Source organism: Sceloporus occidentalis, unplaced genomic scaffold (genome assembly GCF_023333645.1).
Source record: "Sceloporus occidentalis isolate IW3139 unplaced genomic scaffold, rSceOcc1.0.p SCAF_57, whole genome shotgun sequence".
Lineage (NCBI taxonomy): Eukaryota > Metazoa > Chordata > Lepidosauria > Squamata > Phrynosomatidae > Sceloporus > Sceloporus occidentalis.
The window spans coordinates 955,625-1,027,713 of record NW_028317037.1 but is presented as its reverse complement, the minus strand read 5'-3'; the positions used below and the strand labels follow the sequence as shown (position 1 = coordinate 1,027,713).

Here is a 72,089-nt window from a genome sequence, read left to right as displayed (position 1 = left end):
ACACTGTTGACTCATGTTTAACTTGTGGTTTACTTGGACTACTAGATCCCTTTCACACGTAGTTTCATTCAGCCAGGTGTCCCCCATCCTATATCTGTGCATTTCATCTCCCTCTTAAGCCTGATCTCCTTCCCTTTCTCCCTCCACTCTCCAACCTTCCTTCTTGCCCATCTGCGCTGCTTCAGTATTTCACCTTCACCATCTCTTTCCTGCCTTTCTGTTTTTCACATTCGCTCCTTCTCTCTATCACAGACACACACCCATTTATGTGATGCATAAAAGGGACACTTTGAGGTTCATTTGTTGAGAAAGGCAGGATAATCCATATACAAATTACTCATTGGGAAAGGCAAAGCAAGGGGGCTGGGACCTGGACTTCTGTTTTGGTGAGGATCAAGCACCAGGGAGCAGTATTAAGACATCTCTAAGACAGGGATGGGCTACTGTTGGGGATTAGGGGCATCACATTGCCCCCCTGGGGATCTCAGGGGCAACTGCACATTGTATTGCTTTAAAATAGGAATAAAGTTTTGTGCCTCAGTATCCCATTGCATCCCTTTGGGGAAGTGAAGCAGAACCTCAAAAGGCTGGAAGAGGGCCAAAAAAGGAAACATACTCAGAGATGTGCTACCATTTCAATGAGAAATGCATTACTGGTAATCTCCATGCTGTCTTCCTACAAAATCCTAGCATTGGTGAGATATCTGGGGGCGGAATTTAGTTTCAGAATTAAAAAGTCCTTTACTTCCACCAAAAGGTTTATTGAGAAACTCAGGCAGAAGGGTCCATTAATAAGTCTAAGCTGTCTCTGAAGCATCTAAACCTTTTCCCTCCGTCATTAACTACCTTCACACTCCTCCCTTTTCCTCCCCTTCAGCCCCTAACCAGCCCGGCTGCCAAGGTGCCTCTTGCCTTCTTCTTCCACTGTTCACATGCGCCTCTCCCTCCTGGGGCATGTCTGCCACCCAGAGTTCACAGGCCAGGCAGTTAACAGCCTCCACAACTGCTTCCCTTCCCTGAAGCCATTCTAGGCCCCAATATCCTTAGCAACTACTTAAAACTACTAGCATTTAAACTACTAATAATCCCCCCTAAACCCTAATACCATTCTGGATGAACCACAGAACCTGCTTCTGACAATTGGCAGTTTACAATGCAGTATTTAGAATCCTTATAAAGTGGAGAGCAATAGTGCCTCACTAAACTACAAATTCAAATATTCTACAGGATGTTGCTATCACAATTAAACTATGCTTGAAAGAGATCTAGGACTCCTAGTAGACCACAAGTTGAACTTGGACCAACAGTGTAATGCGGCAGCTAAAAAGGCCAATGTGATTCTAGGCTGCATCAATACGAGTATAGTTTCTAGATCAAGGGAAGTAATAGTGCCACACTATTCAGCTTTGGTCAGGCCTTACTTGGAATAATCCTGTGTCCAGTTCTGGCCTCCGAAATTCAAAAAGGATGTTGACAGGTTGGAACATGCCCAGAGGAGGGCAACCAAAATGGTGAAGGATCTGGAAATCATCAAGCCCTATGAGGAGCGGCTTAGAGAGCTGTGTATGTTTACCCTGGAGAAAAGAAAATTAACAGCGGATATGATATCCATGTTGGAAAGGGTCGTATTGAAGATGGAGCAATCTTGCTTTCTGCTGCTACAGAGAAAAAGAGACACCACAATGGATGCAAACGACAGAGAAAGAGGTTCCACCTAAACATTAGGAGGAACTTTGGGACAGTAAGAGCTCTTCGACAGTGGAATATGCTCCCTTACAGTTTGGTGGAGTTTTCTTCTCTGGAGGTCTTTAAACCGAGGCTGGATGGTGCTTGGAATGTGTATTCCTGCATGGCAGAAGTGGGTTGAACTGGATGGCCCTTGTGGACTATTCCAACTCTATGATTCTATAATGCTAGTGGATTCCGGTTCCTTACCCACAGAGGCCACATTCTCATAATTCTCCATCATTACAGAACTGTACATAAGTCTCTGCTTCTTCGTCAACAGTTTCCATTCGTCCTCAGTGAAATATACTGCCACATCCGCAAAGGTCACCTGCAACAGAAAATAGCCCTCATCCACAGAGTGACTAAGCAAAAGGGGAGGAAAACACATGGTGCATCCAAATATTATTTGACCACTTTAGAATTCAGTCCAGGAAATAAATTTTAAATGCTGTCAGCAAGAAAAAAGCTACTGCCTTTGAGATCCAGTTTGTCTCGAATCTTTTCAATATAATATGCAATATAATCAACAATATAATTTAGGCCATGGCTGGGATATTGATGATGGATTAGGATACTGACTATCCCAACACATACAGTACATTTAGCCACCAAAGAATTATGGTGCGTTTAGACATTTCTTGCCACATTTTGGAGGCAAATGTCATTTTTATAAAGCAGTTCTGGGGAGCACTCTGGGCTTGAGGGCCATTGGGCCCACCCCATATTAAGATCCAGAGATGTTCTCCCATAGCCCCCAATATTTCACAGATTGTAAAAGCAAGACACATGTGGACAAGCAACCCAGAAGGCAGTGAAGATGGCCAAAGTTGTTTATGAGGAAGATCACACATGCTAGGAAAGGCACAGCAGTTTGCTTTTGCTTCAGCCTCCTGGGAAGGGCCATATCCAGTTTCCTTCTTTCCTCTCCTCTCCCCACTTTTGAGCTGATAGGCTGTAAACTCAATTGCACTCAGGAACTGAAGTGAGCTGAGAAAGGGGAAAGTGGGAGGAGGATAGACCAACTGGGACATGTTTAAAAGCCCCTGAATAAGTGGGGTGACAGAGGATTAACCAGGACTGTCTCTGCCAAACTCGGACAGTATATTATTTGCTTCCTTTCATAAATTGGCCCAGAAGTGACACAGATGAAGCTAATAGGATAGTGACTCACCAAAGAGCTGTTGTACTTCGGCAGCCTCTTTCTGTTGGAGCCCAACTCCCTCCACTTGGCCTCTGTGTTGGCCATCAGGTGGTCAAGGGGTCCTGGTGGCCCTGCACTTGGTCACTTCCAGCAAGAGAGGCCCAAAGCCGTGTCCAAACAGGCCGAGATGGAGTTCCTGAGAAAAAGGACAAGGGTTAGGATTGGCTTGGCAAGAAACCCTGCAGCACTCAAAGACACAGAGAACAGTATCCTGCTGGTGACACACGCAGATGACATATGCCTCATTTGGGCCGATGCAGAGGTGGGCATCCCCTTCCTCCCTCTGCTTCAAACAAAGCTTCCCAGACCTAGGATAGATTCACTGCAGCTCCCCTACACAACAGATACTCCATGCCTTATTAGAGTGGTGGGGGATCAGGGGATGGGGAATTGGAGAGGGTCCTGGTTATGTCCCCGTAGTTAGATGTGAAATGAGGACATCATAAATAAATAAATCATCTGCTGAAACCTCCAGAGTCCCCCTGTGCTTTTCCCCATCATCAGCCCTTTTCCCAAGAAGGCTGCATCTGCACTATAGAAATAAGGCACTTTGACACCGGTTTAACCGCTCAGTGCTATGGAATCCTGGGATTTTACATTCTCTGCCAGAGAGTTCTCATGCCACAAAAAACTACAAATCCCAGGATTCCACAAAATGGAGCCAAGAGAGTTAAAGCGGTTTCAAACTGGATTATTTCTTCAGTGCAGATACAGCCAGAGTTGCTTGTAAAAGGGTAGAAGTGCCCAAGTCTTGTTTAATTCTTGGTAATATGTGTTATTCTGGTCTGTCTCCTTCCTTCTTGCCTGAAAATCTATTAATAAGAAAACTGGGGAGACTTTTTAAACCTCCCAAAGGAGCTACTTTTGGCCTTTTTGGGGGACTAACCTCCTCTTAGAATCCAAAGCCCAGTGTTTATGAAGAAGAAGAATAAGGCTTACATTAAAACTCTCCTCCCCATTTCTGATCCCTTTTAAAACCCATGTTCCCCAGAAAGAGCAGAGCTGTGTAATAAGAAAACCCTCTCAGAAAAGACACACAAAAGACACACAAAGAGACACACTTCCTCCCTTTTGGCCCAAGGAGCCTGGCCTCCTTCTCTCTCTGGAGCCTCAGGAGAGAAAGAGAAGCCTCTGTTCAACTGAGACTCAGAGAAGGTTCTGGAACATTATTCCCAACAGTCACAAGCAGAACAAAATGGCCGGCAGAACACAAAATGGCTGCTGAACACAAAATAGCCTTGGCAGTTGCTTGACAGTTGGAGGCCTCAGCGCAGCAGTGAAGCCTACCGCTTCCAGGCCTTGTCCCTCTGCTTCCTCTCCCCACACTTTCTTTCCTTCCTTCCTTCCTTCTTCTCTCTCTCTCTGTCCCCTTCCCACTCTCTGCTCCTCACTCTCTCTTCCCCCACACAGAGCTCAATAGAGGCAGAAGCTCCTGCTCTTCTTCAGTCTGGCCAATGAGGGCAAAGGAGCTGGAAGACCCCGCCTCCTGCCCCACTCTCACAGGCCCCTCCTGCAGTTAATATGGAGCAAGGCAGGAGGGACTGAGGGACCCTGGAGCCCCAGCCACACGGACACTGGCCAAAGGCACACATTCCCAAAGCCTAAGACCCATGAAATGGCAGCCCTATGCAGGGCAGGACCCTCCTCTCTCTGGCCCTGTGGATGCTGGGAGATCCAGTCCAGGGAATACACTCTAAATCCCATTGGCAAGAGACAAGGCTACTACTACTCTCTGATGTCTCACTAGGTGTCAGAACCTGTTATTAAGATCAGTTATAAGGTTATATCTTTTCAGTTCATGTACATTCACTTGATTTTAAAACCTCCCAAAGGAGCTACTTTTGGCGTAGTTTGGGGGACATTCGTCGTCTCAGTGGCCCTCCTATTAGAGACCCCTCCTCTTTTGACCCAAATCCTTATGAGGCCCAAAACCCCTTTGTTAGGAAGCGAACACCGAATATCTCAGGAAGGCTCTATATCTGTGAGGGTTGGAATCCTCTGATCAATGGCCCACAACCAAACGTATACCAAAAGTAGAAAGTCTATTGTAAGAGCATTGCAGTAGTGATCTGTAACACTTTTTTGCAGAGTCTGAGGCTTCAGAGAAAAATGTACACTTTTAAAATTATTATTATTACTATTAACCTTTATTTATAAAGCGCTGTAAATTTACACAGCGTTGTACATACAAAAATGCCCCCTCCTTTCTCCCCCCTGCTAGTTCCCCACCCCACACACACTTAGCCAGGTCCCCATCACAACCCAGCCTCACTCAAGACATTTGAAACATTGCCAGCTAGTTGTCTAAGACAACACTCCAAAGCAGTTAATGGGGCCCCACTTAGAAACTAACACCAACTTTAATATTCTACCCATATACTCTCCACCCCCCACCCACCCCCCCAACATCTTAGCTAACAGAACAATATAGATCAGATATCTCAAGACATACATGAAGTGATTATACATGAACTGAATATATACAGCATTATAACTGATCTCAATAACAGGTTCTGACAATATTTTCCAAGGTCCCCTCCCTCCAGGACCCCCTTCCACTCTTCCCCTCCATCTCTCTCTCTCCTCTGAAGGCCTCCAACTGCCAACTGCCAAGCGCTCAGGCAGAGGCAGCCATTTTGTGTTCTGGGGGCCATTTTGTGCTGTTTGTGACTATGGAGAATGTTCCAGAACCTTCTCTGAGGAGGCCCCAGTTGAACAGAGGTATTGCTTTCTCTCCCTGAGGCTCCAGAGAGAGAAGGAGGCCTGGCTCCTTGGGCCAAAAGGAAGGAAGTGTGTCTCTTTGTGTGTCTAGTCCTCTCCTTTCTTGGGAGTCTCTGTGGGGCCATGAGATTTTGGAGGGGAATCCGAAAGAGAGGCTGAGACCAAGGAACCTCAGAATATGATCAATATTGCAAGGTTCTTTCTGAGGAAGGAGAAGCAAACTAGGAGAGGTTACAGCCTTTTGCTTTTGCCTGAGCCTCTGGGAAGGGCCCCTCTTCTTTCTCCTTCGCTGTCTTCATGGAGGGCAGACTCCTTTTGCCCTTTGGACTCAGTTTGCAGCAATGGCAGTGAGCTCAAGAGAAGGGGAGAAATGGCAGGAGGAGGAGGAAACTGTGGCATTGGAAGAGCAGCTGAAAAGGTGGGAGGCAGAGGATGAACCAGGGGAGGGTCCCTGCCAAGCTGGGAGAGTTGGAGGGCATTCAGAAGGAGCTGGGCCTGGAAATGGAGGAGGAGAAGGGGGCTTGCAAAATGACCTCCATGGATGAGAAAGCTGGGCTAAGTCCATGAAATGAAATGGCCCAGTGAAATGGTGTCCATAATATAGGAGCTAGTGTGGCATAGTGGTTTGAGCATAGCTGAACTATGACTCTGGAGTTCAGATTTGGAATCAAAGCTCTGCCATGGAAGCCCATTGGGGGGCAAGTCACACTCTCTCAGCCTCAGGGAAAGGCAATGGGAAAACTATTCTGAAGACATTTGCCAAGGAAACCCTGTGATAGGTCTGCCTTAGGGTCACCATAAATTCAAAACGACTTGGAGACACGCAATAATAACAACAACAAAAGTAATGTCTATTATATAAAATGGCAAAAACAAGAGTTGCTCTTGGAATTTATATTGTGTTTCTATGTTTTCAAGCTTTGGATGGTTCAATCCATGGGTAAAGAAATCTGTCCTCATCATCATCATCATGAAAAAATAGAGAGTCTTCTTTATCAGATTTTTATCAGGAGGGCAACTAAAATAGTGAAGGGTCTGGAAACCATGAAACCCTATGAGGAACGCCTTAGGGAGCTGGGGATGTTTAGCCTGGGGAAGAGAAAGTTAAGAGTTGATATGATAGCCCTGTTTAAATACTTAAAGGGATGTCATATTGAGGAGGGAGCAAGCTTGTTTTCTGCTGCTCCAGAGACTAGGACCCGGAGCAATGGATACAAGCTACAGGAAAAGAGATTCCAGCTCAACATTAGGAGGAACTTCCTGACAGTAAGAGCTGTTCGACAGTGGAACACACTCCCTCAGAGATTTTGGTGAGTCTTCCTCCTTGGAGGTCTTTAAGCAGAGGCTGGATGGCCATCTGTCGGGGATTCTTTGATTGAAAGTTCCTGCATGGCAGAATGGGGTTGGACTGGATGGCCCTTGAGGTCTCTTCCAATTCTGCGATTCTATGATTCTATGATCAAAAGTGTTAAAAATCAAACAGGAGAAAGGCATCATTGTTTTGTACATTTTGGATGTTATTGTTTACAGTGTGGCCAAAACACCTTCTCCTGGATATGCTTTCTAGATTTCAGGACACTATATTTTTTAAAACTTTGGTGCTAAAAGAAAAAAAACCCACATAGGACCAACAACAATAACACAGATACTATTAAGAGACTTGACAAATACAAATATTTACAAGCAACAGAACTTGTGAAACATACTAAGGCCGGGTACAGGCCGCCAGAAAGAGGTGCATCCCCGGCGCCACTCTTTCCTCTGCAGAAGCGCCGCAACAACCAAATTGAGCAGCGCTGTTGCGGAGCAAAAAAGGAGCGCACGGAAGCGGCTCCTTTTGGCGGTGCACTTCTGCCACCCCAAAGAGCCCACGATGGCATGGGTACGTTGCAGTTGAACCGCCCCGTTTGGAGGTGGCCCATCTGCAACATCACCGTTATGCGCCGCGTCTGGTGGGTGCGCTGCAGCTGCGGCGCCCTCATCACTTGCGAGGGTTGCCAGCTGTGTGGGCACTCCGCCTACCAGGCAACCCTCACACGTGACGAGGGTGCCTCAAAGGCTTCTAAAGGCTTCTAAAAACAGATCAATGCAGCTAACAGTAAAAGCACTGGTAAAACACAATAACAACTTGTCATTGTTGTGTCCCAAACCCTCCCAATTCCTCCCATCCACAATAAAATATAATTAGTTCTTAAACAATTATTAAAACAATTATTAAAAATAGGGCAGAAGCAGTTAGAGCAGTTGCTGAACAATTCAATTAATAAGAGATTGCTGGAATGCTAATCTGGAAAGAGATATGTCTTGATGAGCTTTTTAAAGCCTTAAAGACTGGTGATATATCGGATCTCTTCTGGAGGCTATTCCATAACTTGGGAGAAGGTGCTTTGTGTACCTGCAGAGAGCCTTGTTATTGCTGGCTGCAGTAAGTTTTTACTAGAGGACCTCAAAGTGTGGGGCAGATTGTATGGGAGAAGGCGATCCCATAGGTAAGCTGGACCCAAGCCATGGAGGGCTTTAAAGGTTATAACCAAGACCTTGTACTGTCCCAGGAAATTAATGAGCAGCCATTATAGGTGTGATATGGACACCTCTAGATATTCCAGTGACCACTCTGGCTGCCATATTTTGGATTAGTTGAAGTTTCCGGACTAAGTGCAAGGATAGCCCTATGTAGAGCTCATTGCGGAAGTCAAGGCATGAGGTTATCAGCGCATGCATCATAGTTTTCATGTCCTCAGGTTCCAGGAAGAGGCGCAGTTGGCGTATCAACCAAAGCTGATAACAGTCACTCCCTGCTGTCGTACTTATCTGAGCTGACATCTGGAGTGACAGATTCAGGAACACCCCAAATTGCAAACATAGTCCTTTAGGGGAAGTGCAACCGCTTCCAGGACCAGTTGGCAAACCTCCATACCTGGATTAGGACCTCCAACAATCAGCACCTCCGTTTTACCTGGATTCAGATTCAGTCTGTTTTTCCTCATCCAGCCCATTACTGCCCCAAGACATTCATTCAGAGGGGAGATGCCAAAAGCCTAGGCGACTCCTGCAGCAGCTGAGAGGCCAGTTGTGTCAGCTTGGCTAGGGAGTCTGTTAAGGAACGGGGAGGACAGGAAACCAACAGATTCCCCAGACTTTCTCTAGTCTTTAAGCTGAGGTAAATACATTCAATGTGGTCCATCATATGGATAGGTATCCTGCTCAAGGCAAGATTGTCTTTATGGACGAAAGGCACTCCCCTTACCTGCTCACTGACAGAGAATCCGGATGGTAAGGCCCGAACCCAGGTGGCTATCTTCACCCAGCCAGGTCTCTGTGAAACAAGCCAGGTCAGCCTCTTCATCCAGGACTATGGACTATCTGCGTTGTATTTTTGACTGACCTGGCATGACACAAGAGCAGGGGAGGGTTCTCTGGTTGGTTTGGTATGTTCTCCAGCCCTTTTGGGATAGCAAGGTGAATGGAAGGGGAGAGAGATATCTGTCAGGGTCCTAATTGCAGCCCGTCTTGCAACACAAAAGGCAGTACTTTGAAAAAGGAACAGCTTTTATTGAAGAAGAAGATACATGCAATAGAAGTGACATTTTTGTCAGGAATGAAAGAAAGTATAAACATATCCCTTTTATAACCATATGAATCCACCCCACTCCGTTTACCAATGAAGCTAATTAATCGGGTAGCCCTTTCCCGCACAGCGTTTTCCCACCCTTTTAGGTGCAGTGTCCTCCCATCCGGGATTCTGGCAGCTTTCCTAAAAGCAATGAAGCTCTCATGTGCCTTTTCTCAACCATTGCACCTCTGGCCTTGGACCACAGAACTCAGCCACACAACAGTTTAATTAACATTATGGCTTAACAATATATATAGTTATCTATAATATAAAACCCTATCAATCTCCACATAATATGAGACCGTATGAAAATATAATAAGCATAAACCCATAGCAACATAATGCAATATAAAAATATCCCTGGTGGCGCAGTGGTTAAATGCCTGTACTGCAGCCATTCACTCAAAACCACAAGGTTGCGAGTTCAAGACCAGCAAAAGGGCCCAAGCTCAACTCAGGCTTGCATCCTTCCAAGGTCGCTAAAATGAGTACCCAGACTGTTGGGGGCTAGTTAGCTTACTTGCAAATTAGCTTACTTGCTGTTCACCACTATGATCTCTGGAATAGCGGTATATAAATAAAATAAATTATTATTATTATTATTATTATTATTATTATTATATAAAAATACCAATAACTCTCTAGGTTCCCCCTCCTTTTCCAGAGACCAGCCTTTTAAACTCAAGCCTCTGTTCGAAGGGTGATTCCCACACATTCCAGTCCTAGCAAAGAAGCACATTCTTTTTTTTATTAATGTTTTCAAAGTTTTTGACAAACATGAGATAACAAAAACATAGAACCAAATACATTATACAATAATAACACATAAAATATACATTTACCTAGACAATATATACCCCACTCAACCTCATCATTAAACATTTAACACTAATAAAAAAACACTTAACATATACTGTACCTTCCAGCTGTCTGAATCCCTATACAGTCTATCAATTTTACATTGTCTTTATCTTACATGTTATTCAGATGTTTCCTTCACAAAGTGCACAATTGGTTCAATCCCATTTCAACAATGAATTTCTTATTGTATTGTTTTTGAACAGTCTTTTACCCTGTAATTTACCTTAAGTGAGTAAATCTATATGAACATATTACTAGTAAATGTGAACAGCATACACTCAATTTAATACTCAATTGTTTTCTTCACAGAGTACACAAATTGTTTGATCAATTTTTTCGGAGTGGATTTTCTATCATTTTAGCCTGTTTTTTTCCCCTTGGTTTTTTTCCTTCCTCCTCCTCTCTCCCTCCTCCTTTTACCCTATAAAATTACTTCATATAAGGAGAATTGTGTAGGCGAACTTCAACTTAGTTATAAAGAGCATACCCTCAATTTCATTGCTCTGTATTCATTTATAAATTGGAAACCTAAATTCACATTGAAATCTGATTTCTGAAACTATCAAATTACTATTTCTCACTGCTTACTGAATGTCATATTACGTAATTATCTCAAAACCACAATATTTTCCCATTTTCTTTCTATAAATTTGTAAAAAGGTTCCCATTCTTTTTTGATAGATTCTTCATTTTTCCCCCTCATCCAACAGGTCATCTTATCCATTTCTGCCATTTCGAATACTTTCATTAACCACTTTTCCATGGATGGGGTCTGGTCAGATTTCCAAAATGTAGCATATGAAATTCTGGCACATGTAAGAAGATGTTGTTTCTGCAATTCTGAATCAACCATACCTAGCAAGTATGTTTCAGGAAGAAAAGAGATTTGAACATTTAGTTCTCTAGTTATAATATTATGCACCTTTAGCCAATATTGTTTTGCCGCAGTGCATGTCCACCACACATGGTAGTAAGACCCTATTACTTTCAGACACTTCCAACACTCTGGTTTGCTGCCTGCCTTTAAACATCAAGGAGATTCTTTGTGGAGAGAGATGCCATCTATATGTCATTTTATATATGTTCTCCTTTAAATTCTGATTACTGGTATACTTAAGATCTTTGGTCCAAATGTTCTCCCATTTTAATATGCTAATTTGTGACCCACATTCTGTGCCCATAGGATCATGCTACGTCTAATTACCTCTTCCTCCGTATCCCAGCTCAAAATCATTTTATAAAATCTGGCGATGGCATTCTTCTTTCCTTTCCCCATTATCTCTTCCCATTCAGTTCTCTTGTTACATATGCCTGGCTGTAACTTATCAATTTCCCATCTTTCTTTCAATTGCATGTACAAATACCAATGACATGCAATGCCCGAACTTTGTAACTCTTCCACTGTTTTGAATTCTGTCAGATTCTGTGTTACATTAATTAAATCTGCGTATCTTAGCCATTTTTTTCTTTGGTATACCTTCCCTCCCAAAAAAGGCTTCGTGTGGAGAACAACTGTGAATAATTTGATTACACAGTCTCGGTTTTAATTTATCCCACACCTTCAGCATTGATCCAATTATAATATGATTTTTACATTCTCTGTGGATTTTATCTTTATTATAAAATAGATAGCCGTGAAGCCCAAATCTTAGTCCGTCTCCTTCTAAATTCAGTATATACTCATTTTCTAACAGAATCCAATCTATTAACCACAATAATGTAGATGCAAAATAACAGATTTTCAAATTTGGGCGTCCCAGGCTCCCTCTACCTTTCTCATCACACATTATTTTCTTTCCAATTCTGGCCTTCTTTTTGTTCCAGACAAATTTCATTATATCATTTTGCCACATATCCAAAGGTTTAAAGGAATGCAAAATCAGAATAGTCTGAAACGTAAACAAAATTTTAGGAAGCACATTCATCTGAATGACTGCTATCTTCCCCAAAAGAGATAGCTGAATATTCCCCCATTTAACAAGGTCTTGTTTAATGTTCCTCCACGTTTCCTCATAGTTGTTATGGAATAAGTCTGTGTTCCTGTTAGTTATAGTTATTCCCAGATATTTCACTTTTTTTCCTATTCTGAATCCCGAAAGTTCTTCCAAATTCTTAATAGCCGCATCGTCCATATTTTTCGTCAGCATATTGGTTTTGTCCTTGTTCACCTTAAGCCCAGAAGCTTTTTCAAATTCTTGTACTAGGTTGATTAAAGCTTAAATACTGTTACAGGGGTTTTCCAGGATATAAACCACATCGTCGGCGAATAACCTCATTTTAAATTCAGTTTTCTTAATTTTTAAGCCTTGAATTTGTTCTTCCAACCTAACTCTATTGTTTAACATTTCTAATACAAAGATGAATAACAATGGGGATAGGGGACAACCTTGTCTCATTCCCCGTTTTATTTCAAATTCTTCAGATTTACTGTTATTTATTATTAAATTCACCTTTTGTTTCTTATATATTTCCTGGATCCATTTCTGGAATTGTGCCCCAACCTCCAGTTTTTCCAACATTGTAAATAGCGTTGTCCAGCTGATGTTAACATTCTTTAGCATGATCTCTCTACCTCTTTCTGGTATCTTCTATTAAAGCACATATTAAAACATATTATTTTAACCCAGAATAAATCCAATCTATCTTAATTCTACTCTAAACCTAAACCAATAACCTTTATGGCTTGAATCCCTAAATGAATAAATGCATGAATAAAGGGATTCATGACATATTGTCACTTTAGGCTGGTGCTCCTTGCCTGCCGCAATGAGAATTTAGGCTAATGCTGCTTGCCTGAAGGTTTGAGATGTGACCATTGGAACCTGAGGCTGATGCTGCTTGCCTGAAACACTGAGACTGGCCCATTGTGATCTCAGCCTCAAGTTCTTTGCCTAAAGAATTGAGACGGTCCTATTGTGACTTCAAGGTGGTGCTCTTTACCTACAGGATTAAGACTGGCCCATTACAACTTCAGGCTGATGTTAGTTACCTGAAGGATTGAGATGGGAGAATTGTCACTTCAGACTGGTGCTCCATGCCTGAAGGATTGAGAAAGGTCCATTGCGTGTCAGAACTAGTGTATAAGGGTTCTGTCATAAAGGGTAAACATATTAGGGTTTGGTTATTAAAGTAGGAGTTATAGTTGTAATTCATAGTAGGCAGTGTGGAGTGATGGGTTATAGAAAGTACATAATGGAAAATGACAGAAGGACAGATGGAGTGGCTTTTAGATGAAGGAGGGCGTTTGGAGAAGGGGATGGGGTTGCAGCTGTAGACTGGTTATCAAGGAGGAGTGAAGCTGGCTTGGGAAGACCCCTCTTCAGGGTGAGGCTGTCTGGGAGAAGGGAAGGGAAGTATAGACAACCTTGGTATCTATGCAACCTCCGCTTGTGTTGCTTTAGCTTGGGAATTGGGGGCTGGCTTAGGGAGGGGTTGAGCAAGTCCCTTTGGACTTCAGACTTTGCAAAAAGGTGTTAATGGATGTTTCTGCCTGGATTTATCAATAAAGCTTCTTTTGTTTCAAATGTGTTTTATTTTTTGAGCAGAGGACTGACTCCAGATCTCACTGTTTGCAAAGTCTCACAGTTTTAGCTCCAATGGAGACCCAGGAACAAGAAGAGTTCTTGGGGAACCCGGTGGTTCTGGAGTGTCTGGTGGTGGGGGAGCAGGTGCCTTCTTCAGAGGAACTAGGGCCAAGCCCAAGGCTGGGAAACCTCCTGAAGCTCACACCATCCAGGCCACCACTGGACGATTTAGGTTTCTAGCCCCAGACTGGGGACAGGAAGGCCGTCGGGGGGCAGAGAGACAGCCTGGGACCTGGCAGTGGGGGAGTCCCTTCATAGCTGCCCCAGCACAGAAGAACCCCAGGAAGACGTTTATCGAATGGAAGAAGACATAAAGGAATTAAAGGACCTTATGCAGTGGATGGTGCCCAAGTTAAAGATGCGGAGGAGGAAGATGTCAGAGGTGAACCAAGGGCAGCTGATGCTCCTTGCCTGAAGCAATGAGACTGTCCCATTGTGATATTTGGTTTCCAAACTCTTCACCATTTTAGTTGCCCTCCTTTGGACATGCTCCAGTTTCTCAATGTTATTTTTGAATTGTGGTGCCCATAATATTCCCGGTGACCAAAGCAGAATAGAGTGGCACTATTACTTCCCTTGATCTAGACACTATACTTCTATTGATGCAGCCTAAAATCGCATTGGCCTTGTTAGCTGCCGGAGCGCACTCTTAACTCATGTTCAACTTATGCTCTACCTTGGACTCCCAGATCACTTTCACACGTACTTTCATTCATCTAGGTGTCCACATCCTATATCTCTGCATTTCATTTTTCTGCTCTTAATGCAGTACCTTACATTTCTCCATATGGAATTTCATTTTGTTCGCCCAGCTTTCTAGTCTATTCAGGTCATATTGAATTTTGATCCTGTTCTCTAGCGTATTAGCTACTCCTCCTAATTTAGTGTCATCTGCAAATTTAATAAGTATGTCCCAAATTCTGTCAACCAAGTCATTGATAAAGATGGTGAATAGCGCTCGGCCCAGGACAGAACCCCACTGGACACCCCACTGGTCACTTCTCTCCAGGATGAAAAGGAGTTCTTCTTGAGCACCCTTTCGGTTTGGCCAGTCAACCAATTGCAAATCCATGTAACAGTTTCCTTTTCTAGCTTGTTTCATGTTTTTGTGTTATATACTGTTTAATTTGGTTAACTGCTATTAGTGAATTATCAAGAGTGGCCACCAGATGGCGCTCCAGGATAGAAGTTGGTAAGAAGCCAAAGAGCCTGCAGTGCCCTGAGTATCCACAAGAGGGCGGCGTTGTATTAGGAATGTTCTTTATTGATAAAATCGTTCTATAGGGACTAATGTGATTTTCCCATTGGCTCCCATTCCTGAGGGGGCGTGTCCTCCTTCCCTTTACCTGGACCTTCCTCCGCTCCCATTGGCTGCCTATTCCCCCCCTTGGTTGCCCTGAAAGCAAAAGGGCCACCACAAGGAAATTGGGGGGGGGGGGGTGTTTGCAGCGCTGCATCATGGGAAATTTGCAACCAGGGGGGTTTGCGGTGGTGAAACAGAGCAGAAGCAAAGCTGTATTCCACACCAGAACAATTCGGAGTGGAATCGGGAGCGATTTCTGTGCATTCGCTTGTTACCGATTTCACCAAAATGAGGGGTCACATTGGAATCACTGCAATAGCCCCACAGAAGGAGCCCCCATAGAAAGGAATCGCCTGTGATAACACTCACGTTGTCGTGTGAATTTGCATCATTGGACCCACAGTGGCTTTGGATCTGAGCTGCAAAGAGCTGCAAAAACCACTGTGTGATAAACACAGTCTTTGAGATTTCACAAGGCTCTGTGGTTTTGGGAACAAGAAACTGATTATCATAATTCTTGTTGATAATAATAATAATAATAATAATAATAATAATATGCCATTCTCCCTCATAAAGGGACAACTGGAATTACAAGTTTTAGACAATAAACTCTCTTTCCCTGGAGTTTGCACCCATTGCTCCGTCTCCCGGTCTCCTCCGCTGGGAGGAGGGAGAGCGTGGAATTCTGGGAAAGGCTGGCGGTTGGCTTGGAGCCTGAATAGGGTTCTAGAAGGCTGGTGGCTTTGGCCGTTGGTTGCTTAGGAAGAAGTAGGGCACCTTCAGGGTTTCCTCGGCAGGAAAGGGAAGGTGGGGGCCTTGAGATGGCAAAGGGGGACCCCCAAATTTGGTTCTTCTGTGAGACGGATGGCTGAAGGGAAGAGCCCCATTTTGGATGGGGGTCTGGAGGGTCTTCTGTAGGGAGGCAACTTTGGGGGCTGGAAGCAAGGAAGCCCCCCTCCTCCTCCCCTCTTCTCTGTCTGCCAGGCCTCCTCTCCTCTCTTGGGAGTCTCTGTGGGGCTCTGAGATTTTGGATAGGGATCCAAGAGAATCAAAGGGAGGCTGGGACCAAGGACTCCCTGGGACTCCAACCAATCAGGGCAAGGGATGGTGGGAGGGACTGGGACTCCAGCCAATCAGGGCCAGGGATGGTGGGACGGACTGGGACTCCAGCCAGTCAGGGCAAGGGATGGTGGGAGGGACTGGGACTCCAACCAATCAGGGCAAGGGATGGTGGGAGGGACTGGGACACCAGCCAATCAGGGCCAGGGATGGTGGGAGGGACTGGGACGCCAGCCAATCAGGGCCAGGGATGGTGGGAGGGACTGGGACTCCAGCCAATCAGGGCCAGGGATGGTGGGAGGGACTGGGACTCCAGCCAATCAGGGCCAGGGATGGTGGGAGGGACTGGGACTCCAGCCAATCAGGGCCAGGGATGGTGGGAGGGACTGGGACTCCAGCCAATCAGGGCCAGGGATGGTGGGAGGGACTGAGACTCCAGCCAATCAGGGCCAGGGATGGTGGAGGGAGGGGGGTTCCAGCCAATGGCAGCCCTCAGAGTGTCCTCAGGAGGAAATCATGTGTAAAATACATATCATAAAAACATCACAAAGTATAAAAATTCCAATTACAGTCATCGCAGGACAGTTATGCTGTTATGACCGGAACTAAACATATATACATTTATCATTATATATACATGCTGATGTGGACCAGAACGTGGGGGGTGTATACATGCGCAGGTGCATCCATGTGCATGCATATCTACACACATATTTCTCCATGCATTTGCTTATGTTTAAATTGTATGCAAGTAGAAGAGTATATATAAATGTGTATATATACACACACACACACACACACACACACACTTGTGTACACATGCAGACGTTCAGACAGATATCTATGGGTATGTAGAGATGCCTCCACATATATACATATATGTATATACACAAACACACATCCATCTGTTGTTGTCCATTGTTCTGGTCCGTTGTTCCAGGTGATGCTGGAGAAGAGACCCTCCAGCAGAACCAAAGGCTGCAGGCGATGAGGAGAGGGTCTCCTTGCCCAATGCATCGCTCACCTGGAGGGCCAGCACCAGGAAGGTCACAAAGGCCCCATTCCCACTCCCTCATTTGCCCTGGATAGAACTGGGCAGATCCACGTGCCCCATATCGAATCTCCCCAGAAACAAGTTCCTACTACCCTTTGCCTCAATCGGCAGCATGACTGGGGCTGAGTTCATATTTGTCAGCAACAGGGAAGAGCTGGTTGTTTTCAAAAGTAAAGGGTCAATAGTCCGCTTTCAGAAAAATCGCGCTAAGAGGGAATTGCCCTGGATCTCTTGTGCAAGCCCCTGATCGAGTTGTGTTAAAATTGGTGTGAGTGTGAACTTCCAACTTTTAAATCGGTTTGGGAACCGGGGTAAAATGTAGTCTGAATGGCCCCTACATTTAAGGGTGAAGGGAGCAAGAAACAACAAGCAAAGTCTAAACACTCCCTTTGACCATTGCAGCATTATAGCGTGCCGTCACCCTTGAACTGTCAATGGCTCACCTGCAGCAAGGCCAGGAGAGCACAGAACGTGGCTATACAACTCGGTGTGTGGCACTCCCCACAACAAGGATGTGTGTCTTTTTTATTTTCAAAAATGTTTATTACACTGAGATATTCCCATGATAGTATTTAAATTACCAAATATCGACCAAATATTAACTATTAATTTAACGGAATGTTATCACCCTTTTCTTCAAATGTTTTAAGACAACTCCATTCCATTTCTAAATCTTCTTTTGGTTTCCCTCTTAATAAGGCAGATACTATATCCACATTTCTAGCTTCATGTATCTTAATCAACCAGTGTTTGACAGAAGGATTAACTGTAGATTTCCAAACTTGAGCAAATAAGATCCTTGCACATGAGACCATATATAAAACAATTCTGTTGTATTTTATTGACTTTATGTTGTGTGTCATGTTTAGTAAAAATAAATTTGGTTCAAAGGGAATACAGTGGAACCTCGCCTTACACGGGGGATCCGTTCTGGATTCTTCTGCGTAAGGCGAATTCTGCCTATGCTCAAGCCCCATTGGAAACAATGGGGCTCATGCACGGCGGCCCGGTGGGGTGAGGGGCGCAACGGGCACGCGCGCCCATTCAATTGAATGGGATGCGCCGCCTTTTCCGCCCCACGCACGCCCCACGGCTTGAGCGCGTACGCTCAAGTCCGCATATGAGAAAGCCGCGTATGGGGAGGATGCACTGTATCTATATCAAGAATGTTTTGGATGGTTCCATGAATCCTTTGCCAGAATCCTTTAGCTTTAATGCATGTCCACTTCATATGAAAGAAGCTTTCCTTGGGTTCCCCGCATGTCCAGCACTTAGTATTGCCAGCTTTGTATATCTGGTGGGTTTTTGGGTTACCACTTGAATAACATTTTGATGTAATTTTCTTTCTAGTTTTGGCACTGAGTGAATTCATTTGTTCCTTTCCATGATTTTCCCCATTCCTCTATAGCAGGGGTAGGCAACCTTTTTCAGCCGGGGGCCGGGTTGGTGTCCCTCAGTCGACTGGGGGGCCGAAGCCGGGGGTGGAGCTTCAACCCTCCGGGGCGGGGCCACATGCGGGGGGGGGGGGTGGAGCTTCCACCCCACAGGGCAGGGCCACGTGCTGGGGGTGGAGCTTCCACCCACCGGGGCGGGGCTGCATGCTGGGGGCGGAGCTTCCACCCTCCGGGGGCCAGGCCTCCCCATCTTTGCTGGCCCCTGACGGGGCCCCAGGCCCCGTCAGAGATCGGCAAAAAAGCTGGTGGGGGCCGCCAGCGCTGGAGGGCTCCCTGGAGGGCCCCAGCGACGGCACTGGGCCTCCGAGAGGCCCCCTGCCGCCGTCGGAGCACTCCTGGAGGGCCCCAGGGAGGGCAAAGGGCCCCCCAGAGGCCCCCTGCCGCCCTCGGAGCCCTACAGGAGGGCCCCAGGGATGGCAGCAGGCCCCCCAGAAGCCCCCTGCCGCCCTCGGAGCCCTCCTGGAGGGCCTCAGGGACTGCAAAGGGTCCCCCAGAGGCCCCCTGCCGCCCTCGGAGCCCTCCTGGAGGGCCCCAGGGACGGCAAAGCGTCCCCCAGAGGCCCCCTGCCGCCCTCAGAGCCCTCCTGGAGGGCCCCAGGGACTGCAGCAGGCCCCCCAGAGGCCCCCTGCCGCCCTCGGAGCCCTCCTGGAGGGCCCCAGGGATGGCAAAGGGCCCCCAGGAGGCCCACTGCCGCCTTCGGAGCGCTCCTAGAGGGCCCCAGGGGCGGCAGCGGGGCCCCCAGAGGCCCCCTGCCGCTCTCGGAGCCGTCCTGGAGGGCCCCAGGGACTGCAGCAGGCCCCCCAGAGGCCCCCTGCCGCCCTCGGAGCCCTCCTGGAGGGCCACAGGGACGGCAAAGGGCCCCCAGGAGGCCCCCTGCCGCCCTCGGAGCCGTCCTGGAGGGCCCCAGGGGCGGCAGCGGGCCCCCAGAGGCCCCCTGCCACCCTCGGAGCCCTCCTGGAGGGCCCCAGGGACGGCAAAGGGTCCCCCAGAGGCCCCCTGCCGCCCTCAGAGCCCTCCTGGAGGGCCCCAGGAACGGCAGCGGGCCCCCAGAGGCCCCCTGCCGCCCTCGGAGCCCTGCTGGAGGGCCCCAGGGACGGCAGCGGGCCCCCCAGAGGCCCCCTGCTGCCCTTGGAGCCCTGCTGGAGGGCCCCAGGGACGGCAGCGGGCACCCCAGAGGCCCCCTGCCACCCTCGGAGCCCTCCTGGAGAGCCCCAGGGACGGCAGCGGGACCCCCAGAGGCCCCCTGCCACCCTTGGAGCCCTCCTGGAGGGCCCCAGGGACTGCAAAAGGTCCCCCAGAGGCCCCCTGCCGCCCTCGGAGCCCTCCTGGAGGGCCCCAGGGACTGCAGCAGGCCCCCCAGAGGCCCCCTGCCGCCCTCGGAGCCCTCCTGGAGGGCCCCAGGGATGGCAAAGGGCCCCCAGGAGGCCCACTGCCGCCTTCGGAGCACTCCTGGAGGGCCCCAGGGGCGGCAGCGGGGCCCCCAGAGGCCCCCTGCCGCTCTCGGAGCCGTCCTGGAGGGCCCCAGGGACTGCAGCAGGCCCCCAGAGGCCCCCTGCCGCCCTCGGAGCCCTCCTGGAGGGCCCCAGGGACGGCAAAGGGCCCCCAGGAGGCCCCCTGCCGCCCTCGGAGCCCTCCTGGAGGGCCCCAGGGACGGCAAAGGGTCCCCCAGAGGCCCCCTGCCGCCCTCAGAGCCCTCCTGGAGGGCCCCAGGGACGGCAGTGGGCCCCCAGAGGCCCCCTGCCGCCCTCGGAGCCCTGCTGGAGGGCCCCAGGGACGGCAGCGGGCCCCCCAGAGGCCCCCTGCCACCCTCGGAGCCCTGCTGGAGGGCCCCAGGGACTGCAAAAGGTCCCCCAGAGGCCCCCTGCCACCCTCGGAGCCCTCCTGGAGGGCCCCAGGGAGGGCAGCGGGCCCCCAGAGGCCCCCTGCCGCCCTTGGATCCCTACTGGAGGGCCCCAGGGACGGCAGCGGGCCCCCTAGAGGGCGGCCACGGCGGCGGCGGCAACAGCAGCCAGGGGCCAGGCGGCAGGCCTCCGCGGGCCGCATCCGGCCCGCGGGCCGGAGGTTGCCGACCCCTGCTCTATAGGTATAGTTTTATTTATATCACCTGCCCATCTTACCATGCTGTGTTTAATAATTTCATCTTCTAGATCTCTTTCTTTTAATAGTTTATAATATTTGGATATGTGTTTACCTTTTTTGTCCATAATAATTTTATCTATTTCGTTGTTATCCATCGTCAACCCAGGAGCTTTATTGTCTGCCTTAAAACGATTGTTTAATTGGTTGTATAAAAACCAATCCTTCATGTTTCCTTTTTCATTAAGTTCTTCCATAGATTTCATATTGTATTTTCCTTCTGGTGTTTTGTTGATTAAATCTCCGTATCTTAGCCATGGAGTATTTTTGTCCTTTGTTCTGTTGTAATAGGCTTCTTGCAATGACACCCAAAATTGATGTCTCATTTTATACCATACTTTAAGCAATGCTCTTCTTATAACATGATGGTTAAAAGTATTATTATCTTCTGGTTTTGTATACCACATATATGCATGTATACCAAGATTCAGGTTAGCTTTTTCTATATTCAATAAATTCTTGTTTTCTAATTTGAACCATTCTTCTAACCGTTTGAGACAAGCTGCATAATAATACAGCTTAAATTTTGGTATGTTACATCCCCCCGTTGAAGAAAATATCTTTTACTAAGGTAACCATAACAGTTTTGACTCCGTATCCCATCCTGAAGCCTGTTTGAAATGGGTCCAGATAATCTGCTTCATCCAAGACCTCTTGTAGATGAAGATCAACTGTCCTCTCAATCATATTGTTTAGAAATGGGAGATGGGAGACTGGTCTGTAATTGTTCATGTCCAAGGGATCTAGGGAAGGCTTCTCCATAAACGGCCGTACCACAGCTTCTTTTAATCAAGATGGAAAATAGCCCTAACTAAGAGATGCATCTATGATATATCTCAGGTGATATATGAAGGGCAACGGTCGAGAGGGCAAGTTCTCCTCTTCTCACTTCCAAGGGGCTTGTCCACATCCTCAGTACTCAGATTCAAATTGATCCAGTATGATCTTACTTATGGACACCTTACTTACAACCACTGCAATAATGCTGACATCCAATTTGGCTCTTATCTGAGAGATATTATCTGTGAAATAGTAATTTAAAGCATCATAGTGAGCTGTAGAAGGCAAAGTTTTGTGCAAATTCACAACTTCTGTGCATCAAAGAGACCAGTGTGTTGAAACAGCAAAGAACTTTATTGAAAACACATATCAAAAATTCAGTGTTTAAGCCAGAACTACCAGAATATATTAAAACCCCAAACCTTAAATTCCACCCTCTTCCAAACCCCACCCACAATTCTCACCATCTATCCCCCACTATTAACCAGCCCCACTTTGCCATCCTTCTCACACGCACAATCTCTCCCTGCCCCAGACATTTGAAGAAACTAGCTCCCTTTCTGTTACTACCGGTCCCCAACTTTCTTCAGCCAACATTCCACAAATTCCGAATGCTATCATTGCTTTTCTAACTAGCTGCAACAAATCCCAGCCCCCCATCTAACTAATCTAAACCATGACCCATAATCCCCAGCCAAATTTGTAACTCAAAACAATTATCTATACTAGTAGCAATTAAAACCTAAACTTAACAAAACATAACTTTAAAACATAAACAGACATATGGACATAAAAACTCTACAAATAAATTCATAAGGGCTTTTAAACACCGCTAGATTGAAAAAATATCTTTGTATTCCATCTTTACAAAAATAATGTTCATTCACTTCATGGATTTGTGTGGCTTCTCTCCTGTGTTGCCTCTCTGGTGTCTCAGGTGGGCTGACTTGTCAGAAAAACATTTCCCACAATGCTGGCATTTGTGAGGCCTCTCTCCTGTGTGGACTCTCTGATGTTTCACTAGGTGTGACTTCGAAGAAAAACATTTCCCACAATGCTGGCATTTGTATGGCTTCTCTCCTGTGTGGACTCTCTGATGTCTCAGGTGGGCTGACTTGTCAGAAAAACATTTCCCACAATGCTGGCATTTGTGAGGCTTCTCTCCTGTGTGGACTCTCTGGTGTGTCACTAGGCTTGACTGCCGATAAAAACATTTCCCACAATGCTGGCATTTGTATGGCTTCTCTCCTGTGTGGACTCTCTGATGTATCACTAGGCTTGACTGCCGATAAAAACATTTCCCACAATGCTGGCATTTGTATGGCTTCTCTCCTGTGTGGACTCTCTGATGTATCACTAGGCTTGACTGCCGATAAAAACATTTCCCACAATGCTGGCATTTGTATGGCTTCTCTCCTGTGTGGACTCTCTGGTGTGTCACTAGGTGTGACTTCTGAGAAAAACATTTCCTACAATGCTGGCATTTGTGAGGCTTCTCTCCTGTGTGGACTCTCTGATGTATCACTAGGCTTGACTGCCGATAAAAACATTTCCCACAATGCTGGCATTTGTATGGCTTCTCTCCTGTGTGGACTCTCTGATGTATCACTAGGTGTGACTTCAAAGAAAAACCTTTCCTACAATGCTGGCATTTGTATGGCTTCTCTCCTGTGTGGACTCTCTGATGTGTCACTAGGCTTGACTTCTGAGAGAACCAATTCCCACAATGCTGGCATTTGTATGGCTTCTCTCCTGTGTGGACTCTCTGATGTGTCACTAGGTGTGACTTCCGAGAAAAACATTTCCCACAATGCTGGCATTTGTATGGCTTCTCTCCTGTGTGGACTCTCTGATGTGTCACCAGGACTGACTTCTGAGAAAAACATTTCCCACAAGGCTGGCATTTGTATGGCTTCGCTCCTGTGTGGACTCTCTGATGTGTCACTAGGTGTGACTTCCGAGAAAAACATTTCCCACAATGCTGGCATCTGTATGGCTTCTCTCCTGTGTGGACTCTCTGATGTATGACAAGGATTGACTTGTAAGCAAAATGTTTCCCACAATGCTGGCATTTATGTGACTTCTTTCCTCTGTGGACTCTCTCATGACTCAAGTGTTCTTCTGTAAAGAAAGACAAGCACAGATGAGACTGAAAATCAGAGTTAAGAGAGGAGGGTATTAACCCATGGTTTAGCCCTCATTCATCCCTCCTTATTAGAGATAAAATTAAGAAAGTTTCTGTGAGTAACTGAAGCATGACCCTGCTGTTTATGGCCCTAAATCCATGGAACAATTGTATATTTACTTATAAGAGTTAACAAAGAAGAGATTGGAGGGGGTCTACCTTAAGGGAATCACTAGAAGGAGATATTCAGACAAAGGACTGTTGAAAAAATATTCCATTAAACATGTGCAAAAATACTTTGATTGACAGGTGGCATCATATCCTGTGAGACTGCCATTGAGTCCTAAGTCACAGCCCAAGGCATGATGGAAGCTAAACGCAGAGGTCCCTTCATGCTGTTTGGCACCAGGAGATGACTCACAACAATACAGTATGCAGCTCTCATGCGGATTGGTGTGGATAGGATAGGAGTTGTGTGTACAAGGGATGTTGAAGATGATGGAATTCAGAGAGGAGAGCTTGCAAATATTTGTATTATTTTGCAACTCAAGATAGAGAACCTCAAAGGATTTAGATGAAATCAACTGTGTTTGTGACTTATTTTTAAGTGTGAAAAGTGGTCAGTGCATTGCCAATATCTATATATCTGGCTATTTACTTCCGTACTCTGCTATGTTATTGCTGAGTTGCATCTCAAAGTGTCACCCTCAGATTGTAGTGTACACTGGATTTTGAACACAATCGAAATTCGGAGCCAAGAAGGACTCGAGATGCTATGTGCTAATGATTTTTGTCTGAGATATTTGCACCAAGGACCCATTGCATTCAATTTGGTTTCATACCACCCCACCCCCCCGCCAGAAACATTCTAAAGTGATTTAAACCTTTTTGAACACTCGGTTACATGGATTTGTAACTGGTTGACTGGCTGAACCCAATGATGGCTCCTTTTCATCCTGGAGAGAAGTGACCAGTGGGGTCCCACAGGGTTCTGTCCTGGGCCCAGTGCTATTCAAAATTTTTATCAATGACCTGGATGACAGAATTGAGGGTATACTTATCAAATTTGCAGATGACACCAAATTAGGAGGAGTAGCTAATACCTCTGAGGAATGGATCAAACTTCAGTATGGCCTGAATAGACAAAGCTGGGCCAAAGCTAAAAAAATGAATTTCAACATAGGGAAATGTAAGGTACTGTACTCAGGCCAGAAAAATAAATGCACAGATATAGGATGCGTGACTCCTGGCTGAATGAAACTACATGTGAAAGGGATCTAGGAGTCCAAGTAGACCACAAGTTGAACATGAGTCAACAGTGTGATGCGGCAGCTAAAAAGGCCAATGCAGTTTTTGGCTGCATCAATAGAAGTATAGTGTCTAGAACAAGGGAAGTAATAGTGCCACTCTATTCTGCTTTGGTCAGAGCCCACCTGGAATACTGTGTCCAGTTCTAGACACCACAATTCAAAAAGGACAGAACAATGGAAGCAAGGCACAGGAAAAGAGGTTCAGCCTAAACATTAGGAAGAACTTCCTGACAGTAAGAGCTATTCAACAGTGGAATATACTCCTTCAGAGCATATTAGCGTCTCATTCTGGTTATTACTATTTTCCTTCTTTGAAGGGTTTTAAAGGTCTTTGAAGGACTTTAAACAAAGGCTGGGTTGCCATCTACTGGGTATTCTTTCAATGTGTTTTCTGCATGGTAAGGGCTTGAACCAGATGGTCCTTGTGGTCTATTCCAACTCTATGATTCTAAAGTGGAATCATAGTGCCATGATTATGTAGTATAAAAGGGACCTCAGTCTTCATAGGAAAGGCAATGAAGTCAGCTTCCTTACCCACAGAGGCCACATTCTCGTAATTCTCCATCATCACATAATTGTACATAAGTCTCTGCTTCTTCGTCAACAATTTCCATTCGTCCTCAGTGAAATATACTGCCACATCCGAAAAGGTCACCTGAAACAGAAAATAGCCCTCATCCAGAGAATGACTAAGCAAAAGGGGAAGAAAGCACATGGTTCATCCAAATATTATTTGATCACTTTAGAATTCAGTCCAGGAAATAAACTTTAAATTCTGTTAGCAAGAAAAAAGCTACTGCCTTTGAGATCCAGTTTGTCTAGAATCTTTTCAATATAATACATAATATAATTTAGGCCATGCCTGGGATATTGATGATGGATTAGGATACTGACTATCCCAACACATACAGTACATTTAACCACCAAAGAATTATGGTGCATTTAGACATTTCTTGCCACATTTCTGGGGCAAACGTCATTTTTAATAACGCTTCTGGGGAGCACTCTGGGCTTGAGGGCCACTGGGCCCACCCCATATTTAGATCCAGAGATGTTCTTCCATAGCCCCAAACATTTCATAGATGGGAAAAGCAAGACACATGTGGACAAGCAACCCAGAAGGCAGTAAAGATGGCCAAAGTTGTTTCTGAAGAAGAACACATAAGCTAGGAAGGGCAAAGCAGTTTGCTTTTGCTTCAGCCTCCTGGGAAGGGCCATATCCTGTCTCCTTCTTTCCTCTCCTCTCCCCACTTTTGAGTTGATGGGGTGCAGACTCCATTGCACTCAGGAACTGAAGTGAGCTGAGAAGGGGGAAGTGGGAGGAGGAGAGAGCAACCAGGACATTTTTAAAAGCCCCTGAAATAATGAGGTGTCAGAGGATTAACCAGGACTTTCTCTGCCAAACTCCGAAAGTATTTTATTTGCTTCCTTTCATAAATTGGCCCAGCAGTGACACAGATGAAGCTATTAGGATAGTGACTCACCAAAGAGCTGTTGTACTTCGACAGCCTCTTTCTCTTCGAGCACAACTCCCTCCGCTTGGCCTCTGTGTCAGCCATCAGGTGGTGAAGGGGTCCTGGTGGCCCTGCACTTGGTCAATTCCAGAAAGAGAGGCCCAAAGCCGTGTCCAAGGAGGCCGAGATGAAGTTCCTGAGAGAAGGGACCAGGATTAGGATTGGCTTGGCAAGAAACACTGCAGCACCCAAAGACACAAAGAACATCATCCTTCTGGTGACATACGCAGGTGACATATGCCTCCTTTGGGCCAATGCAGAGGGGGGCATCCCCTTCCTCCCTCTGCATCAAATAAAGCCCCCTGGACCTAGCGTAGATTCACTGCAGCTCCCCTACACAAGAGATACTCCATTCCTTCTTGGAGTGGTGGGGGATCAGGGGATGGGGAATTGGAGAGGGCCATGGTTATGTCCCCGTAGCTAGATGTGAAATGGTTGCATCATTTGTTGAAACCTCCTGACCTCCCTAGTGACTCTCAGAGGAAGATGCCTTCAATTTTGCTTCTCACTACATAAACACAGCTGCATGCTTCTTCAATACCTCACACCCAACACTCTCACTAGGCATGGAATGGCCATGTGGGATTGCTTCCACAATTCTATGGTAGGACCTGTGTCAGTGAATGGCCAGTTTTAGCCTGATCCCACTTGTAGCAACACTGGAGAATAGAGGCCCAATGTTTGTGAAAAATAATAATAAGGCTTGTATTAAAACTGTCCTCCCCATTTCTGATCCCTTTTAAAACCCATGTTCCCCAGAAGGAGCAGAGCTGTGTAATAAGAAAACTCTCTCAGAAAAGAGACACAAATGGCACACAAAGGGACACACTTCCTTCCTTTTGGCCCAAAGAGCCTGGCCTCCTTCTGACTCTGGAGCCTCAGGAGAGGAAAAGAGGCCTCTGTTCAATTGAGACCTCAGAGAAGGTTCCGTAACATTATTCCCCACAGTCACAAGCAGCACAAAATGTCCACCAGAACACAAAATGTCCGCCACAACACAAAATGGCCACCAGAACACAAAATGGCCGCCACAACACAAAATGGCCGCCACAACACAAAATGGCTGCCACAACACAAAATGGCTGCCACAACACAAAATTGCCACTAGAACACAAAATGGCTGCCAGAACACAAAATGGCAGCTGAAACACAAAATGGCTGCTTCCGCCTAAGCACTTGGCAGTTAACATTTGAGGCCTTCAGGGGAGAGAGAGAGACTGAGGGGAAGAGTGGAAGGAGGTCCTGGAGGGAGGGGGCCTTGGGAGATATAGGGCCTTCCTGAGATATTCAGTGTTCGCTTCCTAACAAAGGGGTTTCTGGCCTCATAAAGGATTTGGGGCAAAGTGGGTCTGAAAGGCAGTAGTAGCCTTGTCTCTTTCCAATGGGACTTAAAGTGTATTTCCTGGACAGGATCTCCCAGCATCCACATGGCCAGAAAGAAAAGGGGGCCCTGCCCTGCAGTAAGGTCCCTCCAATCCCTCTGAACTGAGGACTACAACTCCCATGTCTTCTTTCTTTCTTTCTTTCTTTCTTTCTTTCTTTCTTTCTTTCTTTCTACCTAGCTGCCTTGTGTTGGTGGTGTTACTGCTCTTGTTGTCGTTGTGTGCCTCCAAGTTGTTTCTAACGTATGGCAACCCTAAGGAAAGCCTGTTGCAGGGTTTTCTTGGCAAGATTTGTTCAGAAGTGGTTTTGCAAGTGCCTCCCTCTGAGGCTGAGAGAGTGTGACCTGCCTAAGGTCACTCAGTGAGTTTCCATGGCCAAAAGGGCATTTGAACCCTGGGCTCCAGGGTCACAGTCCAATGCTCCAGCCACTAATCCACACTGTCTCTTTTTTCAGGCTTTGTTGTTTTTTGTGGAGTGGCCCGAATTCATTGCCGACTTCTGGGGAGCCTCTCCTGGGGTTTTCTTGGCAAGAGTTGTTCAAAGGAGATTTGCCATTGCCTTCCCTGAGGCTGAGAGAGTGTGGCTTCTTGCCCAAGGGACCCAGATGGTTTCATGGAGGAGTGGGGCACTAGACTCTGGCCTCCAGAGTTGAAACCCAACACTCAAACCACTGCACCACAATGGCTCCCATTCCCATGTACAACTTGTGAAATAATTGCAGACTTATTTCTGTTCTTCATGTGTGTCTTCAAGTCATTTCTAACTTATGGTGACCCTAAGGCAACCTTATCATGGGGTTTCCTTGGTATGTTTCTTCAGAGAGGGGTCTCCAATGCCATTGAGGCTGAGAGAGTGTGACTTGCCAAGGGTCACCTAAGTCCAAAACACACTGCAGCAATAATCCAATCTGAGATTGCTTTAACTGCCCTGGGTCAGTGCTAAGGAATTTTGGGAAATGTAGTTTTGTGAGACATTGATCCTTCTCTGTCAGAGGGCTCTGGTGCTACAATAAGTCCCTCCCTCCCAACACTTTCACATTTCCCCCCAAAACCAGCACAAAACTGGCAGATGAAAAGTGGTTTTAAAGCAGCATTTAAATCTACCATATTTGTTATTAAAACACTAAATGTCCCAAATTCTATTATCAGTTTTGTAGCTATTATTACAGAAAGACTCAGAGTGCAAACTCCTCAAGTACCTTTATTTTCTGGAGTGAGATGGGCTTTTCCAACGGACTCACTGTGATGATCTCCGGTGGTCCAAGCAGCCAAACTGCGGCCCTGTAATAATAATAATAATAATAATAATAATAATAATAATAATAATAATAGATTTATAACCTCTCTTCAGCCAAAAGGCTATCAGAGTGGATTACAAATTGTTAATTAGACATTTAGACATTATGGCTCTTAGCCCAGCAAACCCTTAACTTCCTTAAATCATGCTGCCATCATCCAGTGAATTATAAAAGGGTTTCCCTTAATCTACACTGGGACCAGTTAAGGAATCTTATTTCTACTTCTTTACTGATCTTTCCAAGCATCAACTGATCCAAGACACGTGTAAAAGGAGCAATGAGTAGTAGATACTCCAAGGAGATATTTACTATAAATAACAAAATATAACTGAAATATAAGTCCTACAAGATATTAAGAATCTTGCAGGAACAATATTTGTAAGTATATAATATTCAATTCAAAAAAGCTATTAAAAGAATAAAGAGACCCAAGTGTCCAATTCTGAGACTAACTTCCAAGATCCGCTCTTTAACTCTCTCTCTCTCGGTCTCCAACCGACACAATTCCCCCAACTGTCTCTTGGTCTCTCAGGCCTTATATCTCCTTCTCACGGAAGCTTCCAGAAGAACCTTTATCTTGCTCTCTGATTGGTCAAGAGAGCCTTCTGTAGCAGTGATGTCACTCTGCATTTGCATAAACCTCACTTTTCTGCCTGAAGAAGACCTTGATAAACAGTTAGCATTATTATTTATAGACTTCGAGAAAGCTTTTGATAGGGTCAGCTGGAAATTTTTAAAAGAAGTTTGTAAAAAAACTGAATTGGGGAATAATTTTATGGGATGGATAGAGCAAATATATCAGAAACAGACGGCAGCCTTGATTATAAATGGGCAAAGATCAAAATCCATTAGAATCCATAAGGGAACAAGGCAGGGATGTCCCCTCTCTCCTCTTTTGTTTATTTTGATTTTAGAAATTCTTAATGAAGAGGTTCGATATAATAAATTAATTAGAGGTATTAGGTTAAAAGGGATGGAGATGAAACTCCGTGCGTATGCAGATGATTTGGCTCTGTCATTGTCAAATCCCTTGGAAGATATCTTTGAGGTAAAACAAATTTTGAACCGATTCGGAAATGCTTCTGGACTTGTGGTGAACCGGGAAAAAACAGCCATGTTGACAATGAACTTAGATGATGAGGCGAAAGAAACTCTTCAAATAAGTTCTGGCTTTAAAATAGCTAATAAAGTTAAATATTTGGGAATCTGGCTATCCCCTAAAAATACAGAATTATATAAAAATAATTATTGTAGAGTTTGGCTGGGGGTTAAAAATGATCTCAGTCGGTGGAATAGGATCGGTCTGTCTTGGATGGGTAAAGTAGCCACGCTTAAAATGATGATTCTCCCCAAACTTCTTTTTTTGTTTCAAACAATCCCAATTTTAGTTAATGATTCACCTTTCGTTCAGTGGAACAGGGATATTAGCAAATTTTTGTGGGGCAGCAAAAAACCTAGGGTGCGTTTGAAGATTATGCAAGACAAGGTTTGTCATGGAGGATTGGGCTTACCGAACCTCAAACTTTACTTTTATGCTTGCTGTTTTGAATGGCTCGTAGATTGGTTCAATTTGGAAGATAGATATACTTTAAATTTAGAGATGGCCGGGAACGTATTTGGTGTCCATGCATATTTATTTTATGATAAAGCCAAAGCAAATAAGAATTTTAAGCAGCATTTTGTAAGAAAGACCTTATTAAGAATTTGGACTAAGTATAAACGGATAATTTACCCAAAACTTCCCTATTGGGTTTCAATTACTGAAGCATTTCATAGAAATGAGGTAATGGCTTTAGACCATTGGATCACTTACAAAGATATTTCGTTCTATGATAAAAGGAATAATATGATTTCGCTCAAAACACTTGAGGACTTAAAGAAAGAGGGGTTTTTTTTGAATTGGTTTTCCTATCGCCAGGTGAGGGAAAGGTTTACATTGGATCTAAAAAATGTAGGGATAGAATTGATACCTAATGATTTTGACAAGATTATCTTTGGTAAAAAGAGAAAAAGAATATCAAAACTTTATAGATATTTACTGAGATTAGAGATGCATGATGAATTGGTGAAAGCGTCAATGATAAAATGGGCTCAGGATTTGGGGGAAGAATTACCGCTAGAACAATGGGAGAAAAACTGGAACACGCGTATAAGATATACTGTATGTGTGGCATTACGAGAAAACTATTATAAGATGCAAAATAGGTGGCATTTGACTCCCTTAAAACTTGCAAAAATTTATAAAAATCAGAGTCCAGCTTGTTGGAAATGTGGTAAAAATCCAGGATCTTTCATTCACTTATGGTGGTTTTGTGAGCACGCTAAAAAATTTTTGGATACAGATTCATCAAAAGATACAAATGATATTGCATTATAAATTTCCATTAGATCCTAAAACTTTTTTTATTAAATATGATTACGGACAGTGCACTTGAAAATAAATATGGGAAATTAATGTTTTATATGATTTCAGCCGCCAGAGTGGTTTACGCTTCGCATTGGAAAGGGGCTGGAAGGCCGACTTCAAATGAGTGGATCATGAAACTATTGGAGTATATGGAACTAGATAAGCTGACTTGTCATGTGAAAAATTGAGATTGGGGAAAGACAAAATTAGTTTGGCATCCCTTAGTTTCTTTTATGAAATCAGAAAATATATCTCCCGGTTTTATTTGGTAATAAAAAGTAGTTAAATAATTTTTCCTTTCTCTATTTCTGTAAACCTATTCTGGGGGAGCAACATTGGCATTCAGAACAAGTAAATAAGTTGATTAGGTTCACAATATGTGAACTTTGAGTTGATGACTTTCTATTCAGGCCTGGAGTTGATGTATATTGTAATAAATAGATATTAAGGTCCTTATATTAGGTCAATCAGGTACCGACTTTCCTCTAGGAAGTACGATGTGAATTAAGCTTGTTAATATTCACTTTATAGCATGTTATAGATATATATTATGTATAAGTATACTTAAAACTATGTTCTTGGTATATTTTAATCTGAATTGTATTGTAATATTGTATTGTATTGTTGTTGACATTTTTCTTAAAAATTGAATAAAGATTATTAAAAAAAAAAAAAAGCTATTAAAACCATAAATAAACCCAAGCGTCCAATTCTGAGACTAACTTCCAAGATCCGCTCTTTAACTCTCTCTCTCTTGATCTCCAACAGACACAATTCCCCCAACTGTCTCTTGGTCTCTCAGGCCTTATATCTCCTTCTCACGGAAGCTTCCAGAAGAACCTTCATCTTGCTCTCTGATTGGTCAAGAGAGCCTTCTGTAGCAGTGATGTCATTCTGCATTTGCATAAACCTCTCTTTACTGCCTGAAGAAGACCTCCATTGACTGGAGCCCAGTCATTACACTTTCCCAAGGCAAGGCTTGCACCTATTTCCCAATGTTGCTCTTGGGGTCTGCCTCCCAGTTGTTTCCAGGTCTTATGGTGACCTTATGGGAGTCTCTGAAGGGGTTTTCTTGGCAGGTTTCTTCAGAGTGGGTTTCTCATGGCCATCCTCTGAGGCTGAGAGAGTGTGACTTGCCCAAGGCTTTAGTTCTTTTGGAAGCCTTTTTGCTTTATCTTCTAGAAGGCAGCTGAAGTGTTGCTTCTTGCTCTGAAGAAGGAGAGGAACCTTCTGGCATCCAAAAGGCTAACATTATCTGGAGTTATGTCTGAAAATATGTATAAATAGGATTGCAATTCCTGTTCATTTATTAAAAGGTTTATAGTGCACCCCATATCCTAGATTCTCATAGCTTTGTCTCTTAATAGCAGTTAACTGTAAAAAGTTTGTTAAACAGATGTAATATTTTATAATATAATCTCAAAATCTGTATAGATGGCTTGATTTAACCATAAAATTTGTAAATGAGGAGGTATGGCCGTATTTTATCATACCATGAAACTAATCTAGTTTGGGAATAAAGTCTAATGAAGTTACCCCAATCAGTTGCATCTGATTAATTTGTATTCCTTAATTAAATTAGTTTGCTGAGGCACCAGAGCTCTCTGGCAGAGAAGGCTCAATGTCTCAGGACACTACAGTTCCCAGAATTCCATAGCACTGAACCAGGACAGTTAAAGTGGGGTTAAACCAGATTATCTCCTCAGTGTGGATGCAATTTAAGAGAAGGCAACTGTTACGAAGGGAAGGAGAGATGTAGATGAAATAGATGAGGAGAATGACAGGGGGATAGATGTAGATGTGGCTGAAATGGATGGGGGCTCTGAATTTGGCTGCCAGGGATGGGGAAATGGAAGGGAGGAAGAAAGGTGCAGCTGTCATTCAAGTGAGGCTAGCATTCAGGTGAAAGTGGAACCAGGCTCCTTTCTTCACCCCGGAAGTGCAAAGGTTCAGGATGCATTCAGACCCCCACTGAGCATGCGCAAGGGTCCCAGTTAAAATCGTTGAATCTGAATGGTATGCACCGTGTGGTGATACAATTTGCACTCGCTCCGCTTTGCCTGAATCCGCATCATGTGACTTGCCTTGGATTCAATTCCCATCTATTCGGAAGAGTAATGGAAGGGCACTTTGTAGTTTACCTCTTGCTTGGACAGGGGATATGATTGTGGTTTTGAACTAATATGTCTTGAATGTGGTGCTCTATTACACAATATCATAGAGTTGTTTGTGAGGTGTATTAAAACTATCTTCCCCATTTCTGATCCCTTTTAAAACCCATGTTCCCCAGAGGAAGCAGAGCTGTGTAAGAAAACCCTCTCAGAAAAGAGACACAAAAGACACACTTCCTCCCTTTTGGCCCAAGGAGCCTGGCCTCCTTCTCTCTCTGGAGCCTCAGGAGAGAAAGAGAAGCCAATGGTCAGTTCAACTGAGGCCTTAGAGAAGGTTCTGGAACATTATTCCCCACAGTCACAAGCAGCACACAAAATGGCTGCCAGAAGGCAAAATGTGAGTCTGGGGCAGGGGGCGGGGTCTTCCAGCTGCTCTGCCCCCATTGGCCAGCTTCAAGAAGAGGCGGAGCTTCAGCATCTATATTTAGCTCTCGGTGGGGAAGAGTGAGTGAGGAGAGAGCAGCAGCGTTTTAGAGGGAGAAAGAGACAGACAGACAGACAGACATTAAGGGAGGAAGGAAGGAGAGAGGGGGGGAGTGGAGTGAAGCGACAGCAGAGAGACAAGGCCTGGAACCACTAGGCTTCACTGCTGCCCTGAGGTCTGGCTGGGCCTGGCTCGGGTCTACTGCTGCTGCTGCTTTTCTTTGGCCATTGCCATTAAGGAGGGAGGAAGGAGGCCCAGCAGCCCTTCTAGGCAAGGCCCAGTCTCTCTGAAGGTGGGAGAGTGGGGCTCCCCAAAAGGGATTTCAATTATTTTAATGGTTGCTCTCATGCTGTAGCAAAGATGATGATGATGATGATGATGATGATGATGATGATGATGATGATGATATCAGGCCTGGGGGGGGGATGGAGCTGCCGCCAGACCTTAATCATCATTAATGCCACTGTCGCTAGGCCTTCTTGCTCTGAAGCACTGTAATGGCCATGGCTCAGTGTCATGGAACTCTGGGACTGTTCTTTTTGTTTGGCATTTTAGGTATTGTTAAGGTTTGGAAATCCTGTTTGGGATCCCTTCCGACTTTGGGGCCCTTTCACCCTCCATTTTGGGGTCCCTGGAGGCCTCAAACTGCCAAATGCCAAGCACTGAGGCAGAGGCAGCCATTTTGTGTTCTGGCGGCCATTTTGTGCTGCTTGTGACTGTGGGAATAATGTTCCAGAACCTTCTCTGAGCCTCAGTTGAACAGAGGCTTCTCTTTCTCTCCTGAGGCTCCAGAGTCAGAAGGAGGCCAGGCTCCTTGGGCCAAAAGGAAGGAAGTGTGTCTCTTTGTGTGTCTTTTCTGAGAGGGTTTCCTTATTTCAGAGCTCTTCTCCTTCTGGGGAACATGGGTTTTAAAAGGGATCAGAAATGGGGAGGATAGTTTTAATACAAGCCTTATTCTTCTTCTTCACAAACATCAGTCTTTGGCTTCTAAGAGAAGGCTTGTTCCCCAAAAAAGGCCAAAAGGAGCTCCTTTGGGAGTTTTTAAATGTCTCCCCAGTTTCCTTATTAATAGATTTTCAGGCAAGAAGGAAGACCAGACCATCTCATTTTATCAAGAATGAAACAAACAAGCAAACATATAAACAAACAAACAAGGATAAGGGACTGTTTGGGGACTTTTTGTGTTCTCACAGCCATCGGGTGCGATCAGGAAAAACTTTCTTTAGGATCAGAAATCCTGTTTGGGGCCCTTCCGACTTTGAGGCCCTTTCATCCTCCATTTTGGGTTCCCTGAAGGCGTCAAACTGCCAACTGCCAAGCACTGAGGCAGAGGCAGCCATTTTGTGTTCTGGTGGCCATTTTGTGCTGCTTGTGACTTTGGGGAATAATGTTCTGGGGACCCAGGGCCAGTGGGGAGGCTGGGCTTTGGGGGCTGGGAGAGAGAGTTGGGACAGAGACCCTCCCTTTGGGCCCTAGCTGGTGGGGTCCCACCGGTCCTTGCCTCCCCCTTTGGTAAAGGGGACCCCCTCAGCCCCCTGGACTCACTCCTGCCACTCATTCCTAGAATGGCTGGGACTCAGAGGAGTTTGCTAGGCATTGTCACCTTCTGCCCTCCATGGCCATTGGCACTGACCTTTCCCCATTGCCTTCCCTCCCTCAGCCCTTGGACCTCCTCCTCCTTCGCACTCAGAGCAACCCTTCTCTACGGCTGAGGAGACGGCCTCTGACCCAGGGAAGCTCCGGCCTTAAAGGACTGCAGGAGAAGCCTTTCTGGGGCTGCAGGAATCAGGGTCTTTGTACTGAAGGTAGGCCTTTATTCCTGGACCTGAAAGAGGACCTTTGTTGAAATGTTTCAGTCCAGGATTGTGTGGAAGGGTTGCAGCTGAGAGACTGAGCCCATGCTTTGCAGGCATAAAGCCCCAAATTCGCTCTCTAACAGCATTGTCTTCCCAGAAGGTGGAAGGGAGATTTCCAGACCTCAGACACACAGTGCGCAAGTGAGTCCTTTTTATGGGAACTGTGTGTGTATGTGTTGTTTACTAGAACTTTGTGAAATATTAGTTTCACTGGGTTTATAAGATGAATTTATATACGTCTTCATTTACCCCAAATGAGCATAATCCAGGGTGCAATATTCAAGTCATAAAGCTATACATTTATATATATTTGTTATATCAAGTGCAACATATTCAGCAGTGTGCATCTTTTTTAAAAATATTCAAGGAAAAATGAAGAAATTGTGATTTTAACAATAGATCCATTCAGAAACAATGCACACAAATGTATATGCCTCAATTTCTATGTGGCTTTAGCAAGAAGAGGGAGGAGGTTCATACTTCATGCTCCTGCTATGACTGACATAGGAAACACAGCAGTTAAGCTTAGAAAAATAGTCTCATCTGCAAAAATGAAATAATTATTTTGGCCAGTGTCTAAATGGGAAGGAGGCCATGATGATGGGAGGACATGGATTAGATCTGTAAAGTAATTCATGTCTCATCCAGCCCTAGAGCTAGAGCTTCTCCACCTGGGACATAAAGCAGGCCCTCCCCTCCTCCTCTGTGTGAAAGAGAAGTCAAATTCTCATCAGTCATGATGACATAGCATGAAAAATTTGCATTCCTGCATTTAAAAATCTGAGGAGTCCTGAATCCTGTTGGTTAACCCTAGAGAGCAGACCCACTGAACCCATAAGTGACTGGTGAGTTAACATATAGATAAATCCAAATGATTCAGTGATTCTACTCTGATCAGGACTAGGCACAAGATAGAGGCTAGGATTTAGGTCTGCATGTGGCTGGAACAGGATATTCCCAAGACAAGATGGACAGGCAACAGTGTGGAAAATGGGCACTCTCCACATGGGCAAAGACACTATCAGAATTGTGACTTCTCTGCATGCAGAAGGCTGCCATGGGAATTGGGTGCTCCCTTTTCATCAGCTCAATCCTGGGAGAAGGGCTGGATCCCATGGAAGGGGAATAACCTGAGAAGAGAGAGCTCCTTTCCTGCCCTTCCTGACGAGGGGCCTCCCTGGGGAAGGGCCATTTGTAGACCCATTCCACCCAGAGCAACACTGGAACATAGAGAGTTCTGCTGGTTTGGCCACTGGGAGAATGAGGAACCACCAGGCCAGACAGCCTGACCCAGCACAACCCTCTATGCTCCAGTGTTGCTCCGAGTGGAATCAGACTACAACTGGCCATTCAGTGACCCAGGTCCTACCATACAGTTGTGGAAGGCATCCCGCATGGCCATTCCATGCCTGGTGAGAGTGTTGGTGTGAGGTATTAGAGAAGCATCCAGCTGTGTTTCTGTAGTCAGAAGCAAAATGAAGAAATCTTCCTCTGAGGGCATTGTGGACCTCTGCAGGTTTCAGCAGATAATGCACTCATTTCACATCCAGCTATGAGGACATAGTTAGGACCCTTTCCAATTCCCCATCCCCTGATCCCCAGCTACTCTCACAAGGCGTGGAGTAAGTGTTGTGTAGGGGAGCTGCAGTGAGTCTGTGCTAGGTCCAGGTGGGTTTGTTTGGTGCAGAGGGAGGAAGGGGATGCTCACCTCTACATCGGCCAAAAGGAGGCATATGTTACCTGCGTATGTCATCAGCAGGATGCTGTTCTCTGTGTCTTTGACTGCTGCAGGGTTTCTTGCTAAACCAAGCCTTACCCTGGTCTCTTTTCTCAGGAACTTCATCGCAATCCCCTTGTACACAGTGTTGGGACATTGTTTGCTGGAAGTGACCAAAGTGCAGGGCCACCAGGATCCCCCTGCCCACCTGATGGCCAACACAAAGGCCAAGCAGACGGAGCTGGGCTCCAACAGAAAGAGGCTGCCGAGGGTTAACAGCTCTTTGGTAAGTTGCCATCCTGACTATTCGTTTTATCTGTGTCTGGGCTGGATCATGAAAGCAAGCGAAGAAGATACTGTCCCAGTTTGGCAGAGAGAGTCCTGGTTAATCCTCTGTCTCCTCATTTTTTCAGGGGCTTAGGAAATGTCCTATTTCACTCTCCTCCTCCCATTTCCTCCTTTCTCCTCAGGTCAGTTCAGTTGTTGCAAAGTGCATTCCAGGTTCAAAAGAGTCTACAGCCCATCAATGCAAAAGAGGGGAGAGGGGAGGAGAGAAGGGGGCAGGGTCTTGCCCTTGCCAGGAATCTGAGCTAAAAGCAAAATGCTGTACCCTTTCTCGCTTGTGTGATCTTTATCATTAACAACTTTAGCCATCTTGACCCACTTCTGGTGTTGCTTGTCCACATGTGTGTTGCTTTCCCCATCTGTGAAATGCTGGATGATGTGGAAGAATATCTCTGGGCTTAAATTGAGGGTGGGCCCAGTGGCCCTGAAGCCCAGAGTACTCCCCAGAATTGTTTTTTAAAAATGAAATTTGCCTCTGAAATTAGGTGAAATATGGCTAAATGAAAACTAATATACATTATTGGAATAGCCAGTATGTTAATCAATCAATAATATTCCAGAAATGGCTGAAATTATATTGTTTATCATATTGTATATTATATTGAAAGGATTCGAGACAAACTGGATGTCAATGGCTGTAGCTTTTTGCTTTCTTGCAGAATTTAAAGTTTATTTCCTGGACTGAATTCTGAAGTGATGAAATAATATTTGCGATGCACCATGTGCTTTCCTCCCCTTTTGCTTAGTTACTCTCTGGATAAGGCTATTTTCTATTGCAGGTGACCTTTGCAGATGTGGCTGTATATTTCACTGAGGAGGAATGGAAACTGTTAACGAAGAAACAGAGACTGATGTACAGTTATGTGATGATGGAGAATTATGGAAATGTAGCCTCTGTGGGTAAGGAACCTGAATCCATTTCACTTCCTTTGAAGACCGAGGGCCCTTTCGTAATTCACTGTCAGAGTGCTATGATTCCACTTTAGAATTATAAAATCAAAGAGTTGAAATAGACCACAAGGACCATCCGGTTCAATCTTCTGCCATGCAGGAATAGACATTCAAAGCACCCCCAAGAGGTGGCTATCCAGCCTCTGTTTAAAGACCTCCAAAGAAAGAGACTCCACCAAACTCTGAGGGCGTATATTCCACTTTTGAAGAGCTCTTACTATCAGGAAGTTCCTCCTAAGGTTTAAGTGGAATCTCTTGTCCCTGTGGCTTGCATCCATTGTTCCATGTCCATTAATTTGAAATTAATAATAATAATAATAATAATAATAATAAACCATAATGCGATGCCACCATGCTCTGATGGAGTATATTCCACTGTTGAATAGCTCTTATTGTCAGGAAGTTCCTCCTAATATTTTGGTGGAACCTTTTTTCCTGTGGCTTGTGTGATCGAGTTTGGATTTATATAAATTTTGGGTACCAAGCGATCAAAAATCATGACCCCTGACTGACCCCATCACAGCCGCCATTATCCCAAAAGCGAGCTGACCACGTAGCCAGACAAGCCTAGCAGGCCATGGCTAAAGCAGAAAGGTAGATTTAAACCTTTAAAACCAGTTCTGGGAGTTGCCATTGTCGCAGGCAACCTGAATGAGGACAAAGGAAGTTTGCCTCACCTATTGATGGTAGTAAGTACCCAGCCATCTACATAGTAGTCTTCTCCCAAAGAAGTGGCAGACCCTTTTGTGTATCCATTGTTTAACTTTACTCTTAGTCAATAGATAGCCATGAAGACTTTTGTTCTGCAGGTAGCTATAGCCTGAGGATACGTTTCGCAGTATAAATAAGACCCAGATTCCAGCCCTCCTTTGGGCTTTGTGAGCTACAGTTCCAAACCTCAACTCTGTTGAGCAATCGCTCCGGAGCTCTTTTGGGCACTGTGCCCTGCTGAAATCACTTGGGCAAGCCAAAGCCCACTGTCTCTTTCGGGCCTCTTGTTAGCTTAGCCCGCTGGAACTTAGCTCCTAGCCATCGCGGTTGCCGCTTGCTTTCTGTTCCACACTGCTGTGTTCACTTACCAACATCCCTCACATCTGTCGCTTGGAGAAGACTCCTAAGGTAAATATTTCAACGGTGCCTCTATCCTTTCTCCTTTACCCCCAACTCTTCCCCTCCCTTGCTTTAGCATTGAATGTGCGTGTGCATGTGTGATCCCTTTTTGGTTGTGTGGCTTTAATAAAAGTTTATATTTTATTTGCAACTCATTGACATTGCAGTCTCTGTTTCTTGGGGTTGGACTATATGACCTCTGGTATACACATAGGGACCCAATCCGCTGCGTGCGTTGTTAGGACATGCCTCTTGTAAATTTGAGCTAATTAAATTCCCCTGATTCGACCCTTCCTAACACTTGCATCCATTGTTCTGTGTCCTTTTTTCTAGACCAGCAGAAAACAAGCTTGCTTCATACTCAGTATCTTTTCAAATACTTGAACAGGGCTGTCATATCCACTCTTAACCTTCTCTTCTCCAAGCTAAACATACCCAGCTCCCTAAGTCATTCCTCAGAGAGCATGGTTTCCAGACCATGCACCATTTTGGTTTCCTTCCTCTGGACATGCTCCAGTTTCTCAACATCTGTTTGAACTGTGGTGCCCAGAACTGGACACAGAATCATTGCAAGTGAGCCCTGACCAAAGCAGAATAGAGTGGAACTATTACTTCCCTTGATCTTGACACTATACAGTACTCCTATTGATACAGCCTAGGATCACATTGGCCTTTTTAGCTGCTGCATCACACTGTTGACACATGTTCAACTTGTGCTCTACTACCATTCCTAGTTCCCTTTCACATGTAATTTAATTGTCATAACAACTTCCTGTGGAATCTTGGAATTTCTAGTTTTAGTGAGGCACTATTGTTCTCCACTTTGTAAGGATTCTCAATATCCAATCCTAAACTGCCAATTCTGGAATTTTGTGGGAAGGAGCCATGGAGATTAATGCTTTTTGCCCCTAAATGGTCCTCAGCCCTTTCCTGAGCAAGTTTCCTGGCTTTTGTGGCCCCTCTTCCAGCCTTTTGAGGCTCTGGAGAGGCTTCGTGGGAAAAGGGCCTCCCTTGGCCCTGCAATGGATCAGAGAGGGCCCAAGAGTGGCAAAATGGCCTCCACAAAGGGATGCTGTGGGATATTGAGGGGCAAAACATTATACCATATTTATAGGCAACACAATTTGGGGCTTCCCCTGAGATCCCCTGGGGTCCAAAGTGACCACCCCACTTCCCAACAGTAGTTCATCCCTGTCTTAGAGATGCCTTAAGGTTGTTTTAAGGCTCATCCCTCACACTTGACCCTCACTAATATCAGAAACCAGGTCCCAGACTCCTTGTTCTGCCTTTCCTAATGCATTAGTTGTATAATGATTGTCTTGCCTTTCTCAAGAAATGAGCCTCAAAGTGTCCCTTTTGTGCATCACACTCTGTGGATGTGTGTCTGTGATAGAGAGATGGAGGCAATGTGAAAAACAGAAAGGCAGGGAAGAGATGCTGAAGGTCAAATGGTAAAGCAGTGCAGATGGGCAAGAGGCAGGGTTGGAGAGCGGAGGGAGAAAAGGAAGGGGACCAGGCCTCTGGGATCCAGGAGGGGAAGGCAGGAGCAAAGCCAGGATCGCCTAGCTTGAAAAACACACAAAGCATCACAAGAAGTAATTGGTATTGTAGCAATAAGGGTAAACATCAATCCATAAAATGAAATCCTAAACCTGGCAGGTAAAAATTGTCCCAAATAACTTTGAGAAATATAGACTTAAAATAGTAGCTTTGGCACGGTTGCTTAGAAAGTTGTATCCTAATCGAGTATCTCCCAAGCTGAGTTATATAACATTTCAAGCAGATTACAAGCTGCACATGGCGTGTTTATAGTGTTTATAGTGGCAACCCACTCATTAACTTCAAACTTCTAAAATGATTCATATAAAACAGAACAGTCAAATGGATATAGTGCAGAAAACACCGTATACAATCCTATTAATTCCAAAATGGAAGTTGTATAAAAATGTAATAGCCTGACTCTGGGTCATAATTATTTCAAGATATTACATGGGTGTTTCTACGTCTGTTCCAAAAAAAAATCTGCTACAAATAATCGCAGATGCACAATATCTGGCAACTTTAACAGTTACCTGCTCCTAATAATACATTTATTTCAAGCTCTCCTCTCTGACTTCCATCAACTTCACCATCCCTTGTACACACAACTCTAATCCACACCAATCCACATGTGAGCTGTATACTGTATTGGTTGTGAGTCATCTCCTGGTGCCACACAGCATGAAGGGACCTCTGCAGTTAGCTTCCATCATGCCTTGGTCTCTGACTCAGGACTTTATGGCAGTCTCACAGGATATAATGCCACTTGCCAATCAAACTATTTCTCCACATGTTTAATAGAATATTTTTGCAACATTCCTTTTTCTGACTATCTGCTTCCAGTGATTCCCTTAAGTCCCCCTCCAATCTCTTCTTTGTTAACTCCTATAAATAAGGATACAATTGTTCCATGGATTTAGGGGCATAAGTAGTACGGTCATGCTTGGGTTACTAACAGAAACTCTCTTAATTTAATCTCTAATAAGGAGGGGTTAATGAGGGCTAAATCATGGGTAACACCCTCCTCCCTTAACGCTGATTTTCAGTCTTATCTGTCACTGTGCTTCTTTACAGAAAAATATTTGAGTCATGAGAGAATCCACACAGGAAAGAAGTCACATAAATGCCAGCATTGTGGGAGACATTTTGCTTACAAGTCAATCCTTGTCATGCATCGAAGGGTCCATAGAGAAGAGAAGCCATACAAATGCCAGCATTGTGGGAAATGTTTTTATATGAAGTCAGTCCTAGTGAGACATCAAAGAGTCCACACAGGAGAGAAGCCATACAAATGCCAGCATTGTGGTAAATGTTTTTCTATGAAGTCAGTCCTAGTGACGCATCAGAGAGTCCACACAGGAGAGAAGCCATACAAATGCCAGCATTGTGGGAAAGGTTTTTCTCAGAAGTCAGACCTAGTGGTACATCAAAGAGTCCACACTGGAGAGAAGCCATACAAATGCCAGCATTGTGGGAAATGTTTTTCTATGAAGTCAGTCCTAGTGACGCATCAGAGAGTCCACACAGGAGAGAAGCCATACAAATGCCAGCATTGTGGTAAATGTTTTTCTTCAAAGTCAATCCTCGTGACACATCAGAGAGTCCACATGGGAGAGAAGCCATTCAAATGCCAGCATTGTGAGAAATGTTTTACTTCGAAGTCACACCAAGTGAGACATCAAAGAATCCACACTGGACAGAAGCTATAAAAATGCCAGCAGTGAACTAACATTATTTTTGTCAATAAGGAATACAAAAAATATATTTGCAATCCTGCTGTGCTAAGAAAAGGCCCTTGTGATTTTGTTTTTCTGTCCATATGTCTGTTTATGTTTTAAAATTGTATTTTGTTAGATTTAGGTTTTAATTGCTAATAGGATAGATAATTGTTTCGGGTTGTAACTTTGGCTCGGGATTGTGGTTCGTGGTATAAGTTAGCTAAATGGGGGGCTGGGATTCGTTGCAGTTGGTTAGAATAGTTTTGGGAATGATAGCGTTTGGAATTTGTGGGATGTTGGCTGAAGAAAGCGGAGGCTGATATTAACAGGAAGGTGGCTAGTTTCTGGGAATGGCAAAGGGGGACTTGTTACCTGTGGGGCATAGACTGTGGGAATTGAAGGTGGGGGCTAGGTTTTAAGAGGGTGGAGTTTTAGGTTTGGGGGTTTTAATGTATTGTTTGGATTGGAGTGGGCAGTTCTGACGTAAACGCTGAATTTCTGACTATGTGTTCTCAATAAAATTCTTTGTTGTTTCAACAGACTGGACTCATTGGTGTACAGAAGTTCTGCATTTGCACAAAATTTACCCTTTCTTCTCTCCTCAGCCATCATCTCCATTCCCAGCTATAAGAACAGCAGAGGCAAACACACATACATTTATATATATGTATATATGTGTGTGTGTGTGTGTGTTTGTGTTTATTATATCTACATACATACAGTATACATAGACTATATTTCCAATGCAGAGCCTTCCTTTCTTGCCTTTCCTGGGCTCCATTGTGGCCTCTTTGAAGTGTCCTCAAAATAAGGAAGGAAGGGGAGGTTGCTGAACCCCCGGCACACTCCTTCCCTTCCCTCAAAGGCCGCCAGTGGAATAAACAGCAGGAGCAGTAAAGCCCTGGTGATCCCTGCGCATGATCAGAAGGGGTCTTTGGATGTATGTGCGCATGCACAGTCTCAGCCCTAAAGCCATTGCTGCCCTCACACTCTGTTCTGAGGGAAGGAAGGATGGAAATGGGGGGAAACCGTTGTTTGTTCAGAGGAATGGCTGGAATGTCTTCGGGGGGAGGGGGACTTGGGGATTATAAGAAGAAGGAATCCCCTCTTCTCCCCCCAACCAAAACGCAGGGGGCCTGCCATGTCTCCTCTCCCTCTTTCCTTTCCTGCCCCCTCCTCGGGGGATTCCTTGGGGCCCTGGTACTTGGGGGTTATCATGAGAAGAGAGGACAGGGGGGACCATTGGAGACAGTCATGACCATGGAGGGGGGTCCAAAGATAAAAAGGGCTTTGAGGAGCCCCCTCCATCCTGGAAAGTGGGGCAGAGGAGAGTCCCTCCCTTCTGATGCCTCATTTGGAGAAGATTTTTGTGCCAAATAAAGAGCACCACACAGCATAGGCTTCAATGGCATTGGAAACAACATTATTTTTTGGGGGGGGGAGTTTTCTCTGGGGTCTTGGGGGGAGGAGGGGGGAATCTGGGACCTGACTCAGGCACTCCCCCCCCCCCCCCCAGAACCCATTATTAGAGCCTTCCACAGCTCACTGTGATGCTTTAAATGACCATTTTGCAAATAAAATCTCTCAGATAAGAGCCAACTTGGATGCTGACATTATTGCTGATGCTATAGGTGAGGTGTCCAGTGACTCTGTGAATGGGATCATCCTGGATCAATTTAAATCTGTGAGTACTGAAGACATGGACAAGCTCCTTGGAAGTGTGAAGAAGACAACTTGCCCTCTCAACCCTTGCCCTTCATGGCTAGTCATCCAAGGAAGAGATGCACTTAGGACTCACCTGAGATATATCATAGATGCATCTCTGAGGGAGGGCTATTTTCCATCTTCCATAAATGAAGCGGTGGTACAGCCGCTTCTGAAAAAGCCCTCCCTAAATCCCTTGGACATGAACAAATACAGACCGGTCTCCCATCTTCCATTTCTAAACAAGGTGATTGAGAAAGCTGTTGCTCTTTAACTCCACGTGGTCTTGGATGAAACAGATTATCTAGACCCATTTCAAATTGGTTTCAGGATGGGATACGGAGTCGAGACTGTTATGGTCGCCTTAGTAGATTATCTCCGCTTGAGTATGAACAGGTGAAGTGCAACCCTGCTGGTGCCTTTGGATCTCTCAGGGTCCTTCGATACCATCAACCATGGCATCTTTCTTGAACGTCTGAAGGAATTGGGGACGAGGAGGCAATGCATTGCAGTGGTTCTGGTCCTATCTCTTGGGCAGATTCTAAATGGAGATTCTTGGGGATAGTTGGTCCTCTAAGAGGGAGCTTAAATCTGATGTTCCTTAGGACACATAAACATGAAGCTGCTGGGAGAGATCATCTGGAGACATGGCATGGGGTGTTATCAGTATACTGAGGAATCCCAGATATATCTCTCCATGTCCCGGACTTCAGCGTCAACTAAGAAAGGCATCTCCCCTCTGAATGAATGTCTTGAAGAATTAATGGGCTGGGTGAGAATAAAACAGAATGAAGCTGAATCCAGATAAGACAGAGCTGCGTAATGCTGGAGATCCTAATCCAGGTATGGAGGTTTGACACGTGTGATCCACCTGTATAAGGGGTCACACTTTCCCTAAAGGACTATGTTAGTAGTTTGGGGGATGCTCCTGGATCCATCACTCCAGATGTCAGCTCAGATACATGTGACGGCGAGGAGTGCCTATTATCTCCTTCAGTTGATATGCTAACTGCACCCAGTCCTGGAAGCTGAAGACCTAAACACTATAGTTCTGATCTTAATTTTATTTCATTATATTTATCAATTATTTCTATTAACTGATTTTCTGAATATATATCTGCTCACCATTTTCCTCAAATAATTTTTCAAAATATGTAGTGAAAGTATTTTTAATTTTCCCTTGTTCCATTATGATTGTGTTATATTGTTTAATTTAAGTTATCATTTTCTTTTCTCTCTCATTCTTTAATCTATTATCATCCGTCAGCTTATTTTATTAGCATTCTCAAATTGATTTTGCTTTGATCTTCTTAAATTTATAGCTATTTCCTCTGTCATTTTTTTCTCTAATTGTTCTTTCAATAGTTTTATTTCATTCATTATTTTTTTATCCCCTTTTGTTTGTTGTAGTTTTTGTTCTCTAATTTTAAATTCATTCCTAATTTTTTCCTCTTTCTGCTTTTCTCATTTTTTATTTCCATTGTTCTTTGTATAAATAGTCCCCTTACAAATGCCTTACTAGTATCCCATACAACCTTCATTTTTACCTCCTTTCCACTGTTTTCTTTAAAAACCATCTTTAACTCTCTCTTTACCTTATTTACAAATTCTTCGTCATCTAGGATATCCTCTTTCATTCTCCATCCTATATTTTTGTCCCAATTTATATTTAATTCCAGCTCTATCATATTATGATCCGACATCGTCCTTGGCCAAATTTCCATTTTTTTCTCTTTAGTAACCAGTTGCTTCGTCACGAAAAACATATCCAACCTTGAGAAGGATTTATGTGCATCTGAATAGAAGGTATACCCTCCTTTGTTCCCATTACAATGTGACCAAACATCTAACAAATTAAATTCCTCTTTTAAAACAAAAAACCTCTTGGTAATTTTCCTTGTGTTTTCTTAATTACTTTTTTCTGGGATTTCCTGTCCCAAATTGGATTTCGAACTCCATTGAAATCTCCTGTCAAGATTAATTTGTCATTATCAACTTCTCTCTTAACCTCCGCCAAATTTCTATAATAGGTTTCCATCTTCTCTAATGGCCCATAAACATTAATCAGTACATATTTAACATTATCTATCAAAATCTCCACACACAAGAATCTACCGTCTTTATCTTTCTTCTTTATATCTCCATCTTTTATTTTTGTTTCCTGTAAACACAATCAATCAAAATTATTCTTCCCTAGATACTGCATTACATGCTTTCTCCTTCTCTCTTGGCTTATTCCTTTTACATTCCACGAAACTATTTTAAGCCCCATTTTCCTTTTAGAGAGGTTCTTATGTCTTTTATGTAGACTTTCCTATCTCTCCTGAGTAACCCTCTTCTGAGCTTTTGTTTCCCAAATTGCCAGTATTTACCTCCTTAATCCCTAGATTATCTCTCCTTCCTTGCCCTTTTCTCTGGGTCTTTTCTTCTCTTTGTCTATTTACACTTTCTCCTTCCTTCTTGTCCCTTTCTTTATTTCTTTCTTCTTGCTCTCTGTTATCTCTGCTTAATCTCTCATAAAAGGCTTTTCCTTGTTCTATTGTACTTATCCTATATCTCCTCTGATGGTAATGAAAGATCACTCTTTCTATCTTATCCCATCTGTACAGTATCTCATTCTTACTGCAAAAGAATATTGTTAGGAATTTATATTCCTGTCTCTTTCTAATTATTTGCAATGGTAAATCCTTATAAATTTCCACTATTCTATCTTCCACAATCATTTTTTTCTCATAATTTCGTTGCAATATTTGCTCTCTCATCCTTGAGCTTGTAAAACATACCGTAATGTCTGTCCAATTTCCATTCCTTTGCTATCTTTGAGCTAAGTCTAAATATCTTATCAATCTGTGCCTCCATCAAATCCTCCTCAATATCCACATATTTTGCCAGCATAGGTATAATTTTGTCATATATTTGTCTTGTTCTTTAATTTCCCTAATTTTAATTGCCCTTTCCCTATATCTGACCTCCTGCAGAAGATTATTCTGTTGTTCCCTTAATTGAGCCTTTTCCAATTCTTCTGTTTTTTTCCAGACTTTCCGTTCTTTCTAATACTTCCTCCACCTCCACTTTCACTCCTGATATCTCTTTAGCTAAGCTGTCTATATTTCCCCCTAATCCATCTAAAGGAAAGGAGATTAAATGATGGTCAGAAAGTGGAAAGTCAGGTGCCAGGTAGTCAGAAATGGCGCAGTTTGCAGCAAGAACCAGGTCAAGACAGTGACCAAGAGAATGAGTTGAAGAGTTGGAGTGTGGTTGGAGGCCAAAAGAAGCCAGGAGAGAGTTAAAGCGAGATGTTGTCGGGTTATTGGAATCATCAACGTGGATATTAAAGTCACCTAGGATCAAAGTGGGGACTGAATCTGAAAGAAAGAATGTCAGCCATGATTCGAAGTCTGAGAGGAACTAGGTGGCAGAACCAGGAGGGCGATAGATAACTGCAACACGGAGCTGTAGAGGAGAAAAGAGTCTAATAGGATGAAACTCAAAAGAAGAGGAATGATAGCTGGTGGGGAAGACAGAACTTGAAACTGTTAGATAGCAAGATACCAACCCCTCCTCTTCAACCCTCAGGGCAGCTGGAGTGGGTGAAGGAGAGACCACCAAAAGAAAGGGCAGCGGAGGTTGTAGTATCATGGGCTGGGAGCCAGGTTTCTGTGAGAACGAGGAGGTTAAAGGATTTAGAGAGAAAAAGGTCATGAATTGCTGTTGCTTTAGGGGCAGCAGAGCGGCAGTTCCAGAGGGAACAGAGGAAGGGAAGCAGGGAGACAGGGAGAGGCCGAATGGGGATCAGGTTAGGAGAAATGTGGGGAGCCATGGGAAAGATAGGATTCACTGCCCAGTGATTAACGGGGGAAGGTGTGACACAACAGCAAGGATGACCCTAGCAAAAACAGCAAGGATGACCCTAGCAAAAACAGCAAGGATGACCCTAGCAAAAGAATGGAGACAAAGGAAAGTTCTTGAAGTAGAGGAAGGCTGTTAGGACTATTTGATGCATTGGAAGCAGATAAACTCACAAGGATCTTACAGAAACAAAACAAAACTAAAATGTATAGATTGATAGAAGACTGGGATAAAGTGCTGGACTATATCAAAAAAGAAAGGAAGACTGAAGGGCATAAAACGGATAAAAAGAAAACAAAGACACAGCAAAGAACATACACTTTGGAAGTCTTTTAGTTTGTTTGTTGTGGAATCTGAGGTTGGATGTATGGTGAGTTTGGATGTAATTTAGTATGTTTTACAAGTTTTGTCGCTTGTGAATATTTGTATTTGTCAAGTCTTTTAATTGTATCTGTGTTATTATTGTTGGTCCCATAGGTTTTTTTTCCCCTTTTACCAATAAAGTTTAAAAAAGTACAGAATCCTGAAATCTAGAAAGCATATCCAGGAGAAGGTTTTTTTGGCCACACTGCAAACAACAACCTCCAAAATCCACAAAACAGTGATACCTTTCTCCTGTTTGATGTTTAACAGTTTTGCCCAATGAAGAAGCCAGTTGAGCTTCAAAAGCTTGTTTTATCTATTTTGTGGATTTTGGTTGGCCACTAAAGGTGTCCCTGTTTTGTGGATTGTGGGTGTGATTGTGGTTTGGCCTGCATGGCAACCTTTGGATATGATCCCTAGAGTAGGAATCCCTCTTCGTCTCATGGCTGTTTGGGGCTTTTCTCCCTCCCTCCCTCTCTGCCCCATAGAAGTCAAGGGTACTTACCTTTGCTAAGGTCTCTTCCAAGGGGCTAGGATTCAAAGACATAGGTTCAATTTGCATTACAGAAATCATGCATTTCAACACTGCTTTAACTGCCATGGGTCAATTCTATGGAGATCTGGGATCTGTAGTTTTGTGAGCTATGTAGCCTCTCTCAGGGAGCTAATGTGAAAAGAGACTACAAATCCCAGAATCCCATAGCATTGAGAAATGGCAGTTAAAGCGATGTCAAACTGCATGAATTCTGCAGTGCAGATTCAACCATAAGCCATGTTATTCAGGAATATCAGTATCCTAAGGGATCTTGTAGCACCTTTGAGACTAACTGAGTGAAAAAAGTTGTAGCATATGCTTTTGTAGACTTGCGTCTGGAGTTTTGTGGAAGAGAGTCATGGCAACCCTAGTAGCCAGAACCTTCTTTTGTCCTCCATTTTGGGAGACGAGAGAGGGAGGCCGAATGGAGAGCTCCCTGGAAAGAAGCTGTGTCTCTCCAGGCTGAGAGGCCAGAGACCTAGGAGCAGGGCCTCTGCGGTTGGGGAAGAGTCGCTGTCTGAAGCATTGGACCTTCTGGGACCTTCCTTTTGTGCCCATGGAATACAACTGCTTCTTCCCACCAAGAAACGAAAATAGTCCTCTCTGAAATCCCTTTCTGGGAGCATTGGTGAACTGCCCTGGGCCCTACTACGTTGCAAGAAATAAAAATACACATTTGAAATGATGTAAAACAGCTCATGCTTAAATAATACATGCCTTAAAAGTGACACCAGATTCTCCCATCCCACCCTGGGCTTCCCTTTCAGCTTAAAATATGGTGGGCAAAGCATGACGCATGGCTCCAAGCATCAGGCACTTCTCTGTAACCCACAGCGGTTAAAAATGTCTGGGGTCTTTTCGAGATCTTGGGATGTGAGGGGCATTTCCGCCATGTTTTGTGGGACCCCTGGGTCAATATAATGCCATAAGATGAGGTGTCCTCCGCTCGCTTCCCAGAAGCATGGCGAAAACGTCCCTCATGTTGATGTTGATGTTTCTAATTGTTGCTTGCTTATTTTAACGAATTCTATATTATATTATTGCCTATTGTTTTATACATATTTTGTAGATTGGCAGGTTTTATTTTTATTGATTTGATCATTTGTATGTACAGCACTGTGTACATTTAAAGTGCTATAGAAATAAATGATGATGATGATGATGATGATGATGATGATGATGATGATGATGATAATAGTAATAAGTCTCACTCTCTCAGCCTCAGAGGATGGCCATGGGAAACCCACTCTGAAGGAACCTGCTAAGAAAACCCCTTCAGAGACTCCCATAAGATCACCATAAGACCTGGAATCAACTGGAAGGCAGACCCCAAGAACAACATTGGGAAATAGGTGCAAGCCTTGCCTTGGGAAAGTGTAATGACTGGGCTCCAGTCAATGGAGGTCTTCTTCAGGCAGTAAAGGGAGGTTTATGCAAATGCAGAATGACATCACTGCTACGGAAGGCTCTCTTGACCAATCAGAGAGCAAGATGAAGGTTCTTCTGGAAGCTTCCGTGAGAAGGAGATATAAGGCCTGAGAGACCAAGAGACAGTTGGGGGAATTGTGTCGGTTGGAGATCGAGAGAGAGAGAGTTAAAGAGCGGATCTTGGAAGTTAGTCTCAGAATTGGACACTTAGGTTTATTTATTTGTTTTAATAGCTTGTATGAATTGAATATTATATACTTACAAATATTGTACATGCAAGACTCTTATTATCTTGTATGACTTATATTTTAGTTAAATTTTGTTATCTATAATAAATACCTCCTTGGAGTATCTACTACTCCTTTTACACGTGTTTTGGCTCGGTTGATGCTTGGGAAGATCAGTAAAGAAGTAAAAATAAGGTTCCTTAACTGGTCCCAGTGTGGGTTAAAGGAAACCCTTTTATGATTCACTGGATGATGGCAGCGTTCTTTTGGTTTGGCATTTTAGGTGTTGTTAAGGTTTGGAAATCCTATTTGGGGTCCCTTCTGACTTTGGGGCCCTTTCGTCCTCCATTTTGGGTTCCCAGAAGGCCTCAAACTGCCAACTGCCAAGTGCTGAGGAAGAGGAGGCCATTTTGTGTTCTTATGGCCATTTTGTGCTGCTTTGTGACTCTGGGAATATTGTTCCAGAACCTTCTCTGAGGCCTCAGTTGAACAGAGGCATCTCTTTCTCTCCTGAGGCTCCAGAGTCAGAAGGAGGCTGGGCTCCTTGGGCCAAAAGGAAGGAAGTGTGTCTCTTTGTGTCTCTTTTCTGAGAGGGTTTTCTTATTACACAGCTCTGCTTCTTCTGGGGAAGATGGGTTTTATTGTATTGTATGGATATTTTTTGGGAGGGAGTGTTAGGAAGGGTTTGGGATACAATGAAAGATGTTTTTATTGTATTGCATGGATATTTTTTTTGTAAACTGCTAAAAGGTGGCCATTCTTGTGTAGTAATTGCCTTGTGATTAACTCCCACAACAGCCTTGTAAGGTAGGCTTCATAGGCTCCTAGAGCTGGAAGGGAGCCCCAAGGGCCATCCATTCAGCCCCATTCTGCCCTCCAAGTCCTCCGAAGAGATGGCCATCCAGCCAGAGACTCCTCCAATGCTCTTGGAGGCAGCGTATCCCATAGATTTGCTCAGAGGTCATAGGGGCCACAGTCCCATGGGAACCGGTCCTTACCCCACACTTTGGGAAAGGAGACCCCCTCTCAGCCCCCTGGACTATTTACTACCAGGAGTTACTATGGCTGGGACTCAGAGGACTAGTTTCCTAGGTGTTATGTTCTGCCCTCCACTGCCATTTGTCATGTGGTCTATTCCAACTCTATGCTCCTTTAATGCTCTTTAATGGATGCTCTTAGTGAAGGGGCTCTTAGAGAAAGGGGTCAATGGGGGTGACACCAGGAGTGACCAAACCAGGTGACATCAACCCCAGGGACCCCACTGATCTGGCCCCATCCCCTGCCAAGGTGGGAAAGGCTGTACATTTGGTGTTTTGTCAGAAGACCAAAGCAGAGGAAAAGCTTTCTTTATTAACACTTTAACTCTCACAAAAGGTATGAACAGACACACTCCTCTCCGCCTTGAACTGGGCCCTCTCTGTAAGACTGTGGTGGGGCAGGAGTGGGGCTGTGCCAATTCAGGGGGGATTCAGGAGGACAAAATGCCAGCAGCCGCTTTGTACTCCTGCATCCATTGGGAAGGGAGTATAGCTCAGTGGTTGGAGCAGCTGCTTTGCATGGAGGAACTCTGAGGTTTTGGCTTCACAGCCTCTCCCTCCCTTCTCCTGACCCTAAACTAGCCCTGGAGAGTCACGACTGGCCGCCCTTCTGGACCCATGGCTCTATCGGGGGAGAGACCCTCAAGGAGGGTGACCAGATGTCCTCCCCACAAAGGAGGACAAGGCACTGCAAAGTGGAAGATGTTCAAGGAAAATGGAAGGCATGACCAAGTAAAAACTAAAAACACAGAGAGAAATGTACATTTATGCTTCTTAGCTCACCAGAGCATCCCTCAGACCCCTATGGAGCCCCACTCTACTGCTCCAGGGGAGCCTTGGCATTCCCCAGGACTCAGGACAAGGCAGCCTCCCTGGGACCAAAGAAAGAGCAACTTGATCCATAGGATCCCAAGAGTTATAAACTTGCAAGGCTACATTATAGATGACTAGATATTTGCATGTACATTATTAATATTCCCATGACTTCAGTTAGTGTATATTTTAACAGTCAACAACAGAGCCTTCAATATATTTCCCTTCAATCAGCTCTTGTACATAAATTGTACCAAAAGAGATGCACCTCATACTGGGAACTGCCGTCTCCAACAGTCCTGCAGCTGGAACCGTATCTCTCTCAGTTCCCCAGTTGCTCAAGGTTGTTCCTCAACGGTCAGGACTCTGTAGTAGGGCTGTAGTAGGGACCCAATCTACTCCTGTCAGTCCCACAGATATTGATCTACTCATTTTATTTTGATTCTGTGCTGCCTAGGTGTTGAAGGATTGGTTTGAATGGGAGAAAACATCAATAATTTTCCACTATTGATTGTAATGAGGGAGGGGGGGGGGGGTCAGGTGTTTACTTTCAATAGAAGCATCAGGATAATTTTTAGGTGTTATTAAGGTTTGGAAATCCTCTTTGGGGTCCCTTCTGACTTTGGGGCCCTTTCATCCTCCATTATGGGTTCCCTGAAGGCCTCAAACTGTCAAGTGCTGAGGCAGAGACAGGAATTTTGTGCTCTGGCAGCCATTTTGTGCTGCTTGTGACTGTTGGGAATAATATTCCAGAACCTTCTCTGAGCCTCAGTTGAACAGAGGCCTTTCTTTCTCTCCTGAGGCTCCAGAGTCAGAAGGAGGCCAGGCTCCTTGGGCCAAAAGGAAGGAAGTGTGTCCTTTTGTGTGTCTTTTGTGAGAGGGTTTTCTTACACAGCTCTGCTCCTTCTGGGGAACATTGGTTTTAAAAGGGATCAGAAATGGGGAGGATAGTTTTAATACAAGCCTTATTATTATTCTTCACAAACATTGGGCTTTGGCTTCTAAGAGGAGGCTAGTCCCCCAAAAAAGGCCAAAAGTAGCTCCTTTGGGAGGTTTTAAAAGTCTCCTTAGTTTCCTTATTAAGAGATTTTCAGGGAAGAAGGAAGGAGGCAGAACAGACCTTCTCATATTATTACCAAATAAACATAGAAACAAACAAGAACAACAAAAATAAGGATTAGACAGATAAGCAAACTGCTTCTTTCTTTTAAAGGAAAACCATTATTGGGAAGGTAAAAACAAGACTTTGGTGCTTCTACCCTTTTACAACCAACCCAGGCTGTATCTGCATTGCAGAAATAACCCAGTTCTTAAAGTGTGTTAACTCTCTTGTTCCATCCTATGGAATCCTGGGATTTGTAGTCTGTTGTGGCACCAGAGCTCTCTGGCAGAGAAGGCTAAGTGTCCCAAAAGTAAAAACCCAGGATTCCTTAGCACTGAGTGTTTAAAGGGGTGTCAAAGTGCCTTATTTCTGCAGTGTGGATCCAGCCTTCTTGGGAAAGGGGCTGATGATGGGGAAAATCACTGGGGAAATCTGGAGGTTTCAGCAGATGATTTATTTATTTATTTATTTATTTATTTATGATGCACTCATTTCACATATAGCTACAGGGACATAACCAGGGCCCACTTCAACTCCTCATCCCCTCATCCTCCACCACTCTAATAAGGCATGAAGTATCTGTTGTGTAGGGGAGCTGCAGTGAGTCTATGCTAGGTCCAGGGGGGTTTGTTTGGAGCAGAGGGAGGAAGGGGATGCCCACCTCTGCATCAGCCCAAAGGAGGCATATGTCACCTGCGTGTCTCACCAGCAGGATGCTGTTCTCTTTATTCAACATTATTTCCTGTTCTAGATCAGAGTCTGATTTGCAAATACTGTATTGTTTTTTATCCATTAGGAAGAGCTTTCTTAACTGTCTGTAAAAGAACCATGAAAGATCATTACCCTGATCATTCAGATCTTCTCGTGTCTTTATTCTATAACCAGTTCTATCTATTTGGATTAATTGTTTAGAGGAGATCCAATTTGTGTCCTTTTTTGAATCTCTGGTCTCTTTTCGCAGAAACTTCATCTCAGCCTCCTTGGACACAGCTTTGGGACACCTTTTGCTGGAAGTGACCCAAGTGCAGATCCACCAGGACCCCAGCCCACCTGATGGCCAACACAGAGGCCAAGCGGAGGGAGATGGGCTCCAACAGAAAGAGGATGCAGAGGTACAAGAACTCTTTGGTGAGTCGAGGTTCTTGACTATTAGTTTCATCTGTGTCAGTGATGGGCCAGTTCCTGAAAGCAAGTGGAGAACATACTCTCCCAATTTAGCAGAGACAGTCCTGGTTAATCCTCTGTCGCCCCACTGTTTCAGGGGCTTTTAAAAATGTCCCGGTTGTTCTCTTATCCTCCCACTTTCCCCCTTCTCAGCTCACTTCAATTCCTGAGTGCCATTCAGTTTGCACCCCATCAACTCAAAAGTAGGGAGAGGAAGGAAGGAAGCAGGGTGTTGCCCTTCCCAGGAGGCTGAAGCAAAAGCAAACTGCTGTGTCCTTCCTAGCTTGTGTGATCTTCCTCATAAACAGCTTTGGCTATCTCGACCGCCTTCTGGATTGCTTGTCCACATGTGTATTGCTTTTCTAATCTGTGAAAAGTTGGGGGATATGGGAGAATATCTCTGGATCTAAATTGGGGGTGGGCCCATTGGCCCTCAAGCCCATTGTGCTCCCCAGAAATGTTTTTAATAATGACATTTGGTTCTAAAATTTGGCAAGAAATGGCTAAATGCACCACAATTCTTTTGTGGCTAAATGTACTGTATGTGTTGGGATAGTCAGTATCCTAATCCATCATCAATATCCCAGTCATGGTCTAAATTATATTGTATATTATACTGAAAGGATTCAAGACAAACTGGATCTCAAAGGCAGTAGCTTTTTTCTTGCTGACAGAATTTAAAGTTTATTTCCTGGACTGAATTCTGAAGTGATGAAATAATATTTGGATGCACCATGTGCTTTCCTCCCCTTTTGCTTAGTCACTCTCTGGATGAGGGCTATTTTCTGTTGCAGGTGACCTTTGCGGATGTGGCAGTATATTTCACTGAGGACGAATGGAAACTGTTGACGAAGAAGCAGAGACTTATGTACAATTATGTAATGATGGAGAATTATGAGAATGTGGCCTCTGTGGGTAAGGAACCAGAATCCAATAGCATTATAGAATCATAGAGTTGGAATAGACCACAAGGGCCATCCAGTTCAACCCACTTCTGCCATGCAGGAATACACATTCCAAGAACCATTCAGCCTCTGTTTAAAGACCTCCAAAGAAGGGGACTCCACCAAACTCTAAGGGAGTATATTGCACTGTCAAAGAGCTCTTACTGTCCCAAAGTTCCTCCTAATATTTAGGTGGAACCTCTTTCTCTGTCATTTACATCCACTGTGGTGTTTCCTTTTTTCTGTAGTAGCAGAAAGCAAGCTTGCTCCATCCTTAATACGACGACTCTTTCCGATATTTAAACATGGATATCATATCCGCTGTTAATTTTCTTTTCTCCAGGGTAAACATACCCAGCTCTCTAAGCTGCTCCTCATAGGGCTTGATGGTTTCCAGATCCTTCACCATTTTGGTTGCCCTCCTTTGGGCATGTTCCAACTGAATTGTGGAGCCCAGAACCAGACACAGGATTATTCCAAGTGAGGCCTGACCAAAGCAGAATAGAGTGGCACTATTACTTCCCTTGATCTAGAAACTATACTCGTATTAATGCAGCCTAGAATCACATTGGCCTTTAGGAGTCCTAGATCCCTTTCAAGCGCAGTTTAATTGTGATAGCAACATCCTGTAGAATATTTTAATTTGTAGTTTAGTGAGGCACTATTGGAGAGAGACCAAAGGAGAGGGGCCTTGGGGATTGGGAGGCAGCCATGAACCTGACAGATTTTAAGAACTGGTTTGAGAGAACTTCTGAGAATCAGCTCAAATCCTTGTTTGTAGATATATTTAGGGGTTCCATTAAGCAATTATGAGTAATATCTATGAAGGGAGAAAAGGGGGACACAAATCTGCTTTTCCTCTAATGTTTCTTTTCCAATGTGAGCTTGCTTAGTTCCATGGTTGATTCCAGAGGCCCTTTGTTACCCAAAATGCTGGAGTCTGGCATGGACAATCCCAAGTGCTATGATTTTAGGGGAATGTGGCAAAAGCAACCTTGGGATTCAGCTAAACTATACCAGGCCCGGAAGCACACAGAACTCCAAAGGCATTTGAAACAGGTTTTAATGTTTTATTTAGGGGAAAAGCAATATACACACATATACACACATAAACAGATATAGGAGTTCACACACACACAAGAACTAGTAACAAAGGTGGGATTGGTGAATAGTGTGAGGCTTTGCTAATGGTAAAACTTTACCTAGATGGATCTTGATTCCAATTGTTGAGGGTCCAGAATGGTGAGAGAAGTCAGTAACTTCCATGGCAAGTGGAGCTGGTTAGTGTAGTGAGGTGTTTAGCAATGTAAACCAACAGACTATCTATCTGTAATTGGACTGACATCGAAGAACAGTCAGTCAGGGCAGATATTTATACTGTAATTGTTTCTTGGGGTCAGAAACTGAGTGTTCAAAAAGGTTTATATCATTTTAGAAAGATTCCTGGGGGAGAGAATGGTTTGAAACCCAATTAAATGCAATGGGTGCTTGGTGGAAATATCTCAGACAAAAAGGATTAACACACTGGCTCTTGGTCCTTCTTGGCTGTGAATTCCTATTGCGTTCACAAGCCAATATACAGCGCAATGTGAGGGTGACACTCCCAGATGCAGCTCAAGAATAACATAGCAGAGTATGGAAACAAATATCCAGATATAGATATTGGCAATACACTGGCCACTTTTCACTTATAAATAAATCAGAAACACAATTGGTTTCATTTAAATCCTTGGAGGTTCTCTATCTCGAGTTGAGCTGTATACTGTATTGGTTGTGAGAAAACTCCAGGTGCCAAACAACATGAAGGGACCTCTACAGTTAGCTTGCATCATGCGTTGGGCTCTGACTCTGTACTCTATGGCAGTCTCACAGAATATGATTCCACCTGTCAATCAAAGTATTTTTGCACATGTTTAATGGAATATTTTTTCAACAGTCCTTTCTATGAATATCTCCTTCCAGTGATTCCCTTAAGGTAGACCCCCTCCAATCTCTTCTTTGTTAACTCCTATGAGTAAGGATACAATCATTATATGGATTTAATAATAATAATTAAATAATAATTTGTTTTATTTATATACCACTATTCCAAAGATCATAGCGGTGAACAGCAAGTAAGCTAATTAGCAAGTAAGCTAATTATTTGGGGGCATCCAGAACAGGGTCATGCTCGGGTCACTCACACCAACTTTATTAATCTAACGTGAAATAGGGAGGGGTTAATGAGGGCTAAATCTTGGGGTAACATCTTCTTCTCTTAACGCTGAGATTGTCTTGTCTGTCATTTCCCTTGTTTACAGAATCACTTGTCAGTCATGAGAGAATCCACACAAGAAAGAAGTCACATAAATGTCAGCATTGTGGGAAAAATTTTGCTTACAAGTCAATCCTAGTGGCACATCAGAGAGTCCACACAGGAGAGAAGCCATACAAATGCCAGCATTGTGGGAAATGGTTTTATTTGAAGTCAAGCCTAGTGACACACAAGAGAATCCACTCAGGAGAGAAGCCATACAAATGCCAGCATTGTCGGAAATGTTTTTCTTCAAAGTCACACCTAGTGAGACATCAGAGAGTCCACACAGGAGAGAAGCCATACAAATGCCAGCATTGTGGGAAAGGTTTTTCTTCAAAGTCAGACCTAGTGAGACATCAGAGAGTCCACACAGGAGAGAAGCCATACAAATGCCAGCCTTGTGGGAAATGTTTTTCTTGGAAGTCAAGCCTAGTGATACATCAGAGAATCCACACAGGAGAGAAGCCATACAAATGCCAGCATTGTGGGAAATGTTTTGCCTACAAGTCAGTCCTTGTCATGCATCGAAAAGTCCACACCGGGGAGAAACCATACAAATGCCAGCGGTGTGGGAAATGTTTTCCTCAGAAGTCAAGCCTAGTGATACATCAGAGAGTCCATACAGGAGAAAAGCCACACAAATGTCAGCATTGTGGGAAATGTTTTTTTTTGGAAGTCAGACCTAGTGAGACATCAGAGAGGCCACACAGGAGAGAAGCCATACAAATGCCAGCATTGTGGGAAAGGTTTTTCTTGGAAGTCAGTCCTAGTGAGACATCAGAGAGGCCACACAGGAGAGAAGCCATACAAATGCCAGCATTGTGGGAAAGGTTTTTCTTGGCGGTCAAACCTAGTGAGACACAAGAGAATCCACACAGAAGAGAAGCCACACAAATCCGAGTAGTGAATTAACATTATTTTTTTGTCAATAATGAATACAAAAAATATATTTTCAATCCAGTGGTGCTAAGAAAAGGCCCTTGTGATTTTGTTTGTAAGCTTTGTCTGTCGATATGTCTGTTTGTGTTTTAAAGTTGTATTTTGTTATTTTTAGGTTTTAATTGCTAATAGTATAGATAATTACTTTGGGTTGTAAATTTAGCTGGGGATTGTGGGTTGTGGTATAGGTTAGGTAGTTTGGGGGCTGGGATTTGTTATAGATGTGTAGAATAGTTATGGGAATGATAGCTTTTGCAATGTGGGGGATGTTGGCTGAAGAAAGTTGGGGGCAGGTATTGACAGAAAGGGATAGTTTCTGGGAATGGCAAAGGGGGGCTTGTTAATTGTGAGGCATAGACTGTGGGAATTGGAGGTGGGGGCTAGGATTGGAAGAGGGTGGAGTTTTTGATGCTGGGGTTTTAATGTACTGTTTGCTTGGCGTGGGCAGTTCTGGCTTAAACACTGAATTTCTGACTCTGTTTTCTCAATAAAGTTCTTTGCTTTTTCAACACACTGGGCTCTTTGATGCACAGAAGTTCTGAATTTGCCCGTAACTGACCTTTTCTTCTCGCCTCAGTCCTCAGCTCCATTCCCAGCCATGAGAACAGAAGAGGCAAACACACACACACACACACACACAAGCATACAGGATACACAGAGAGATCTTTGGTGGGATACAGACGGGCAGGGGAAGACGTCTTGGAGGTGTATTCTGCTGAATACGGAGCCTCCAGACCGCCCACCCCGGGAGCGTGGCTCAGGAGATGGGGCTTCCACATGGGGGGCAGTGAAGATGCCTCACCTGGGGCCGTTTCAGACCCGGAGTTTCCAAACTGCCACCTCGGAGGACGCTGCAAAGAGAGAGGCAGCTTCCTCACGGGCGGCCAAAAACTGGGCTTTTTTTTTTCCTTTGCCGGCTGGCGGATGCGCAGCTGCACAGCTGCAGCGCTAAGCAGCGGCGGCAGAAAGCCTATGTGCACATTTAAAGCGCCCAAGCCCCTTTAAAACTTTTTCCCCCGCTCTTCCCAAGAACAATGGTGGTCTCCTGCCAGCTGGTGATCAGCTGGTGTTGGCATCCTTGTCCACTTGCACTTTGCCAGTGTCACCAGCATCATGGATGCCTCCTCTCCTTTGGTTCCCGCGCTCCTGCTGAATCTGCAATGCACAGCCACAGCTGTCGCCGCTGCCACCGCTGTCCCCCTGCCATCCCCCATCACCTCTCTTGTACATATGTAAATATTTACAGTTTTAGCGGTTTTTATTGTTAGGTGAAAATGGCACAGGAATGTGTGTAGGGGTTCACTTTAAAGTCCAAACTTTCCAAGCAGCGTATGCGTACATGTTACTCTAGGGTTAGGGTTAGGGTTAGGGTTATGAGTCTTAAAATGCGCTGCAGCTGTGCTGCAGCTTCCACACCTGCATGGCAGCTGACGCTGCAATTAAAGCCTGACTGCAAACTGCACATGTTCCAGGACCCCGACTCATTATGTGACGCAGCAGACACGGAGCTTTTAAATGGGCAACTTAAATTAGCAGCATAGCAATTCTGACGTACCGGTGCAGCAGCTTACAGACGGAGCTGCGCAGCTGCGCATCAAACGGAAAAGAAGCTGAGAAAAGCAGCACCTTTTTAATGCCGCTTCTTCCTGCTTGGGGCGTGCGGGGGGCGTGTTCATGGCGGCATTCAGGTAAGGCCCGTCTGAAGGCTCTACCTTCATGACGTCATGAATACACCCCTTTTTGCCCGTCTGTATCCCGCCATCATTTCCAAAGCAGAGCCTTCCTTTCCTGCCTTTCCCTCCTGAGTCCAGCTCTGCACCTTGGGCTCTATTGCGGTCTCCTCAAAGGAAGGAAGGAAAGGGAGGCCGCTGAACCCGCAGAGCATAACTTCCTTTCCTGCAAAGGCCTCCAGGGGAATAAGCAGCAGCATCTAGGCCCTGGCAATCCCTGCGCATGCTGAGGAGGCGCATCCAGGGGGATGTTGTGGTCGCCCAGGACTAAAAGCCTAGGCGAATCCAGCAGCAGCACAAAGACAGTTGTGTCAGCTCCGCTGGGGAGTCTGTTAAAGAACGGGGCGGACAGTAAACCCACAGAATCCCCAGAGTTTCCCTAGTCTTTAAGCTGAGGCAAATACATTTGATGTGGTCCATCGTAGGGATAGGTATCCTGGCCAAAGCAAGATTGTCTTTATGGACCAAAGCGACGTCCCCTTACCTGCTCACTGATGGAGAATCCCGCTGGTAAGGCCTGATCCCAGGTGGCTGAGCTCTCATCACCCAGCCAGGTCTCCGTGAAACAAGCCAGGTCAGCCTCTTGGTCCAGTAGGAGATCATGGACTATGTGCCTTTTATTTTGGACTGACCTGGCATTACACAAGAGCAGAGAAAGGTTCTGTGGATGGTTGGGTATGCTCTCCAGCCCTTTTGGGAAAGCAGGGTGAATGGAAGGGGAGAGAGATATCTGTCAGGGTCCTAACTGCAGCCCCTCTTGCAACACAAAAGGCAGTACTTTGAAAAAGGAATAGCTTTTATTGAAGAAGATACATGTAATAGAAGTGACTTTTTTTGTCAGGAATGAAAGTATGGATATATCACTTTTATAACCATATCAACCTCACCCCATTAACCAATAAAGCTAATTAACTGGATAGCCCTTTCCTGCGCAATGTCCTCCCAGCCAAGATTCTGGCAACGTTTCTAAAAACAATTAAGCTCTCATGTGCCTTTTCTCAACCACTGCACCTGTGGCTTTCGACCACAGAACTCAGCCACACAACTGTTTTAATTAACATTATGGCTTAACTATATATATATATATATACAGTGGAACCTTATTATATGCGGGGGATCCGTTCCGGATCCCTCCGCGTATAAAAAAATCCGCTTATGCTCGAGCCCCATTGTTTCCAATGGGGCTCGTGCACGGCGGCGCAACGGGTGCGCGCACCCATTCAATTGAATGGGACGTGCCGCCCCTTCCGCCCCGGCGGCTTTGAGCGCCTATGCTCAAAGCCGCCTATAAAAAGACCGCGTATGCGGAGGCGCCACTATATATATATATATATATATATATATATATATATAATGAAACCCCATCAATCCCAATCTATTATGATACCATATGAAAATATAATAAGCATAAACACATAACAACATAATACAATATAACGATACCAATAACTATGTTCCCCCTCCTTTTACAGAGACCAGTCTTTTAAACTCCAGCCTCTGTTAGAAGGATGATTCCCACACATTCCAATCCTAGCAAACCAGGACATTCTTTAGCCATGATCTCTCTACCTCTTTCTAGCATCTTCTATTAAAGCACATATTAAAACATATTATTTTAACCCACCATAAATCCCATCTATCTTAACTCTAATCTAAACCTATAACCTTTATGGCATAAATCTCAAATGAATAAATGCATTAATAAAGCTATTCATGACATATTGTGATTTCAGGCTGGTGCTCCTTCCCTGAATGAGACTGGCCCATTGCAACCTGAGGCTGATGCTTCTTGCCTGAAACACTGAGACTGGCCCATTGTGACCTCAGGCTGATGCTCCTTGGATGAAGGATTGAGACAGTACTGTTGTGACTTCAGGGTGGTGCTCTTTACCTGAAGGATTCAGACTGGCCCATTGCATGTCAGAAACAGTGTATAAGGGTTCTGCCATAAAGAATAAAATATTAGGGTTTGGTTATTAAAGTAGGAGTTATAGTTGTAGTTCATAGTAGGTAGTATAGAGTGATGGGTTATAGAAAGCATGCCATGGAAAATGATACAAGGACAGATGGAGTGGCTTTTAGATGAAGGAGGGCGTTTGGAGAGGGGCTGGGGTTGCAGCTGGAGACTGGTTCTCAAGGAGGAGTGAAGCTGGCTTGGGAACACCGCTCTTCAAGGTGAGGCTGTCTGGGAGAAGGGAAGGGAAGTAGAGACAACCTTGGTATCTATGCAACCTCCACTTTTGTTGCTTTAGTTTGGGAATTGGGGGCTGGCTTAGGGAGGGTTTGAGCAAGTTTATTTGGACTTCAGACTTTGCAAAAAGGTGTTAATGGATGTTTCTGCCTGGATTCATCAATAAAGCTGCTCTTGCTTCAAATGGGTTATATTTTTTGAGCATAGGACTGGCTCTAGATCTCACCGTTTGCAAAGTCTCACAGTTTTTATCCAATGGAAACCCAGGAACAAGAAGAGTTCTTGGAGAACCCGGAGGTTCTGGAGATCCCGGTGGTGGAGGAGCAGGTGCCTTCTTCAGAGGAACTAGGGCCAAGCCCAAGACAGGGAAACCTCCTGAAGCTCACACCTCCCAGGCCACCACTGGAGGATTTGGGTTTCTGGCCCCAGACTGGGGAAAGGAAGGCCGTCGGGGGGCAGAGTGACAGCCTGGGACCTGGCAGTGGGAGAGTCACTTGATAGCCTCCCCAGGACAGAAGAACCCCAGGTAGACGTTTATTGAATGGAGGAAGACAGAAAGGAAATAAAGGACTGTATGAAGTGGATGGTGTCCAAGTTAAAGATGTAAGACAAAGGTGTGAATTCTGACTTAAACCCAGAGCTGAAGAACCAAAGGACCAAGGAATGGTGTTTTAAATCAAGCTAAAGAACTAAACAAGATGGTTCCGCGCAGAGCATTGATGTGAAGGAGGGATTTGGCAACTGAGATGAGGAAAGGCTGAGGAATTTGGAAGCGGAAGCGGGGAGATGTTCAGGTGTGTCAAACTATGACCAGTAAGGTGCTTTTTTTCCTGAGTTGCAATAAAGAGGAACTGACAGGACAATGGACTAATTTGAACAGAACGACCTGCCTTTGAACATTGTGGACTGTTTGAACAGCTGTCTCCTCCCGAAAAGAAGAAGTTGAGTAATGGGCTGCAATATTGCCAGACTTCACCAGCCAAAAGCCAGAGAGAAGAAAAGTATAAGGAGCCTTGGCTTTCACCCTAATTTTGTTGGCACCAACCGCGCAGCAATGATGTCATCCCCAGCCTTCGAGGACAACTGATCAATGTCTGGCGGAAGGAAAGTGTGTGTGAGTATTGTATGGAAGTGTGAGTGAATGGAAGAGCTCTTGATAATCAATGTTTGTATTATTTTTTGTGATTTAATAAATGTTACATGTATAGTGTTTAAACCCAAATTTGGTGTCTCACTATCTGTGTTAGCCCTGCTCTGAATAAGTCCACAGAAAGAGAAATTTTCATTACACGCTCTCAGGTTAAACAGGTTGCCCTTACAAACTTGGGCATAACAAAGATGTGGAGGAGGAAGATGTCAGAGGCGAACTGAGGGCAGCTGATGCTCCTTGCCTGAAGCATTGAGACTGTCCCATTGTGACTTCAGTCTGATGCTCCTTGCCTGAAGCATTGAGACTGTCCCATTGTGACTTCAGTCTCATGCTCCTTGCCTGAAGCATTGAGACTGTCCCATTGTGACTTCAGTCTGATGCTCCTTGCCTGAAGCTTTGAGACTGTCCCATTGTGACTTCAGTCTGATGCTCCTTGCCTGAAGCTTTGAGACGGTCCCATTGTGACTTCAGTCTGATGCTGATTCCCTGAAGCATTGAGACAGTCCCATTGTGACTTCAGTCTGATGCTCCTTGCCGGGCGCAATACAAAGTGTTGGTTATTACCTTTAAAGCCCTACATGATTTGGGCCTCAGTTACTTGAGAGAAGGCCTCTCCATACACAATCCGCCCCACACTCTTAGAACATCTGGGAAGAATCTATTAGATTACCCAAAGGTCAGGCTAAGAACAACTTCCCACAGACCGAACACAGCCATGGCCCCCAAGTTATGAAACAACTTGCTGGAGGAGATCCGTCTTATCACCACCTTGGATGTTTTCAATAAAGCACTTAAGACAGATCTCTTGTAAAGAACGTAAGGAAAATCCCACATTTGATTGCAATTGTGCATTTAAACGATGTTTTTATTTGTCCTGAATTAGGTTTTAGGCGACTTGTTATTTTACTGTGTGTAAATTGGATGCTATTGTTGTTTTATGACTATTTTATGGTTGTAATACCACCTCGATCCATTGGGAGAGGGGGAAAATACAGATAAAACATTATTATTATTATTATTATTATTATTATTATTATTATTAAAATCTGTCAGGTTGGTGACTGCCTATCAATCCCCAAGGCCCCTCTCCTGGCCCTTCCCAGAGCTCCCTTTCTCTCCGCACAGAGTTAGGCAATCCTGGTTTTGCTCCTGCCTCCCCCTCCTGGCTCCCAGAGGCTTATAATCACAGAATCATAGAGTTGGAAGAGACCTCAAGGTCCATCCAGTCCAACCCCATTCTGCCATGCAGGAATCGAAGCATCCCCAACAGATGGCCATCCAGCCTCTGTTTAAAGACCTCTAAGGAAGGAGACTCCACCAAAATGTCTGAGGGAGTTTGTTCCACTGTCGAACAGCCCTTACTGTCAGAAAATTCTTCCTAATGTTGAGGTGGAATCTCTATTCCTGTAACTTGCATCCATTGCTCCACGTTCTAGTCTCTGGAGCAGCAGAAAACAAGCTTGCTCCCTCCTCAATATGACATTCCTTCAAATATTTAAACAGGGCTATCATATCACCTCTTAACCTTCTCTTCTCCAGGCTAAACATCCCCAGCTCCCTCAGTCGTTCCTCATAGGGCAAGGTTTCCAGACCCTTCATCATTTTAGTCGCTCTCCTTTGGACCCGCTCCAGTTTCTCAACATCCTTTTTAAATTGTGGTGCCCAGAACTGGACACAATATTCCAGGTGGGGCCTGACCAGAGCAGAATAGAGTGGCACTATTACTTCCCTTGACACTATACTTCTATTGATGCAGCCTAAAATCGCATTGGTCTTGTTAGCTGCTGCATCACACTGTTGACTCATGTTCAATTTGTGGTCTACTTCGATTCCTAGATCCCTTTCACACATAGAAGTCTCTCATTCAGCCAGGTGCCCCCCATCCTATATCTGTGCATTTCATTTTTCCGCCATAAGTGCAGTACAGTGGTACCCCGGGTTACGAAATTAATTCGTTCCGCCGCCGCTTTCGTAACCCGGAAACTTTCGCTAGCCGAAATGCCCTTAGGCGCTAATAGCGAAAGCCGCGATTCCGTGTGAAATCGCGCCGAAAAGCACCAAATTTTTTTTCGTAACCCGAAATAACCTTCGTAACCCGGAAAAATGTTTTTAAATGGATTTTTTTCGTAACCCGGAAATTTCGTAAGGCGGCGCATTCGTATCCCGGGGTACCACTGTACCTTACATTTCTCTCTGTTGAAATTCATTTTGTTAGCTTTGGCCCAGCTTTCTAATCTATTAAGATCATTTTGAATTTTGATCCTGTCCTCTGGAGTATCACTTACTCCTCCTTGTTTGGTGTCATCTGCAAATTTGATAAATATACCCCCATTTATGTCATCCAGGTCATTGATAAAGATGTTGAATAGCACTGGGCCCCGGACAGAACTGGACTCCCCACTGGTCACTTCTGTCCAGGATGAAAAGTAGTCACTGCTGAACACCCTTTGGGTTCGTCCAGTCAACCAATTACAAATCCATGTAACAGTTTCCTTGTCTAGCTTGTTTCATGTTTTTGTTTTATATAATGTTTAATTTGGTTAATTGCTATTAGTGAATTGCCAAGACTGGCCAGCAGATGGCGCTCCAGGATAGAAGTTGGTGAGAAGCCCAAGGAGACTGCAGTGTCTTGAGTATCCACAAGAGGGCGGTGTTGTATCCGGAATGTTCTTTATTGATAAAACTGAAGTCTATGGGGATTAATGTGTTTTCCCATTGGTTTCCCATTCCTGAGGGGGCGTGGCTCCTTCGCTTTACCTGAACCTTCCTCCACTCCCATTGGCTGTCTATTCCCCCCCCCCTCGGTTGCCCTGAAAGCGAAAGGACCTCTGGAAGGAAATGGGAGAATTGCAGTGCTGCATCATGGGAAATTTGCAACCGGGGGGTTTGCGGTGGTGAAACAGAGCAGAAGCAAAGCTGCATTCCACACCAGACCAATTCGGAGTGGAATCGGAGTGAGCTTGGAAGCGATTTCTGTGCATTCGCTTGTTACCGATTTCAGCAAAATGAGGGGTCACTTTGGAATCACTTCGGAAGCCCCACGGAAGGAGCCCCCATAGAAAGGAATCGCGTGTGATAACACAAAACGTTGTCGCCTGAATTCGCATCATTGGACCCGCAGTGGCTTCGGATCTGAGCTGCATAGAGCTGCAAAAACCTCCGTGTGATAAACACAGTCTTTGAGATTTCACAAGGCTCTGTGGTTTTGGGAACAAGACACTAATTACCATAATTGTTGTTGATAATAATAATAATAATAATCTCATTCTCCCTCATAAAGGGACACAACTGGAATTACAAGTTTAAGACAATAAACTCTCTTTCCCTGGTGTTTGCACCCATTGCTCCGTCTCCCGGTCTCCTCCGCTGGGAGGAGGGAGAGCGTGGAATTCTGGGAAAGGCTGGCGGTTGGCTTGGAGCCTGAATAGGGTTCTAGAAGGCTGGTGGCTTTGACCGTTGGCTGCTTAGGAGGAAGAAGGGCTCCTTCTGGGTTTCCTTGGCAGGAAAGGCAAGGTGGGTGCCTCGAGATGGCGATGGGGGACCCCCAAATTTGGTTCCTCTGTGAGAAGGATGGCTGAAGGGAAGAGCCCCCATTTTGGAGCCAAGGATGGGGGTCTGGAGGGTCTTCTGTAGGGAGGTAGCTTTGGGGGCTGGAAGCAAGGAAGGCCCCCTCCTCCTCCCTTCTTCTCTGGCTGCCAGGCCTCCTCTCCTCTCTTGGGAGTCTCTGTGGGACCCTGAGATTTTGGAGAGAGATCCAAGAGGATCAAAGGGAGGCTGGGACCAAACAACCTCAGAATATGATCAAGATTGTAAGGTTCTTTCTGAGGAAGGAGAGGCAAACTAGGAGAGGCTGCAGCTGTTTGCTTTTGCCTGAGCCTCTGGGAAGGGCCCCTCCTCTCCTTTCTCCTTGGCTGTCTTCATGGAGGACAGACTCCTTTTGCCCTTTGGACTCAGTTTGCAACAATGGCAGTGAGCTCAAAAGAAGGGGAGAAATGGCAGGAGGAGGAGGAAACTGTGGCCTTTGAAGAGCAGCTGAAAAGGTGGGAGGGGAGAGGATGAACCAGGGGAGGGTCCCTGCCAAACTGGGAGAGTTAGAGGGTATTCAGAAGGAGCTGGGCCTGGAATTGGAGGAGGAGAAGGGGACTTCTAAAATGACCTCCGTGGATGAGGAAGCTGGGCCAAGTCCATGACATACAATGGCCCAGTGAAATGATGTCCATGTTGTAGGAGCCAGTGTGGCCTAGTGGTTTGAGCATAGTGGAACTAGGACTCTGGAGATCAGGGTTTGAATCCCAGCTCCAGCATAGAAACTCTCTGGGTGACTGGGCAAGTCACACTCTCTCAGCCTTAGGGAAAGGCAATGGGAAACATTAAATATAGACATTTAAATATTGCAGTTGCTATGGTTGTTGTTATTGGGTTATCGTTGTTGTTATTGCTGCCTATCTATACATTATGATTTTATGTAGATTATTGCAAGAAAAAATAGACCCATTAAAATCAATCAGACCCATGAGTCCTACCCAGCCCTCCTCTCATTGACATCTTTGGGAGTGATGAAGCCTGGGGCCAACACTAGGACTCCAATCCTAGCCCCATTTTCTGGAAATTAAGGGGATGTACAGGCCACCCCTTTTAGCGCCAGATCAGGGCCATGGCAAACACACTGCTTTTTGCAGCTCCTTTTTGCACTATGATAAGGCTACGCTGTGGCCCTGATCTGGCCTTTCCGTGGTGCAAAAAGGAGCTCCTTTCTGCGCTGGGGAAAAAGTGCCATATCTGCCAACAGTGTGGCTTTTCTGCACTCCTTTGGCACTGCGTCATCTGGATGTAGCGCCAGAGGAACGCCATGATGTCACCTGCTAAGTGCATTATACAGCATCACACCAGCATGCGGGAAGAGTCAGGGAGTGCTCTGTGCAGACGCCATCTTCACCCTCATGCCGGCTAAGGATGCTGGTCTGTACGCCCAAAAAGGCCCAGTAAACTGTCTTAGTCTTCCAGCATTCACAAGAGTCTCTCTCTGAGGGTTTGGAGGCAAGACTAATAATAGTAATAATAATAATATCATCACTAATTTATATCCTGCTTTCCAACGCATTTATTTTGAATTTTAGGGAAGGTTCAGGTTTTATTTCCCCTTAGCGCTGTTGAATTGTATTTTCGGTGGTCCGTGAAAGATTGCATAAATGTGGGCACATAAAATCACTTTGTATTTTCTGCAAGTGTGGAAAGAACCAAGATGCTTCCAAAGGAAGAGAGAGAAGAGAAAGGACCCTCAATTCCTCCTTTTTGGAAGAAACTGGAGGAAAGAAGACCTCCGGAAAGGTTAGTGTCCAGACCTCCTTTTTTGTGGTGGAGCCATTGGGAATTTGACTGACTAGGATGCAATGGGGCTGTTATTTACAATCCTCTGTCTTTCAGCAAAGGCTGTTTTCTATTGCAGATTACCTTTTGAGATGTGGCAGTCTTCTTCACAGAGGAGGAATGGCCACTCTTGAGTCCAAAGCAGAAATATCTGTACAATGAGGTGATGATGGAAACCTATGAAAATGTGTCCTCTGTGGGCAAGGACCCGTTGCCCTTCCTATAGAATGGGGGCAAGTGCTCTAGAAAACTACATTGACTGCAACACTAGTTCCAATTTAATTTTTATAGCAACATCCTGGGAAATCATGGAATTTGTCGTTTGTAGTTTCTAGAACTGCCCACATTACACCGCATCTTAAATCCCTCCATTGGCTGCCCATTAGTGTCTGGGCAAGATACAAGGTGTTGGTTGTAACATTTAAGGCCCTACATGGTTTGGGTCCTGACTACTTGCGGGAGTGCCTTCTTCCACACAATCCTCCCTGCACTGGAAAAAGTCTCCTAAAGCCTTGGAAGACTAGATTGTCTATAACAAACCAGAGGACCTTTCTTCTGCCGCTCCTAGGCTTTGGAATGACCTTCTGGAAGAGATCCGTCACATCACCACCTTTGAAGCCTTTAAAAAGTCTGTTAAAATGGATCTGTTTAGGCAGGCCTTTCCAGATTAGGGCTTTTCACTGTCACTGACACTGTTATTGATACCGATACCCCGGCTACCTTGCATAGATAGACGTTCTCCCTCAGCCTCTCCACCCTAATTTTAGCCCATTTTTTCTTTCTCTTATCTGTATTGTAATTTATCTTACTTAGATCCCATACAGACAGGCCAAAATAAAGCTGCTTCGGGTCACTTTGGAGGTATGCTATTTAAATGATGCATGTGTCCTAAGAGGCTGGAAGCCATGCCAAAGCCATGCTACAGTCCTAAGGACTGGAGTGCAGCTTTGGTGCAGCTTCTGGCCTCTTAAGATGCATGTGTCTCTGAACAGCAAACCTCCAAAGTGACCCAAAGCAGCTTTATTTTGGCCTGTCTGTTCAGGCCCATAATTTACTTTTATAATTGGGACTGGGGTGCGGGAGGCAGGGTTAGGGTTTGGCTATTATTTTAAATGTATATTTTACACATATTGTATTTTGTTACTCTTTCTTGTAACCCACCTTGATTCCTTCAGGAAAAGGTGGGATCTAAATAAATTTTATTATTATTATTATTATTATTATTATTATTATTATTATTATATTCACCCAGAGTTAGAGGGCATAAGAGTGGAGTGGAGTCATCACTGTTGTATATAATGATGCAGAAATGCATCAGTCAGCCTTCAAAGGAGATAGAAGGAGATGACATTGTAGATTCTTTTCTGTGTATTAACTGTGCTTTGGATAGAGTAGAAGAATGTAAACTGAGTAACAGGATAGAAGTGTAGTAGTAAAGTAAATATGAAATAGAGAAAGAAAGGAAAGTTATGATCCATGGTAAAGTATAGAATAAATTAGAAGTGAGGAAGCTGAAATGAGATCTTCTTTCCTATTCTTCTAGAAGTGAGAAAGAAAGTGAGAAAGAAGATAGATGTGGTAAAAAGAGAGTTATGTATGTAGTTGAAGGTGTGTGTAAGTGTAGAAGGTAAAGGTTACAGTTGGGTAGAGTGTAATGATGAGATATAGAGTGGTACAGTTATGAAGGAGAGAGAAAGAAAGGAGGAGAGAGGTGGAAAGAATGAGAAAGAAGGGAGTAGGAAGGTAGGATGACATGCGGTTTAAAGAATAGAGGAGGTAGGAAGGAGAAAGATGTAGATGGAAGAAGTAGATGGTAATAATGAGAACAAAAATAAGAACAAGTGTGATGCATGTTTGAATTGTAATTTTATTGATTGTATGGTTGTTTA

The 72,089-nt window shown here is 44.6% G+C and overlaps 1 protein-coding gene across 1 annotated transcript; it reads left to right on the top strand.

Annotated features, from left to right (window-relative positions):
• The first annotated feature begins 18,109 nt into the window (after nucleotides 1-18,109).
• Nucleotides 18,110-47,112, top strand: LOC149287667 (uncharacterized). Its single transcript, XM_089492541.1, has 5 exons — nucleotides 18,110-18,138; nucleotides 37,816-37,984; nucleotides 38,823-38,943; nucleotides 42,718-42,948; nucleotides 47,096-47,112. The coding sequence occupies exons 1-5, from the start codon at nucleotides 18,110-18,112 to the stop codon at nucleotides 47,110-47,112; spliced, it is 567 nt and encodes a 188-aa protein (XP_089348667.1).
• The last annotated feature ends 24,977 nt before the right edge of the window (nucleotides 47,113-72,089 follow it).

What these genes read in the sequence shown, in the direction of transcription:
- LOC149287667 (XM_089492541.1), top strand. Translation starts at nt 18,110, where the DNA reads ATGGGGCTCATGCACGGCGGCCCGGTGGG. An exon ending in CGAGGGTTAACAGCTCTTTG is followed by an intron (nt 37,985 to 38,822) that starts GTAAGTTGCCAT and finishes TTTCTATTGCAG; the next exon opens with GTGACCTTTGCAGATGTGGC. An exon ending in TGGAAATGTAGCCTCTGTGG is followed by an intron (nt 38,944 to 42,717) that starts GTAAGGAACCTG and finishes GCTTCTTTACAG; the next exon opens with AAAAATATTTGAGTCATGAG.